The sequence below is a fragment of the Hoplias malabaricus genome, chromosome 13, assembly GCF_029633855.1.
Source record: "Hoplias malabaricus isolate fHopMal1 chromosome 13, fHopMal1.hap1, whole genome shotgun sequence".
Classification (NCBI taxonomy): domain Eukaryota; kingdom Metazoa; phylum Chordata; class Actinopteri; order Characiformes; family Erythrinidae; genus Hoplias; species Hoplias malabaricus.
The window spans coordinates 21869873-21941961 of NC_089812.1; the positions used below are offsets into that span (position 1 = coordinate 21869873).

A 72089-nucleotide genomic window follows, 5' to 3' on the forward strand; every position below is an offset into this window, starting at 1 on the left:
GCCTAGCTAAGACACACACTGAACAAGAACACTTGAAGATTATAACATTGTTACTAATGGATATATGGTTTGAATCCTGCCAGTGATAACAATAAGAACACCTTTAGAAATAAATAAATGAAGCTAAAGTAATAATAATGTTAACTACTGCTACTACTAGGTTATTTCGATAAGCATTTAGCATCTCATATATTGTGATATCTGGCTGTTAAACATCATTATAAGCAATTGTGCTGATTTGAGTCGTTATACTTTCCAAAATGCTGGAGAAATGAATCCACTATAATGCTAATGCTAATTTTGGTCTACTACTTGTCTTTGCCTTAAACCTTTTATGCTGTAGAATTTTTTCAGATTGAGGATCAAAATAGTAGTTTAGAAATGTAAAAACTGTTAAACATAAATGAAAACAATAGTCTCAGTTAGTATCACAGCAAATTTAATGATGCTAATGGTGACTGTTGAATTTCATTCACTATTAGCTACATTAGCAAGCTTATTTTCCCTCTGAAATGTACAACATTGTAGAGTTTTTAAATGTTAAACCAACTCGGGTTAAATGTTGGTCCCACATATGAATGCCCACTTGAAAACACAACAATATTTTTCTACACTAAGATCCACTATGTTAAAAATGAACCCATACAAAGCGTTAAAGACCTTTAAGAAATATTCCATATCTAGGCAGCCCCACTATTCTAGGCAGTTCCACTAATTACCATGTGCCAATTTAACGATACCCATATCCATTTTGATCCCAGCTAGTCCATGTTCAACTCATGTGGGCCCTACTGCTGTGTGCTGACTGGAAGGTTTTTTTTATTTGATTTGGTGCTGTGAAATTTGTGAAACACTGAATAAAAATAATAATAATATCTAGAGTTTTTTAAATTAGTTATATATTTTATAAGTGTTGGCACCAGTAAAATCAGGACAATCTTATCAAACTTTGGACAAAATAAGTGATTTGGCAGCATGCACGTCATGTATGTGTTGTTTATGGAGGAAAGAATAAACTATTTTAATTAAAATGACACAAGGCATTCATATTGATTCACCACTGTGTTTTAATAACATTATGAATCCCAATTGCCGTATATAAAGGTGGCATAGATGGTGGCTGATGTCAGCACAAAATGCTAGCTGGATTTTATAGGCGACAAAAGACTGATCTGATCCTATAACGAATCTGTCCTGAAATAGCGCCCACACCTTGGGTTGTTATAATATTAGCTGTGTATTTCGTACTGTGTGGTAATAGAGTCAAGGAAATGTATACACTATATTTCAGTCATATTAAACCACAGGAATATATGAACATTAATTGAAATTCCAGGAAAAGGAAAGGAAGTTTCAAGCTTTAAGAATTTAGCATATATTTTTGGACAGTTCTGTTGATGCTATGCTACAGTGGTGTATACTTTAACACACAAGCCTCTTCAAGCAAATCGTGTCCGTTCTAAAGTGTAGTGCAATATGTAATCAAACAGTGATAGAGGAGTTTGTGTGAGTGTCACTAAATCAGTCAATATATTCTCAGAAAGGAGTAGTAAAATGTGACATTGAAGATACTGCTACATGTGTGCTATTTGCAATAAGGTGTTGTAGATAGAATTTGGTAAATGTTTTAATGCAAAAAATTACTGACAACTAAATCTATCTCTTTGGCATGGTGTGTGGAACCTTAAGCTGTCTGCAGTATTCTCCTTTCATTTATTTTGTTTAAGAGAGAGAGGGAATTTGTTTTTCTAATTTGAAAATGGCCAGCAACAGAAATAGTTTTAAATAAATTACTTGGAATTAAGTATTTTCCATTAAATTAATCTGTAAATCTTCTGTTGGTTAAGAGAGCAACAATAATTTGGAAAAGTAATGTTCCTGGGAAATGTTTTGATTAATGTACACTCATTTAGATGCTCATTTTAAGTTACATTCTTCAAAATTAATAGATCATTTTAAGGCTTAGTAACTATTCAAAAGGAAATACTGGATCAATTTATGCTAATAAACAAGGTTTCATTATTAATTTCAGAAAAGGAAATATAGATCTGCTCAATATTCTATAGATATGTAGTATTATGATCACATTAGTGTATTCTCTCCATAATGTACAGCTATATGTGAATTCTGCTATATTCTTATGGCTGTACATTGTAATCATTTGTATTGGTATTGGTTTACACTTTGTAGTTTCTTTTTTTCAGAGCATTCAGCAAGTAAAATGATTCCAGGACTAATACTTTCTTTTACATTTTTCCACAGCTCTCTCACCTGTTTCAAAACCCCTTCCCAGAAAACCCAACAGACCTCTCCTGTCTCCTCCTGCTGCTTAAGTCCTTCAATTAAAAAACTGGACCGGGGCATACTTTCTCCACCAGAAAACACAGGGAAGAGATTTGGACCATACCTCAGGTGTAACCGGGACAGGGAATTGGACCGGGACTGGGACAGGGGCTTGGGCAGGGGCTGGGATAATCAAGAGGGTAAAGAAAAATGGATGATTTGAAGAAAATGGGAGAAAGCAAAGAGCAAGTTCATCTTTGAAGAAGTTCAGACAGAGGTGTCGTTGGAAAGTGCGAGAAAGGAGAGCAGAAGGGAGAGACACTCACACACACTTCCTGACCACCTCCTACAGACCAACACACACACACACACACACACACACATGACCAAGTGCTAATACATTCCTCATACAATCACAAATGCACACACCCACACTGACACATACACACGCATGTGCAGACACTCGCTGCTAAGTTCTTAAAGTCTCGTAGTTGCTGAATAATTCATAGCAGTGACTGAATATTGAGCCGTACGATCAGTAACTAGAAAATATGACTGCAGTTTAAGGGGTTAAACACATGGTAGTTTCATAATATTTACTGGTTATTACGCCTTATATTCAGTAACTAAAAAAATGCCTGTAGTGTAAGGGATTTGACGTATAATAGTTTCATGATAGCTACTGGAAAGTCAAATTTAGAGGTTTCTACAGGCTTTATTGATCACACACACTTTAAATATAGTTTTCATAGTAGTTACTAAATTTTTCATAGCGGTTACTAGGTACGAAATCCTTAAGGTCAGTATCTGAATAATACGCTTGCAGTTTAAGGAGTTAAAAGGCTTTAAACACATACTAGGTTCACTGCAGTCACTGGATCATAGAGACATTAGGAGCCTGAGAACTTTCTCACAGTCCAAATTGACTCCACGGATACATTCCCCCACTCTCCGGCCTCAGGATGATGTGTGAAGTGATGCCCACCATTTCAGAGGATGGACGTGGCGGTGGTGGCGGTGGGCCGTCCTCTCCGGCTGGTGGTGGCGGGGGCATGGGGGGAGGGATGGGGGGGATGGGAGGTTATGGGGGCCGGGAATCTCGAGGTGGAGGAGATGAAGGTGGAAGTACGGGGAATCTGGAGAGTCTGATGGTGAACATGCTGACGGAGAGAGAGCGGCTCCTGGAGAGCCTCCGAGAGACGCAGGACAGTCTAGGAACGGCTCAGTTACGACTCCGAGAACTGGGCCACGAGAAAGACTCGCTGCAGAGACAACTCTCCATCGCACTGCCACAGGTACAGCATCTGCTTTACTATGTATAATCACCTACAGTACTGCACAAAGTCAGAGACCACCATTCGTTTACGTCGTCTCCAATCTATAAGGGTCATTAAGTGTAAGCTATTAATTTTTTAGGAAATATGGTTTACCTTAAAATTATAGCTTCAGAAACATGCGATGTAACAGAGAGGATACAGCCCCTGTCGTTGCTCCTCTGGGCTCAGCACTGCAGAAACTGCACTGTGTAATGTCCGCAGGAGGATAGGAAACCACCTTCCTTTATTCCTCACTCCCAGTTCATTTAAAAACAGTGCTGTAAAAGTACCAGGAACTGTAGGGGGAGCACAAGAGCAAAAACACTGAAACTTACCTAGTGTTTCTTTAAATATAAGATAATCAGAAGTTTAAAAGATATGAGAAAATTGAGACTTCTAACAATAGTGCAAGACCTGCTAGAGCCTCAAAAGTGTCCTTCTGTCTTACAGAGAAAAGGAAACCCAGAACATAACTTCTGCAAATCAAATTAAGCTGCTGTTGTTTCCCCAAATCATCACAGAGTGGTGTAGGATTACTTGGACTGTGATAAGATGAAACCAGTTTTTAGGACTGAATTTTGCTGCAGATTGCTTGGAAATAAACGAGGCAAGTTTTCAGAAAAGAATGCAAGCTGTAAGGGAGACTTAGACTTAGACTTGACTTTATTGATCCCACATCGGGGAAATTCACTTGTTACAGCAGCACACAATCTTAGGCATTGGACAAGAAGTGGGGAAAAAAAGACAGTAACGCAATAAAAACAATGGAGAAAAAAACAATGGAGAAAAAGACTTAAAAACGTACATACTCACAAAACATATAACCCACACAACTATACAGAGATGGCTGCACATGAGAAGTTATTGCACACGTGGTGGACCTTGCATACTCACTCACTCACTCACTCATGTTCAGGAACTGTTTCAAAAAAGGGGTGCAATTCAGTGCTTTGTGTCCAAGACACTGTGTGTTCTTTTTTTAATATTATTATTTTAATATTATTGGTTCTGGCTTCTGTGTACAGTGTTAAATATATGTTTTCTGTAGTTTAATTAATAAATAATTAATTAATAAGCTGTAATTAATAGTCACTTGGCTGTAAATAAAATACATTAATGGCGGTTTATTATTTTGCCCAGCGATGTACATGTATATAATATATAAAAGGCTAAACTGTGGGAGGACGGTATAAGTATTTTAAATTTGTTAACTAATGTGAAAGATTATGTCTATTTTTGATCTTGTGGACTTTGTGTCAACAGTACTTGGTATTTGAACTAGTATTAGCTGTGTTATAATCTGTGTATTAGTTCTTATGAATGATAAAAAGCGGTGTCAGAGCTGGGCTAGTGTTCTGATCTGAGTGGCCAGTAACTGGACAGAGAGGGTGAAGAATCTAGTGGTTAATATCAATGCTGTTAAAACAGAGAGTGAGAGCGAGATGATAGTGACCTGGTTTTGCCCGTGCTGACCTATTCTGGCCTGGATCGGACTAGTCTGCTGTTTGTTTTTGTGGCTGTGTGTGTGTGTTAGTGAAGAGACTTTATTTATTTATACCCCAAAGTCGTATGCTCAGACCGACAGATCATTTCTCAGACTACGCTGAGGGTGGGCGGCCCTGTGGAGCTGCAGGGGGGTGTTGTTGTCTCACAGCTCCAGGGCTCCTGGGTTGTGGGATTAAACTCCAAATCTGGTCACTGTCTGCGAGGAGTGTTGTGCATTCTCCCTGTGTCTGTATGGGTTTCCTCTGAATGCTCGAGTGTCCTCCCACAGTTCAAGCACACAATTTGGTGGGTGGATTGGCTGTTCAAAATTGTCCCCAGGAGTGAGTGTCTGAGTGACTGCTGGGTGAGTGTGTGATGCCCGGTGTTTTCCTGCTCTGTTTTTGTGTCTTCGCTGAGTTTGCTTGTTGTCTGTCATGTGCTCCATTAAGCACATGACCCTGTTTTAATATGTTCTTGTCTCCTCCCTTGTCTCTGCCTTAGCCCTGTTTTTGTGGTTGTAGAAGATGAATGAATGAATGAATAAATAAACACATTGAGGCCGGTTCAGGTTCATTTTGCTGCCTTGATTTAATCTCCGAATGTTTGGGTGGCTCTGTTTCTGCCCTCCTCTGTTGTGTCTTGTGCTTAAGAGTGATTCTGGTCTTGCTTGTTCTGATCTTATACATCGATCATACGGTCAAATATAATATAAGGCAATTAATTTTTGAGTGTGTCTGTTTATTAAAAAAAAAAAAAACTAATTTTTCAGTACAAGAATCCCTGCTGAAATGTTAAACCCTGCAGATATATGGAATTCCAGTTCATTCATTCATTGTCTGTAACCTTTATCCAGTTCAGGGCGGCGGTGGGGCCGGAGCCTACCCGGAATCACTGGGCACAAGACAGGAATACACCATGGAGGGGGAGTCAGTCCTTCACAGGGCGACACACACTCACACATTCACTCACACACTCACACTTACGGACCCTTTTGCGTCACCAATCCACCTACCAGTGAGGAAACCCACACAGACACGGGTAGAGCCCATCACACTCCTCACAGACAGGTAGTGTGACTATCTAGGTGGATTGGTGACTCAAATGTGTCCCAGGGTGTGTGTGTGTGTGTGTGTGTGTTTCCCTGTGAAGGACTGGCGCCCCCTCCATGGTGTATTCCTGCCTTGCGCCCAATGATTCTGGGTAGGCTCCGAACCCACCATGACCCTGAACTGGATAAGCGGTTTCAGACAATGAATGAATGAATGAATGAATGGTTTTAATGGGAGAAATGTTGTCTGTAAGTGAAGGCTGCTACTCAACACAAGTTTCTGTGATTAAAGCCAGCTTCCTGTCGCTGTCAGGACTGTGTTGGTGCAGTACGGCAGATGAAATATAAACAGATCCTGTGTCCTGCCTGTGGACTTGAAGGGGTTGACACTTTCAGAAATGTTCACTGCTATATCATAAACACCTGAGTTAGTAATATCCAAGTATGAGGTTGTAGGCAGCAGTGCAGAATCCGAACGTCTTGTGGTCAGGTCGTAGGGCTCAGTTTTGTTAAAAGATGTCATCCAGGTACCGGCCCCCAGTGTCCACGCTGAGTTTGTCTTGAGCTTTTCCAGTTTTAGTGCTGTAACTTCTGCCTGAGCATAAATATAATGAGCTGTTTCACTGAGCCGCTCATGGGAACAGTACCTCCAAAATGGCTGTAGTGACGTCACGGGCAAACATCACGTGTGACTGACAAAACTGACATGTGGAATAGAATAAAACTGATCTTGATTGTTTAGAGGATTTTTCGTGTCCAGTGTAAACTGCTCCTGAAAGGTACTAGGCAGATTAAGGTATGACAAGGCTGATGAGCTGAGCTAAAAAGAACTGAATGGTGTAGGAATGAATGGTTGAGAGCTGAATGGCGGAGAAATGAAGGAGTGCTGAATGGTGATGGTTACAGATGTGGAAAAACTGTTTTTCATCAGCGATCAGCCGTTTGACTGTATCAGCATTCTCTCTCTCTCTCTCTCTCTCTCTCTCTCTCTCTCTCTTTTCCACTGTGAAATAACAGTCATTAAAGAGGCCAGTGTCCAGTAAGAGGGTTACTGGACATTTAAGTGAGAGATCAGGAGGAGCTCAATCAATACACACACACACACACACACACACACAGGCTGGAAAGAAAGGAGTGGGAGAGAAAATAAAAGAAGAGGAATGTTGTTGAGAAAAATAAGATGGGAAGGAAAGAAAGAAGAATGGGAGCGGAAGATGGGAAAAGCTGCTGAGAGAAAAGAGTTGATTTAAAAGAAAGAGTGAAAGGACATAATGGAGAGAGAAACAGAGAGCAAGTGTTTCAAAGAGAAAGGAAAGACAAAGAAAAAGGAAGGGAAATGTTCATTTGTAGCACCACAAAGTAGCAAACTGTAAAGAAAAGCACAACTGACATGAAATTAATTGTTAAATGAAACAAAAGTTTATGCTCCATAGAGTGGGTCCCCCTCACAGGGGTGGGTTAAGTACAGACCACTAGGCCACTAGGTGTCAGTAAAAGATAACTAGTGGCTTCTTTACAGGAACACTTGGTAGTATTTTATACTATACATATTAATTGTAATGCATCACTGACCTATAATAGGGAGAAAAGAGCTTCTGTTGTTGATACTCCATGCTCAGCACTCCAGAAACTGCACTATGTAATCTTTGGAGGAGGGTAGGATATCATCCCAACACATTCTTCTCATTCCTTTATGCCCTTCTTGATTTCAGAAAAGTGATATTAAAATAAATTACACTCTGCATCTATAGTGGGAGCCCAGGGGAGAAATTACCAAACCTTACCTAGAGTGCCTTTAAAATGAATGATTTATTAAAGGAAGATTTGGATTTTTTGCACTGGGGCTTTTCCTACTCTAAATCATTTTTACAGCACTGTACTGAAATCATTGGGGAGGGTGTGGAGGTGTATTCCTACCCTCTTGCAAAATTTACATAGTGTGGTTTCTGCAGTGTTGAACCCAGAGTAGCAACAACAGAAGCTCTGTTCTCTCTGTTATGTGCAGAATCACAATGATTTTGAAGCTGTAATTCCAAGGTTAAAATATTACAATGAATTCCTTTAAGGCATCCTGGCAGTGTAGGGAGCATATCATTGGCTGTAACAAAAGGTCACATGCTCACACTGTGGGAATTTTTGGAATTATGGGAATTTTGAGCCAAACTTAAGCTCCAACCCAGTCTCAGCGAGGTTCAGTTTCTCAGTGCCAAAGTACTACAGGACCACAGGGTAACCATCTGTAACACTCAGCTCTCTCTCTCTCTCTCTCTCTCTCTCTCCAACTATTGTCTCTCTTTTAGATGTGAAGCACCTCATGAAACTTGCTTGTGACTTACTCACTCACTCACTCACTCACTCACTCACTCACTCACCTTTAGAAACTGATCCACAGGGGGGTGCTATTGTGCTTCAAATCAGTGAGACTCTGTGTCCTGGTTCAATCATCAGAAGTTCCCAACAGTTATTGTGTTTCAACATGCTTGCAGGAGAATGCTAACTGTCCAGATCTGTTGTGTTAGCTAAGAGATGCCCACACTGGCTAGCACTGTGCTTGTAACAGGGGAGAGGTGGGGCTACTGTACCCACCCAGAGAGAACCAGGCTTTTGGACTCTGCCACATGATGCTGATTTAAAAAAAAAAGCCTTGGATTATTGAATTGATTATTGATTAATTATTAATTGTGTTCATCAGTAAAATACAAAGATGGCTTCTTTAGCAAATATAAACAATAACGACTCCCTTTCTGATCTGCCTTGATTTAAATTTTCTCTTCGAATGTTGCAGAGGATGTTGTTTACAACACATGCCATTATTTTTAGACACATGTTTTAGCTCATGGACACTTTACAAAGTGTTGTGTGTGTGTGTGTAAGTACAGTAAGTGGCATATGGGGCCATATGTCAGCTTACACAACACAGTGTGTGTGTGTATGTGTGTGTGTGTGCCAGGAGCTGCTCACTGAAGCATTTACACTCCTGAATGCAGCCAACACAACACACACGCACATTCCCATGCACATCAGGTCTGCGCGATGTATCGATTGTTTATCATTTATTTAGCATCTGCTTGGGCAGTGCTTATATAACAGAAAGCAACAATATGCAAACGGGCCCTCTATCCAGTCAGTTGATCTAATTCAGCATCCTGACCAATCACGGATGCGCTTCAGCGTGTGTAATCTGTAATCTCTGGAGAAAGCATGAAATGAAAGGGGACATTCTGCACCAGCGTAGATGAGCCTAAGGTCACTATGTTCAATGCAAAGTGTGGGCAAGAGGGGTTTAAATCCCCTGCTCTGCCTCCACTACCTCAGGCCCAGGGGGGATTGACTTTGGTCGGAAACTATGTGTTTCTCAGTGTTTACATTTGACTTCTTTATGTTCAGTGGCTTTGTCACTAAAGAAAAAACTAAAAAAACTGGTTGAACAGAATAATAAAAAAATGGAAATAGTCATTAATTGCCCAGCCCTACGCTGAACTTTGGTAACCAATGCTCTACCACTCGTGTTAATTCTGTTTGAGTTTTGCGGGGGATTGGCTGCTTCCTCACTTAAGGGCAAGGCCACCATGTATTTCTGGATGAAAGATGTTCCCACCTTTCAGGTTTCTGAGTTTTGGGTCTTTCAGGGTTTCCTCTGAGTCTAGCGGAGGCTTTGTATCCATCCAACAATATATATTGTAGATTTAGTACAACTTTAAGGTATGTTGTGTTTGCGTGCCTGTGTTTTTTTGCCTGATGTGTGTTATGTTTTCCCACGACTGTAATTTATTCATACGCACATGTGTGTGTGTGTAGGAGTTTGCAGTGTTGACCAAAGAGCTGAATGTGTGTCGGGAGCAGCTGCTGGAGAGAGAGGAGGAGATTGCTGAGCTCAAGGCGGAGAGGAACAACACACGGGTCAGTAACTACAGCTACACTACTACTGTGTGTGTGTGTGTGTGTGTGTGTGTGTGTGTGTGTGTGTGTGTATGTGTGTGAGTGTGTGACTGTGGAGGAGTTGTATATGGGTTGTTGTGTTTGTTCCAATATCATTTTCTTGTCTTATGGTGCTATATATCAAGCCGTAGGCCCAAAATCAGGGCATTATTTAGCTGGGCAATGCCCCACCAAACAATCATCACACCTCACTAAACCCACTACCCTGTGTCCATTCTCCTGTAGTGGCAGGAAACACAAACCACAACAAAAAAGATCTCAGTTTTCCTGATGAAGTAAAGCCCTATTCAGATGGGATTAGTGTTACACCTGTAGACCTGCGGTAAAGTTATTATTACTGGAGTATCTCAGTGGGTTGAGTTCCTTCCAAATCCAGATCATTTTAGTCATTTTTCCAGAGTACATACTCTCGTTTCAGGAAAGATTCCCAAGCCTTTTACCTACTGTAAAACGAGCAGTAGAAATAACCCCAGGTTACTTTAATCCAGTCTGAATTGACATGTGGGGGGAATATTCCGTTACATCCTGGGTAGGAGCTTAGTGTTGAAATATATAGTTCAAGTACAAGTACCATGCTCAAATCCACAAAGCAACCTAAAGAGCACTCAGCGGAGAGACATTTCTAATAGCTATAGATTGTGTGCCCAATAGCAACCTACAATTTCTCGCATGTTATCTGTTTTAAAGGACTAGAATATAAGGTCGTTGGAGGATGGATATTTTTGGTGGGAGGTATAAAAACTCTTGAAGCACTGCTGTGTCTGATCCACACTGTGTGACAGCAATGTAGCCACTCTAATATCTGTCATTTTCACCAAGATTTCTTATTCTGTGCAATCCACTATAAACATCACTGACATCCTGTCATAAAATAACATTACGTCAGCTCTCAGTGTAAAGCTAATCCTGCGTAAAACCGGATTACAGCAGGAGGTGTATGTTTGGGTGAAGAACTACATCTGAAGCTCCTCCTCCTACAGTGCCACACCCTAGAATTTCTTCTGTCTCCTTTCAGCTTCTTGTGACGAGAAACTTCACTTCATTCCGTCACCTCCCTCTCTTCCAAGACTGCTTTCTCCTAAAGTGTAGGTGCTGAATAAAGGGGCGTGGCTTCTGTGGCCACTGCAAAGCCCCCAGAACTCCACCCCAACCTCATCAGAGATCACATCCCCTGTGTAAATCTCAGTTTGGGGTCCTTTAAAACAACAAATAACAACAACTTCAGACCAATAAAAGGATGGCAGATTTTTGTTTTCATTGTAGTGGTTTGTAGACAAATTGTGGAGTCTGATTTCTTTCCATTGGTAGTGAATGTAACCAGGTGTCTCCACGTCCCCAGCACACATCCAGTATCTTGTTTCCTCTCCACCTCCAGCAGATCAGATGAACATATTGGAAAATGAAGAACAAACTAGCATTAATTCTGATGATGCTGACAAAGCTCTCTCTCTCTCTCTCTCTCTCTCTCTCTCTCTCTCTCTCTCTCTCTCTCTCTTTCTCTTTCTCTCTCTCTCTCTCTCTCTCTCTCTCTCTCTCACCCTCTAGCTGCTGTTGGAGCATTTAGAGTGTCTGGTCTCTCGTCACGAGCGTTCCCTCAGGATGACCGTGGTCAAGCGTCAGGCCCAGTCTCCTGCCGGCGTCTCCAGTGAGGTCGAGGTGCTGAAGGCCCTCAAGTCCCTATTTGAGCATCACAAAGCTCTGGACGAGAAGGTGAGGGATTAGACCAGGTTTTTCAAACCGCCACCCATCCAAGGGTTAAGAAAATGGTGTCGCAGACAAAAATGCTAAAAGTTAAATAACTGAATTTAAACAGACACAAAAACACGAAAGGAACATGTACATGAACGCCCCACGGTGCTGTAGCCCAGACTGTACTCACCCCAGCTGCTGTTGTAATAACTTCAGGGTGAGTTCAGGCGACTAGTGGTGCTCTTAATGTAGCTGTGCACCGGCCTGCACTAATTTCAGAGGAGCTGCTGGACTTTTTTTTGCTGGACAGTTAAATTTAGGGGTTGATTCGCCTTAAGAAGAGTTCCACAGTCATTTTTTTATCACCCTCTCCTCACTCTTCTGTGATATGAAGCTAAGATTCTTATTCTGCAGCTTTATTTTTCAGAACCTTCCAGTTCCACCTTAAATATTGCTGTAACATTGGGCACTAGAATGTAATTGATTCACAGTTTAAGGTGGAACTTTAAATTAACTATCAACCGGTTTTATATATTTTCTCTCCAATATTTTATTTAGATTTTTACTTTTAATGACATCAAAACAAAATAACAATTACAACATGAACAAAGACCTCGTTGGTCTCTATGATTTTCATATAGTGTTCCCTGAGGTGTAAAAATTCCTCCCATTTTCTCTTGACTATACAAGTCAATCTTTCCAGACCTATACTAGTGATATTTTATGTTTCCTATGAAGAAAATGGGCATAACACATTAAAATTACATTAAGCTAAGATAATATAATTGTTATAAAGCAGAAAATACTGATTACTGACAATACTTTTTTGGGTTGTTTCCCACCAAGAACTGAGACCCCTACCCCTCTGAGCAAAACAGGGAAACAAATAGGCCAATGTGGGTTGTATTTCTTTTTATGATGTAGTAAGTGTTGCCTGGGTTATGATATAAATCTGTGGACAAAATGTGGGTCATTGGAAAAAAGTTTGTTAAAACCTGGTTTATACAAAGTCTGCTCGACCCAGACATCCGCCAGAAACATGGCATCTTCAAAATAGCAACTTCAAAGGAATACTTCTGGAGGTTTTAGTTTAAACTAATTAAAATTAAAATAAAAAAATACTAGGTCTCATTCTTATGTTCTCTCTCTCTCTCTCTCTTTCTCTCCCTCTTCTTTCTCTCTCTCTCTCTCTCTCTCTCTCTCTCTCTCTCTCTCTCTCTCTCTGTCTGTCTCCTGTAGGTGAGAGAAAGACTGCGTGTGGCTCTGGAGCGAGTGGCCGTGCTGGAGGAAGAGCTTGAGTCTTCTACCAATGAGGTGATGATCCTCCTTTTTTATTTGTCTTTATTTATCTTTTCTCCTTTGTTCTTTTCAGTCCTCCCTTTCTCTCCTTCAACATTCAGCAATGACCCTACGAAGCAGGTGCTTGAGATACTGTGATTTATTGTGTGCAGATTGTTGTTGTTTTCTAATGTTGTCAGGTTGTTAAACAGTATTAAACACACCATGTGACTTAGTCTAATTCTGAACCCATGTTCAGGAGTCCCAAAGGACCACCACAATGGACATTTTCAGTTGGTAGACTATTTAAAGTCCAGCAGTGAAACTGAGAGCTTTAAAACTCCAGCAGTCGCTTCTGTGTCTGATCCATTCACACCAGTGCAACACACACTAACTCACCACCACCAAGTCAGTGTCACTGCAGAGCTGAGAATGATCCTGTGGGGGTCCTGACCATTGAAGAACAGGGTGAAAGGGTTTCAAGTATGCAGAGCAAAAGAAGGACTACAGCCTTTAATTGTAAAACTACAAAAGTGTTTGTGTACAGTCAGTGGAGCTAAGGTGGCTTTAACCACAGTGTGGTGGCATCCATCCCCCACCCCCTACACACACTTGCAGGGTCCCCTCTCAGATTAAGGGTTTACATAAACTTTACACAAATGCAACAGTAGCACATCTGACCACATCTGGATGGAAGTAGTGAGCTATCGCTTGACTGACACCTGGTTTTCTTTGTTCGTCCCTCCACTTTGCACTGCCCCTCTTCTTCCTCACAGGTTATGAGTCTGCGGGACCAGATCAAAAGAAGAGAGCGAGGAATGGACAACGGAAAAGAGGTGAGAGTCTCGCCCACCCAAACGGAATCTCTAAGACTTTTCTTCCACAGTTTTCCACAATATTTTGATCCGTTTGTTGCTCTTTCTTTCACTGTTCTTTTTTCCCAGCGTCTCCCCAATGGCCCGTCCTCCATCTTGGATGATGGAGAGATTGATAGACAGAGAGAGGGAGAGATAGAGCGACAGAGAGCAGAACTTTCACAGCTGAAAGAGAGACTGGCCCTCATGTGCAGACAGGTGAGAGAGAGACTGAGTGAGTGAATGAGTGAGTGAGAAAGAAAAAAGAGAAAAAGAGAAAGAAATGAAAAGGTCTGAAGAAGATCAGAGAAGGAGGGAATTAAAGGGGAGACAAAGCAATGAAAACTTCAGAGAGAGAGAAAGAGAGAGAGAGAGAGCAGGAGGAGAGGATGTTCCAGCTGGCCAATCAGAGGTGGAGATAAGAGTGATATGGTTGCTATAGAGATATTGGAAGCAGGCTGGGCTCCCTCTGGTGGCTGAGTACTGTAACTTCAGGACTTCACTTGGTCGTATGCAAAAGTTTGGGTGCACACGGTCAGATGACAGGTTTCTGTGATTTTCACAAATGACCACATCATTACATTGAACACACCATACATTTATAAACACACCATGACTGCTTTCAGAGCTGGTGTTTGTTCTCTTTTAACTCTCCCTCCTCACTGTGCCACTGAGAGGCAGCACATTAGCACATCAGTAACAGGACCACCGCAGTAACAAGTGGTGTACCCTGCTGCCTCGACCTCACACATGAGGACATATTTCACTGAATTTACTCATCCTTCAGTCATCACAGCCCCCACACGACCGACGTTCCTGCGAATAAACCCACCCCCCACCCACGCTTTCAGATCACGAATGGAGATACAAGGTTGTGTAGCCACTTTCTTCAGTGTTGTTACACACCACCAAACCCAACAGAGTCATAGTGATTAGTGTTCGGGTAATGCAGTGAGTAACACCACTGCTTCCAGCACAGCACAATGTGGTTCAGATCCCAGCTCAGGCAGGAACTCCCCACTGCCTGTGTCATCGGCAAGACCACTAACACTACACACTGCGAAATCCCAGACCTGCCGTTCTGACCAAAACATTATGAATCACAATGTGGTCCTAGTCAAAATGCTTCAGATCTTTACACTTAGCATTTCGCCTGTTTCCAGCATCAATTTCAAGAACTGTCTGTTCTCTCGCTGGTTGATATATCCACCCACGTTCAACAGGGGCCGCTCTAAGTAGATCGTTATAGTTATTCATGTCGCCTGTCGGTGGTTTTAATCTTGTGGCTGATCTGTGTATGTACACTAGTTGTAATGCATATTTAACTTGACCTAAAAGGCAAAATGCTGATATTACTGCGCTGTAATAATGTGTGTGTATTCTAAACCCCACACAGGTTGGAGAGATCGAGGAGCAGTTAGCCGCTGCCCGGAGGGAAGTGACCAAAACTGAAGAAGCCAATCAGAAGCTGCAGAGAGAGCTCAAAGAGGTACATGGCCCAGGGTTTGCAACATGGCACTGGTAACATTAACTAGGCCAAGCAATACATAGGCATCGCAATGGGTAGCACATTGTTATTATTGGATCCTTGGACGTATTTGTGAGTGAAACATGGGGCTGGGAGGGTCTTAGGGTCTGCCTGGTGTGGTATTATTCTTTTATATTGTAACAAAGGCATCAAAGAAGGTGAGGAAAGCATAGCACACGTTGTCAGGAATGCTCTTTTTTAAAGCAAATTGAAAATACTTTACAAGCACAAAAATATGGCTCTGCCCCTGGTTTAAAACATACACCACAACACAGGGAGGGGTAAAAGAATGGGCAAAGATGAGAGCACGTGGGATCAGCACACAGCAACAAAACAGCCTCATATGTTGTTAGCACAACTAAACACAGCTAACAACACAACGGCATCTACTTCCCGGGAGATGTGAGGTCAGCCCACTTCTTCTTTTTATGCTGCTGCTTCTCAGACACCACTGAACACTTTATTGTGTTTGAGGAGAATGCAAACTGTCCAGATCTATACTCAGTCAACCTTTATTTAACCTCAGAGAACAAATGAGGGTGACCTTCGTTTACAATGTGGCCGAGTTGATTCAGAAATCAAGTGAATGTAAAATAATAGAAACATTAATAACTGAAATACATAAAAACAGAAAAATAAAGCAAAATTTGATCTCAAATGACAATTAAAACAAAAGCTTGTTAAGAAGAAAAATGGAAACTAAAATCAGGTCGACTATAATTGATTAATAAATGTATATTTAATAATAAAAATAAATCAAGTAATTATAAAAGACTAAAAACCTTTATAGAAATACAAATACAGGAGGTCCTCGGGTTACATCAGTCCTGAGTTACGACGTTTCGTGGTTATGACACATCTCCCATTTACTGTATAAAGCCTTGTTATGACTTAATTGGTTTTGTGTCATAAACGTCGTAACGCGAACTTCGTGTTTGGTGTGCGCGGCGGAAGAATACATGGTTACGCGCCTGGGACCGAGGAGGACGGCGTCACCCCAGTCGCATTGTACGCCATTTTAGCTTGCTGCTACGTCGTCCTCTCTCACGTGTGCACGTGTGTGTTTGATTTTGTGAACTTTTTGCCCTTCATTATGGCTCCCAAGCATAAGGCAGACTCTTCTGATGGCAGTGCATCGAAGAAGAGAAAAGCCATCACCATGGAAGTGAAATTAGATATCATAAAGCGATTCGATAAGGGGGAAACAGCGACAAACATTGGCTGGTCGCTTGGACTTAGTTGTTCGACTGCTACTACGATTCCATTTCATTATTAAACGCATTTTATGTGTTTTTTGATAATTACTGTGTTAGGATAGGTGTTAGGATAGGATAAGTGCTTACAGTATTTTATTTACGTACAGTATGTATGTATGTTTCGACTTACACAGAAAATCGGTTTACGACGCAACGTAGGAATGGATCAACGTCGTAAGTCGAGGACCCTCTGTAATGTGTTTTACACAAAACATACAATAAAACATACGGAAAATATAAAACTAATTAAAAATTGTAAGTAAAATGTTAAACTACAAGAATGTACATTTATTACAAAAGAATGATGAGAACAAAAAACAAAAATGGGGTCAAATTAAATGAAATGACTGAAATAATAATAAAATAATTATTCTAAAACAAATAAAAAGAAGAATCAAGTAAAAAATAGAGCAAGCAGAGTGGAGTTGGTAACATTCACTAAAGGATGGCCACAGTAACCAGCACTGAGCTAGAGACGGAGGGAATGAAATCATGTATATACCTCACTGATCTTAGCTCAAGCCACTGAACCATTGACAAAACAGCCCTGAAGCATCACAGTGCCACCACCATGTTTTACAGTGGGAATGCCATGTGGCTCTGTGTACCCTGTCCCTCATTTTTGCCCGATATGACGAAGGTGCGCAGGGCTGGGAGGTGGGAGCTGCTGAAATGACGTGTGTTTAGAAGATGGAGACACCGCCGAGGGGCGGATTAGATTCATTTTATTAATGTTTTTGCTCACTTTCTTGAGGGCTGCTGATATTTCTGACACCGTAGTGTATGAAAAATAAAAACAGATATAGCGAACCCAGCTTCTCGTAGCAGGTTGGGGCTGTTGTTACGTTTGTAAATAGACTGACGTCTACATTTTGGGCTGAGGAAGGCGTGCTCAGTCTGTTAAATTCAGCTATAATTGATTAGAATCTGGTTCAGTTTTCCAGAATAGAGGGAGGTGAATCACTGGCTCCAGATGGATATTTTATGATGCATTTTTACACCCTTGAGTATGAGTCTGTGTGTTATTATCGTGTAAATGGTGGTGCAATGGTTTATCTGGAGGTGTGTGTGTGTTTTTGTGTGTATCTGCTGCCATGGAATTCATCAAAGCTTCCTACAAATAAGGAGCTGTCTGTCATTGTCAGTGAGCAATGTCTAATTTTCCGTAATAACGGCAGCTTGTTGCGCTTTGTGCCGCCGCAGAAGCTCTCACCGACTTGGCACCGGCCGCCGTTTCATGTCACGACGCAGTTGTTCTGGAATCTTTTCTTTTGTGATAAAGATCTTTTTAACTCCAAGATGCTGCAGGGGCTTCTTCATCCTTTTGGACTGAATTTTTGACGTATTGACAGATTGTGGCGGTCTGGGTGGAAGCTCTCCTCCTCTACTCTCTCTGTCTTTCTCTATATCTCTCTCTTTCTCTCCACTTCTCTCTCTCTTTTGTTTCTACCCATCCCTGCTCCTCCTGCCCCCCGCCCCTCTCTCTTCTGTCTGTTACGTAAGTCTCGCTGTTCTCCTGATGTTTGTGGCTGTTGTGCAACAGCTGATCTGAAGTAAACACAAGTCCCTAAAGCGTGTCATTAACATTCCCAGCTACTGTGTGGACCTCAGCTCAACCACATCAAGGCTGGTGTGTGTGTGTGTGTGTGTGTGTGTGTGTGTGTGTGTGCACGCGCTCAGTTGCAGGACAGACAGTTCCAGGAAAACCAGGAGAAGTCTAGACAAATCTACTGTAACTGAGCACTGTGCTTGTTACAAAAGCTCCACACTTTCTTTGTTAAGGCAACACTAGGTAAGAGCTGGTAATTTTGCTCCTGGGCTCCCCCTACAGTTGGAGAGTGTAATTCATTTTTACAACACTGTCCAGAAAGCATGGGGGATGGTTTCCTACCCTCCTACATCAGATACATAGTGCAGTTTCTGCAGTGTTGAACCCAGAGTAGAAGCAACTTCACAATCATTTTGAAACTGTAGTTTTTAAGTAAAATTATTACCTAGTGTTGCTTTAAAATTAGACGATCCAACTCGTGTTACTTTGGTTCTTGAGGTTACCATTTGTGTTCTAATCATATTATATTATTTATTTTGTCAATGCATCTATCAATTATTACATGTACAATATCCAGAGACCACCCCTCATTTATTTCATTTCCAGTCAAAACAGTCTTTACAGTTACTTAAAACTATATATAAAACATACTCCACTCGCACAAAGAAGAGTGAGTTGGACACAGATACAGAGAAAGAAGGACTCCAACAGCCACGCGAGACCTGTGGAGTCTTCCACGAAGTCTGATTACTTAAGCACTTTTTAAAATTTATTAATAATTATAGCGTTTTAAACCAAACATCACACACAGACAGACCTTAAACATACACACGTGTACAAAAAATGAATATATTAAGTAAATAAATAAATAAATGGAATGGAGTATCGTCTAGAATAAATGCAACATCAGCAACAAATTACAAGAATTACAAGAATTACAATATATATTAGTTATCCATTAAATTCCTCAGTGATTCCTTTTCCAGTAGAATTGTCCCCAGACTGTCCCTGTTAGCGGTCCCATACTTTTTCCACTTACCTAAGATCAATCTTGAGGGTTGTCCAGTGGAACGTCCCTCAGCTCTTTCCTCGTACGTAGGCGAGACTTTGGGCTGAAGTTATCTGGCTGCACTGAGAAATCCTTCTTTTGTGGGAGACTCCTCTAGTGTTTCACCACAACTGTCCCCCATCAGACAAACAGCACTTAAAGCTTCCTCTTTGAGAAAGTGGATTTCCACTGGGAGAAGGACAGCTCAACACTGTGGGTCCGAAAGAATGTGGAGCTTGGGAGAACCCTGCACCGAAGGAAAAATTACAGATAAGAAGCAGCTCTGAGAACAATTACTGCTTATTTCACTGATGGAACTATAATATGAACTTATGGTTAATATTACTACTTCTCTCTCTCTCTTCCACTCTCTCTCTCTCTCTCTCTCTCTCTCTCTCTCTCTCTCTCTTTATCTAGGCTCTGTGTCAGAGGGAGGATATGGAGGAGAGAATCACTACATTAGAGCGCAGGTAAAGTTCTTGTTATGATGTGATTGATATAAAACTAGAGCTGCACAATAGAACAGCAGTTAGCCCCCAGTGTCTCAGGGTCTTGGGGTCATGGGTGGGACTGGGTGAGTGTGTGAGTGACTGGGTGAGTGTGTGATTCCGTTTAATAGACTAGTGCTCTGCCCGGAGTGTGTTGTTTTCTTGCTCTGGACCCACTACCTAACCATGAGTCTCACACACCTTTGGCAGTGTCCCAGGTGCAGAAGCACAAGGGCAGGTTTATTCAGAGTTGTCCTCGAGGCGTAGAGCAGGTGCAGCTCTTCTGAGAAGAACACTGTAGTCCCACCTGGAACACACACACACACATGGACACGTTGTGTGGGAGGGTCTTCTGTTTTTAGTGACATGAAAAAATATTTACCCCCTCCTGATTTCTTCTGTCTATTGTGTTTAATTTTGGATGAAGACAATGTGAGCAAACACACACTGCAGCTTTTAAATGACGGCTTCATTCAGTGAAGGAGACATGGTTAAAAATGGCCACTGTCACAACTAGGGAACCAACATTCAGCTGAAAACTGGCATCAATTAACGTCCCCATCTACACATTGATTAAACCACTAGAAACTCCTCTGTGTTCAGAATGATTCATGGTTCAGGTTTAATGTAACTTTACACATTCATACGCCTTCACATCCTGGGCCTCAGCGACAATAAAAATGCTTTCATGAATGTTGTGAGAAGCTTGTACGCCCCAAGTATGTTGTGAGGCAATGTTCGGTTAGAGTGCTTTATTAGTTCCGCTCCGGGTGACTGTCTGTGAGGAGTTGGTGTGTTCTCCCTGTGTCTGCGTGGGTTTCCTCTGGGTGCTCTGGTTTCCTCCCACAGTCCAAAAACACACGTTGGTAGGTGGATTGCCGACTCAAAAGTGTCCATAGGTGTGAGTGTGTGAGTGAATCTGTGAGTGTGTGCTGCCCCATGAAGGACTGGCGCCCCCTCCAGGGTGTGTTCCTTTTTTAATATGTCACATATTAAATACTGTGTATAAAGAAGTGGGAGAAACATAGGGTCAAAGGCTGTATACTTTATACAATGTTAGAGTGTAAGAAGTGTGTTATTGTCATGCAGGTACCTGAGTGCCCAGCGGGAGGCGACATCTCTCCACGACATTAAAGACAAGCTGGAGAATGAACTGGCCAGCAAGGAGTCTCTCTACAGACAGGTACCAGCTCCCACATTCTCTTCCGGCTGAGGACAGGACGATACGGGCGTTAAAGGGGATGTGTTCTCTTCCGTTACCAGAGTGGAACACTGTTCTGGGTCTCAGTGGAATGACTGGGACCTTCTTTGGTCAAATTACCACAAGGATCAAACCCCACAGCAGCATGTCTGTGTTCACAGCAATATTCCACCGTCATGTGTAAAACCCTGTAATGTTAATCTCAGTTCTCACTCTCTCTCTCCCTCTCTCTCTCTCTCTCTCTCTCTCTCTCTCTCTCTCAGAGTGAAGAGAAGAACAGACAGCTGCAGGAACGTCTGGACGACGCTAAGCAGAAGCTTCAGCAGACGCTGCAGCGTGCAGAAACACTGCCCGAGATAGAGGCCCAACTCGCCCAGAGAGTGGCCGCCTTAAACAAGGTACTGACCATACGCCGACCCCGCACTGTTCACACACTCTGACCATACGCCGACCCTTCACTGACCACATGCTCTGACCATACACTGACCCCACACTGATCACACACTCTGACTATACGCCGACCCCTCACTGACCACATGGTCTGACCATACGCCGACCCCTCACTGATCACACACTCTGACCATACACCGAGCCCTCACTGACCACATGCTCTGACCTTACACTGACCCCTCACTGACCACACACCCTTGTGTGTGTGTATAGAGAAAAGCACAAGCTTCTGAAGTTCGTCCACTTCAACAAAATAATGTCCAGTCTTTCTCTCTGTGTGTGCGGCTGTCTCTCTCTCTGTCGTTCTCTCTGTCTGTCTCTCTCTCGCTCTTCCTCTTCCTGGTGGCTCAGGCCGAGGAGCGTCACGGCAACTTTGAGGAGCGTCTACGGCAGATGGAGGCACAGCTGGAGGAGAAGAACCAGGAGCTGCAGAGAGTGAGTTACACTCTTCCTTTACCCTCCCTCCATCTTCCTCTCCTCACTATCCTCTTTCTGTCTCTTTCTCAATTCAATTCAGGTCAGGGTGATTTATTGGAATGATGGATTAGTTACTTTTGTATTCCCAGAACCTGGGCTACAGTTTTAAAAGCTTTAAGATGAAAATAAACATTCAAAATTACACATATATTTGCAAAGTCATATTAGACATATTAGAGTCTTAGAAACCATTACATCTGAAAAGGAACAACAAGAAACTGTGTGGGTGTGGGTTCGACAAGGTCGCTCACTGTCCCTCTTGCAAAGGCAGCCGAGGATGTATGGACGTATGTCTCTCTCTCCCTCTCTCTCACTCTCTGTATCATCTGTCTGTCTCTCATCTCTTCCCCTTTCTCTTTTCCTCTCCAACTCTTTCCCATTCTCTCTTTTTCCTTGTCTTTCTCTTTTTCTTCTGTCACACCCTCCACTTTTTCTTCTTTCTCCCCATTCTCTCTCTCTCTCTCTCTCTCTCCTAGGCGAGACAGAGGGAAAGAATGAATGATGAACATAATAAGCGTCTCTCTGACACAGTGGACAAGCTGCTGTCCGAATCGAATGAGCGTCTTCAGCTCCATCTGAAGGAGCGCATGGCTGCGCTGGAGGAGAAAGTGAGTTCATTAACTTCACCTTAGACCTGTAGGTTTCGCCTTCATTTTCAGCAAAACATTACATTTGCTCATTATCATACGATGCCAGGGCTTATCTTAGACACTGTATTTTTCTGTGGTTTTAAACAAAGTCATGGAATGTATGATCAGGGAATTTCAAATGATTTTCACTCAAATTTAATACCCATAATGCACCTACTGTATGAATTAATACTCATGTTTTATAATAACAGAGTGAGACATAAGAGCCAGGAATGAAACAGAAGGTGTCCCTAAGATTAAACTTAAATTTATACCTTCCCCCTTAATCTGATGCACCCTCCATGGCAGTGTCACTCTGTAGTGGAGTGGGAGTGGTTTGCAAAAACTGAGTGAATATATATGTGAGTGAGTGAGTGAGCGAGTGAGTGACTGAGTGACTGAGTGACTGAGTGAGTATTCAGGCCCTGTTCTGTTTGTGATAGCGGTGAAATGTTTTCTCCCACAGAACGCTCTCTCTGAAGAACTGGCCAACATGAAGAAGATCCAGGACGACCTGCTCGCAAACAAGGTGCTATCTCTCTCTCTCTCTCTCTCTCTCTCTCTCGTGTAACACTGAACTGTTCATGTTCTTCTCTCCACCCTCTCTCCTCCTGCTTCTACATTTCACTTGCCTTCGTTCCTCTCTTTTCTCTTCTCAGGATCAGCTCATAGCGGAGTTGGAGCGGCTACAGTTGGAGCTGGATCAGCTCCGAGGGAGGCCAGGCTCCTCTTACTCTCGGTAAGCCCCTCCTCCTCTCCGCAGTCCTCTTTTCTTTTTGCCCTCTCACGTAAAATTCTGGAGAAATTCAGTGACTCCTCTGCGCCCTGCAGGTCTCTTCCCGGCAGTGCTCTGGAGCTCAGGTATTCTCAGGGGGGCGGGTCCTTACCTGCAGGCTCCACGACTCACCTGGATCACTACGGCAGCGCAGGCTCGGGGGGCGTGGTCAGACGAGCGCACCGAGGGCGCTGGGGTGGGGCCAGGGAGGACTCCAACAAGGTGAGGAGTGTGTATGGAGTTGGTCACAGGTGTGAGTGAGTGAAAGTGTCCACAGGTATGAGTGGGTGAGTGTGTGACAGTGTTCACAGCTGCGAGTGTGTGAACCTCTCCACAGACTGGGTGACTGTCCACTGTCCAACTGTCCACCGGTGTGAATGTGTGAGTGGCTAAATGAGTGTGTGAAATGTTCCACAGGTGTGAGCGTGTGAGTGACTGTGTGGGTGAGTGTGTGAGATTGTCCACAGGTGTGAGTGTGTGAGTGACTGAATGAGTGTGTGAGTGACTGAATGAGTGTGTGAGTGACTGAATGAGTGTGTGAGTGAGTGGGTGAATGTGTGAGATTGTCCACAGGTGTGAGTATGTGAGTGACTGAATTAGTGTGTGAAATTTTCCACAGGCGTGAATGTGTGAGTGACTGGATGAGTGTGTGAATGACTGAATGAGTGTGTGAGTGACTGGCTGAGTGTGTGAATGAGTAAGGTGAGTGTGTGAGTGACTGAATGAGCATGTGAGTGACTGGGTGAGTGTGTGAAACTGTCCACAGCTGTGAGTGTGTGAGTGACTGGGTGAGTGTCTGAAACTGTCCACAGCTGTGAGTGTGTGAGTGACTGGATGAGTGTGTGAAACTGTCCACAGGTGTGAGTGATTGGGTGAGTGACTGATTGAGTGTGTGAGTGACTGGGTGAGTGTGTGAGTGACTGGGTGAGGGTGTAATGTATCTAATGAACACCTGCCTGTTTGCTGCCCCCTGTGCTGCAGTACGGAGAGTGGGACAGTGGCGCTCTGCTGGGTCCAGGGTTCGAGGGCGGCGTGGAAGGCGGGTGTTCGGATGAGGAGGAGGATCGTGAGACACTGTTTGGCTCTGAGCTGCTGTCCCCCAGTGGACAGACAGACGTCCAGACGCTCGCCATCATGCTCCAGGAGCAGCTGGAGGCCATCAACAAGGAGATCAAGTGAGGAGAGGGGTCCTAGTGAGAGCAGGGGTCTTTATAGGAAATGGAGGAGGAGTCTGCAGTGGTTCATTAATATTGTCACTTAGCTATACACTCACCTTATTTAACTCTCACTCTCTCTCTCTCTCTCTCTCTCTCTCTCTCTCTCTCTCTCTCCCAGGCTGATTCAGGAGGAGAAGGAGAACACAGAGCTGAGAGCTGAGGAGATAGAGAGCCGGGTCAGCAGCGTGGCTCTGGATGGACCCCCGGTTCCCCCCTCCTCTCTGGGGAGAGATGCCAGTGGCCGGACCTTCATACCTCCATCCCTCACCTCCTCCACTCTCGCATCCCCCTCTCCCCCAAGCTCTGGACACTCTACACCTCGCCTGCCCCACTCCCCTGCCCGGGAAACTGACCGGCAGGTATGAGTGTGTGTGTGTGTGTGTGATAGGAGTGTAACACTACACTGTATTGTATTGTGTTGTCAAAACTGTCCAAACTGAATGCGGAGATTAGTGGAAGCTGTAATTTACTCCAGTGAGCACTAGTCATATTACTGAATGGGGGGCTAAAGGTCACATTTCAGATCTGGACCTGTCTGTCCCTCCCAGCACACACCCGGAGCTAGGGCAACCACCTGGCAGCTGACGGGGAGTTGGGGGTTTGGTGCCTGGCTCAAGGGCTCAGTCAGATACTGAGGGAGGAGGAAGTAGAGGTCCAGGGTCAAATCACTCTCTGTGCAAAAGTGTGTGACACTCTTTCTGTCCTTTGCTCAGAACAATAAGGAAGACGACAGGTCTCTGGCCCTGCTGGACTCCACCCCTCCGCCCACCCCTCGCGCTCTGCGATTGGACAGGATGAGCCACACCCACCCAGGTGCCATGCTAGACGACAGCCGCGAGTTCCGCAGGTCAGTCACCTCCGAGACTTCTTGTTCCCGTGTTTAAGAGTTGTGTTGAGGAATGACACTGAACACTTGACTTGATTTTGTCCTGATCCTCCCCATGCTGCTTCGGACTGCGCCCGGCTGGGCTGCGTGGGCTGCCTGGAGAATAGGTGCTCTGCTTTTGACATTACCCAGGGAAGCCAGGGATAAGTCCTGGTGACCCCCTTCTGGGTGGGGCATCCCAGAGCTGTGGGAAGTTGTGTGTTTTGAAATGGAACAAGCAGAATAGAAGGCGATCATGATTTAAACATTTTTGTTTTAGGTATTCACTCTCTCTCTCTCTCTCTCTCCAGCCTCTCAGCAGATGGCAGCAGTTCTAACAGCAGTCAGGATTCCCTCCACAAGGCGAGCAAAAAGAAAAGCATCAAGTCTTCCATCGGCCGGCTCTTCGGGAAGAAGGAGAAGGGGAGGATGGGCCCACCGGGCAGAGACTCCGCCTCCCTGGGTGAGCCGAGCTTTAGACCATAACAGCCACTCACAGAGGGCTGTAGAGCAGTTGAACTGCGTTCTCCGGATTGATGGAACTGGAGGTTGTGGACTCAGGTGTTCACGGATGCTCAATGCCCAGTGTCAGCTAGAGGGGTGTAAACCCCCAGTACTGGGCTGGGACACAGTGGAACTGTGTTCTCTGGAGCAGTGGAGCTTCATCCAGTACTTAGGGATGAGTTTGAATGATGCCCAACATCAGTATCCGACTTCATGACTGAAAGCTGTCAGATCCTCACAGCAATGTTCCTACCTCTAGTATGTCAAAGGTGTGCGTAGAGTACCTTCTGACCTCTGTTTCTGTTTCAGCTTCGACTCCCTCTGATGACCTCGGATCTGTGGACCCTCTGGGTCTGACCAAGATGGCGGGGCCGGTGGATAAAGACCGCCGCAGCAAGAAGAAGTACGCTGGACTCTTGCTTTTAATTGTTCTCTCTGAGAATCCGTGTAGTCTAGGCTTAGACTTAAACTTAAGTGTAGGCTGGTGACGTTCCCTAGGTTTCAGTTCCCAGCTCAGGCAGGTCGCTAAAATACGTTACATCTGTAACTCTCTCTTTCTCTCTCTCTCTCTGGTTCAGGCACGAGTTGTTGGAGGAAGCATGTCGGCAGGGGCTACCATTCGCCTCCTGGGATGGTCCCACAGTGGTGTCTTGGCTGGAGGTAAATTATAGCGTTAATGATTAAAGCACCAGTCAATCATTTTGAAAGCCATAACACAAACAATGCTTTGGAGCCACTGAGGAGACCCACCTTTGTTATAATTCTGTAGCTTCTTTTTTTTTTGTAGCTAAGTTTTTGCTGAATTTAACCTCGTCTTTGCTGAGACGAGGGGGCAGGGTGACCCTAAAGTCTCTGCACTTGACGTCAGAAGCAGAGCAGAATCAGAATGACTCGTTTTATCCCATGTTTTCTGACTCAGGCAGCACACTGACAAACTGACAGTGGTCTTGTTTCACAGTGTGTGTGTTGGTGGGCTCCAGATTCTTATATTAATGTGAACATTCTGAATGAATAATTTTTTCATAATATGTCCCTCTAAAGTGGCTTAATTTATGGTGTGTTGTAGTGTTTAGGTTTGAATTCTCTGAACTGTTGTGCATTGTGTCATTCACCATATGTTCATGTAAATCTCTCTCGCTCTCCGTCCCTCTGTCTCTCTTTCTCTCCACTTCTTTCTCAGCTGTGGGTGGGGATGCCTGCGTGGTATGTGGCTGCGTGTCGAGCAAACGTGAAGAGCGGGGCGATCATGGCCAACCTGTCAGACACAGAGATCCAGAGAGAGATCGGGATCAGTAACCCTCTCCACCGGCTCAAGCTGAGGCTGGCCATCCAAGAGATGGTCTCCCTGACCAGCCCCTCGGCCCCAGCCAGCACTCGCTCGGTATGAATACATCCGGACCGGACACTGTCCCATAAAACATTACATAGTACTCCACATACACACAGAAATCCATCCTGCATCTGTTTAACAGCATCACATAGCTTTAAAAGCCTTTGTTCTGTAACCCAGCGACTAAAACTGTTAATCTGATAATTCAGATATCTCTAATAATGCATGCATTTAGATTGGGGACCCTCTGAAGCAGCTGCACATGAGCCCAATATCTTTATATGTGCTAGAGGGTTATAAAGTCAGAGGAGAGGGCTGTGTATCAGTGGAATTGTGCTGTCTGAAGTTTCCCTGTTTGTCTTTCTTCACCACAGTCGACCAGTAACGTGTGGATGACCCACGCCGAAATGGAGTCCCTGACCGCAGCCACCAAACCAGTGAGTGGCCTTCTTTTCACTGGTGTCTGATACAGTTAGGAGACCCCAGGTCACACAATTCCTGGTCTTTTCAATCAATTTCGCAAAACTGGAAGAGCAGGGAGGCCTCGCCCTTAAGCCAGGAGATGTTTCACACCCGACAGAACTCCAACACTCTCGAGAGAGAGAGACAGCTATAAACTCGCCAGAGGTGGGGTACCCTCAGAGTTTGCTCAGTTATTAGAGCAGCAGCCCACCATGGTGAGACAACGTGGTGTGTACCCCACCTCCGGTGAGTTAGTTGTTACGTCTCGATATCTGCACGCATCCCCTCATTAATGACAAGGCCTCCTGGTTCCTCCTTTTGAGTTTCTGAGTTTCAGACTCCCTCAGAAAATGGTGGGGGGGGAGTGGTGTTTCCCCTGTGACACCATACTATAGTCCTTTGTTATTCTGTAATGGCATTTTATATTTCTTTACATAAATCATTTTTTATTAATTAATCGTTTATTATTATCTTTGCATTTTCTGATTTGTAGATGACCTTACATGACCACTGTGTGAAAGATGCTCTACAAATAAACATGCCTCGTCTAAGGGAACAGTCACTGTCCACGGTCACAGCTTCACTGACCACACAGGAGAAATTTGTAGTTCTGCAATTATAGACTGTAGTCCACCCGTTGCTCCGCATACTTGCTTATCCCCTTTCAGATACTTCTTCAAAGGTCAGGACTCCCACAGAGCAGGTATGATTTGGGTGGTGGATTATTCTCAGTGCTGCTGTGACACAAATACTCCAGCAGCGCTTCTGTGTGTGATCCACACGTACCAGCACAACACACACTAACACACCACCGTGTCAGTGTCACTGCAGCTGTGAAATCCCACCCAACTAGAAATGTATCGGGTGTCGTCTCAAACCCTGTGTCTAACGGGAACAGCGGGCTTTGGAAACCACAACACTGCGTCCCACTCTTAGCAGCAGAAAACAATATCACATCACCAAGCAGAGCAACAGATGGACTACACTCTGTAACTGCAGAACTGCACTGTGCTCGTGTGTGGTCAGTGGAGCTGAGAGAGTGGACAGTGAGTGTAGAAACAAGGAGGTGCCCACCTTGATGCTGTTTACTGATCAACAGACTGTTGTGCCCCCTTTCGCCCACCCCACGACTGAGGGGATAGTTGCAGTGTTGTGGTGGTTGTCTGTGTGTTAATGGATGTCTCTCTCTCTCTCTCCCCCTCTCTGTGTGTCCTGACTAGGCTTTAGTGTTAAACATCTTCTGCTCTCCCTCAGATTTCTGTTCTAGTGAACACTGCTTCCGCCTAATGACCCGGTCACTAACAAACTGTTCCTCCCTCTGTCCCTCTCTTCCTGTCCTCCCCCTCACCCCTCCTTCTCGTTCCCCCTTCATCGGTGTGTCTTTCCTGCCGCTCCTCTGCTTTTTCTCCTCTCCTCTCTCTCGGTGTGTCGCTCTTCTTTCTCCCTGTGTCCTCCCTTCGCTCGCCAGGAGCTGAAAGAGTTCAGCTGGGACCAGGTACGTCATCTCAGCGCCTTCATCCACAGTCACAGGGAGACGAAAAGATAGCATAACAATGTTAACAACTCGTACAGATGTCATAAGAAATAGTGCACAAGAGGGTTCTAATTATATTTGCAGCTGTGAGAAAAGAGAGTCTCAGGATAAGTGAGTGCTGTCCTCACCTTCCAGTGCTGCTCATTTTGATTGTGAAAGAGGGGGTTTAGCTAACAGAGGGATTGAAGTTCAGAAATTATTGGGTATCAAATAAATAAATAAAACCTGAAGGTCATACCGCAGCATTCAGCTCATTCCACCATCTAAAATAGGCCATTTCATATTTTATTAAATTAATATTAACTCTAGAAAGCTGTTTAAAATCTGCCCAGTAGAGGGGGCTGTGCACTCACTTCTCAGTCCCAGACTTGGCCCATTAGGACAACCATTGGCTCATGAGCTGCTAAATCCTTTCCTCTTATCAGCTCAGTGTCTGTGTTTCTGCGTATGCTTTTTGTAAATGCTAAGTAAGAAGGCAGTTCTGTTGTATGACAGTTTCCTGAATCAGATGCGGAGGAGTTTGCATGTCATTCTGTAAAAGCTACATGAATAGTGCTCTTCACGGGGCAGGTTCAGGGTTCTGTCTTCACTGTAATGCAGAAAGATAGAGACATCACCTGATTCTTATATAGAATTACTCTTAAGAATTAAGTCTAATTGTAAATATGAAATTAAAGATAATAATGGTAATCAGGTTTCAGCTCCTACTTCCCTGTTCAGCAGACTGCGGTGGCCGCCGCCCACTGCCAAATGACCCAAAGCCTGGTGCCGGCCCACGGCCGATTGTTGGGAATCTCTGCATTAGTCAGATTACAGAGAAGGGAAATTAAGTTGATAAATGTGCACACAGTTACATCTGCTTTTGTTGGAGTGGTTAACTCTGCTAAACACACCATCAACTCATTGTTACATTAGTGTTTGATGGCGAACGTTCCTCTCTCCTGTAGATCCTGGCCTACGGTGACATGAACCACGAGTGGGTGGGAAATGACTGGCTACCCAGTCTGGGTCTGCCCCAATACAGAAGCTACTTCATGGAGTCTCTGGTGGACGCCCGCATGCTGGACCACCTGACCAAGAAAGAGCTGCGTGGACAACTCAAAATGGTGGACAGCTTCCACAGGTATGACTCATACATATATATATATATATATGTGTGTGTGTGTTTGTTTGTGTACATGCCTTTGTATAGGAGTGTGTTTGTTTGTGTGGCGTGGGAGAAACACTGATTTTGAGAGATGCTGAGCGGGTTTGTGATTGAGTGAATGACCTTGTGGTGCAGGTGTTTTAACCCCCTCTTTGCTCCTGATTGAGCCGCTGAACCCTCTCAGGATTTTAATAGCCCTCCTCTTGACCCCTGTGTCCTTCTGACCCACAGGGTGAGCCTGCATTATGGCATCATGTGTCTGAAGCGTCTGAACTATGACCGAAAGGAGTTGGAGAGGAGGCGAGATGAGAGTCAGCACCAGAATAAAGGTCTGCTTTGTCCTTCACCTCTTTATCCATCAGTGGGTTTACTTTTCTGCCCTTAAAGTTGCAGTCAGTCGGGAGTAACTCATCTCCACTTTATGGAACAGACGTTATACTAACACCTAGTGGCCTCCATTTGTCAAAGATTCTGTACCTGAAGGCAGCATAGGTCTTTCTGGATAGCTGGTATTCTCACAGCAAAAATATCTACACTTAGCATGTGTGTTCATTCAGAAGATATACATCGGTTAAGGTGGAACGGTGTGTCTGAGTAAGAAGTTGACTGTAGCTTGTTGGTGGCTGAAGTGTAATTCATCTGTACGTATTTACTCACTGTTTGAAATACCACAGAGACTCATTTGTAACTCAAGCTGTTTAGTTTTCTAGCACTTTTGGTTTGTGTTTACTTTCATGCAGTTAGTCAAATTCGGAGTCAGTTCCACTTTAAGTGATGTAACTGTAACAGAAAAATTGAGTCGACATTACCCACCTCTTGAGCAGGAATAGAGCAACATCCTGAAACCTTTTCATGCTTTTCATTGAGCCAGGGCTGCAAACAGACCAGAGAGTAGCAAATGAGGAGGAAACATTCCCTGAATTTCATTTTAAAAAAAAATATTTTTGATTAAAATCAGAAGCATTGTTAAAGTGCTGGTCTGCAGGTCTAAAGGTTGTCGATAAGAAAGGCTCCTACATTGAGCTCTGCCTGGAGGTTAGTGGAGCACTGTTTTGGCCTTGGTGTGGTGAAGAGATGATTAATGGTGTCTGTAGCTTATGCAAGCCGAGGTTGTGATTGATTTAGGAAACGTACGCCGGTTCCGTTCCGCCCAAACTTTAAAGCTTTTCGTTATTTACTATTGTCTGAGAAATCTGACACCCAGACTTTAGCCTCTGAGTCACGGCATCGCTCAGGAAGCTCCACTGAGGAACCACTCCAGAAAAACAATTTAACACTTCTGAGGTCTGCAGAGAGAGCGGAAGGGAGGAGGCTACACTTATTCAGAGTAATGAAGTGCTAAAGGAAGTCTTGATGTAAACAGAGAAACGACATTTTATTACATGCCTCTGGAACGTTTAAAGAGTGAATGTGGAAGTAAAAACCAATCAACCCTAAGGAGTCATTATCATATGTTTAACTTGTTAAATAATGATAATGTAAATGCTTATTAACCATGAATAACATCTCAGTTTTTTGCATGCTTCAGGTCCGTGACGTATTAATGATGAGAAACTTCAGGCTTTTTCCTACGCTAACACTTTTAAAGGAGATGGTTCTTCAAAGGTTCTTTATTAAAGGCAATTGTTTGATTTAGAACCATGATTTCTCCACAAAAAAGCACATTGAGACTGTTGTAAATATTTTTTACCTTTAGTTGAATCGTACCACTTCCTGGAAGGGTCTGTTGTCCTCTCTTCACTTTGATAGGACAATAAACCATTCTTCGCATTTTGAAGTGGTTCTTCATGTTGATGGAGAACGTGTCGTATATATGCTTCTGTGTAGCACCCACAGGGTTCGCCTTCTGTTACATTGTCCAATTTGTTTCAGTTACAGGACCGACTTTTTTTGGTGCTACGTGTTCTTTAGAATGTGTTGCATATGTTTATCTGGGGCACCTTTTTACAAGTTAATGTACAGGTACGTCATTGTCACTAAAGGTACAAACAGTGTAGTGTATCTTTAAAGGTACAGCCGTGGTGTTAAAGTCCAGTTGTGTTCCCTAAAAGTTCATTACATTCTCTTCTCCAGAAGGAGAGGGGGAGCTCTGTAATCTTTTATTATACAACCGTGTCAAATAAAAAAAACAAAATAAAAGTCCTGGAGATTAAATGTTGTGCAAGAAAACAACACAACTTTAATATGTACTTTTAGAACAATATGGTACAATTATGTTCCCTAATTAAAGACTCTGAGTATGTCCCCCAGGGGTACCACCACTGTGACAGTGTAGAAAAACCATGTCGGTGCTACATGGATCCTAATACAACACATTCTCCATCAATCTGAAGAACAGTATCATCATGTGAAAGGTTAAAAACAGAACTCTTGGTTCTAGTAGAATTAAGAACCCCTGAGGAACCCTCTTTTTAAGAGGGAGTAAGTTTTGTTGAAAAGGTCTCTGTATGAAGGATGTTTCCGAACACTGTTGTTATACGAGTGTTACGTGTTCATGAACCTACAGGTTCTGCATACCTCGCAGCGCAGGTGGGTGCGCCGGTGGGTGGGCAGTGAGTAAGCTCTTTGAAAAGTCAGTGTTATCATGTAAATATGAGTATTTTTACAAGGCCATCAGTAAAAACATGGTATCGCTGAAAGCTCCCTCATAACACACACACACCTACACACACTTCCCGGAAAGTTCTCTCTCGCGTGCCTTTATCATTCTGGCATCTTTCAGAGTCAGAGGCAAGTCTCGTCAGGAGGTGATTCCCACCTTCAGGCCACGGTGCCTCGGATCAGGAAGCAGACCTACAGTCTATAGGCAACACACACTTATATAACCTGCTCCAGTTCCAGTTTAACCACACACACACACAAGCGCGCGCACACATGCACATACACAAACTTATGCCCACTCATAAAGACACACACTCATACTTACACACATGTATATAAACATACACACATACACATATGCATAAACACACATATACAAGGTGTATAAATACATTTTAAAGCATTGTTGTGTAACGTTTTGTTGCAATTAAATTAAAGAACAGAACAGATCCTTCACAATCTTCTGCACACATCAGACAAAGCCACGTGTTGCCAGTCCTCACGAGAGCAGGTGAGACGCTGTGTCTGGTGTCATAGTGTTAACATGAGTGGCTCACCAACACGCACAGACACACCTACACACTAACACATACACATTAACCGAAATACACAAACACATACATACACATGTACAAACACACAGTAGATTGTGGATAGAGGTTTAGCTCAGGGTTAGAGTGAGGTTTAGGTTGAAGTTGAGGGTTGAGAATGTAACTGTGTGTGTCTGTGGAGTCTGAAGGAGCTGCTGTGTCTCGTGTGCAGATGTGATGGTGTGGTCCAACGAGAGGGTGATGTGTTGGGTTCAGAGTATCGGTCTGAAGGAGTACGCTGACAATCTGACAGAGAGCGGCGTCCATGGAGCTCTGCTGGCACTCGACGACACCTTTGACTACACCGACCTGGCCCTTCTCCTTCAGATCCCCAACCAGAACACACAGGTAACCCCCTGCAGCAGGGGACACCACGGGGCAGTGCTCTGGGTCTTGGATTGAAGGGAAAGCAGGCAACACAACAAAGTCCATACACAGGCTTCTGTAACCATCTGAAACTGATGACCTCAATGTATATCCCTGGCCTCTAAACTGTGTATATCTAACATCTACACTTATACGCTCCTCTTCCTCAGGCCCGACAGCTCCTGGAGAAGGAGTACAACTCCCTGATAGCGATGGGCACAGAGAGGAGGCCGGACGAGGTGAGTGTACAGGGAACATGGATTTTATTTTGATGTTTTCATATATTTTATTATACGTATATTTATAAATATAAGTGACCTGTATCTGTCTGTAATGTGAACGAATCTGTCCTTTGTATGACTCACATGTATGTGCACGGTTCTGCGTTCATGTGCTTCTTCATGCTTCCTTCAGCAACAACAAAAACCTCATATTTGTGGGACAAGGTGGTGTATTAAAACAGACCTTTTAGTAGCTCATGTGTGCATCACATTTTGCTCCAGAGGACAGAAAGCAGCTCACTGACTACATGATTAGGACGAGAAAATGCCAGGCTGGCTTTTACTGTTGCAGCAAGAGATTGGCTGAATCGCAAATGTTTCCATCCACCCTATGTAGTGCAAAGTGTAGGTTTCTGCGCTCATAAAGTGCATTGAACACTGTTAGAAAAGCTGTCTTTGTGGTGGTACACTCTAGGGTACCTTTCTGTACCTTCATTAAGGGAACATAATTGTACCTTATTCTACCATTATTGTAGAATTAAAAGTTGTGTTGATTTCATATGCCTCATTTAATCTCCAGGACTAATATTATGTTCTATATTTCACACAGTTCTATAATGAAATCCGTACTTGAAAACTGTACTTTACAACCACTGTTGTATCTTTTTAAGGTACATTTTCCTGGTGAACTAGTGTTCTGTTTGGTTAAAGTACTGGACATTTTAGGTTTGTAATCAGTGAAGTGCACTATGTAGGGAGTATGGCACTATTTGGGATGCAGCTTGAGCCTCAGGTTCCTCCGTTGTTATTTTGCTGTGACTGTAACTCAGTGTAACAGGCGAACCACGTTTGAAATACAATCTGGCCATTCACATTCATGTCATATGTCCACGAATCAGATACATATCATATCTAGGACCACACATGAAAGTGACTGAAATCTGATTCGAGAGAACTTGGATTTGACATGTTTACACCACCCTCAATAGATCCGATCTGAGACACTTAAGCCTTGTAATGTGAAAATAGTGTAAGATAGTGTCCTTGGACAAGACTCCTAAATCTTGTATACCTTAGTAATACACTACATAAACATAAGCACTAGAAAATGCTCAATGCAACAGCATTTAAATGAAGCCAAATGCCTTAAACCAAACCTGATCTAAATCTCTGTGCCTGTTTTCCAGGACGGCACTAAGACCTTCACCCGCTCCCCTTCCTGGAGGAAGATGTTCCGAGAGAAGGACCTGAGAGGAGTGACTTCAGACTCCGCAGAGACCCTGCCCGCCAACTTTCGTGCCTCGGCCATCTCCACTCCCTCAGTGACCTTGAGGAAGGTCCAGAGCGACGGTGGGTCACTGTCCTTTTTTAACACTTTAGAAATGATTAGAAAGAATAAGTCTTCTATCGCCCTTCCTGTTGTGCATTGCAATCTGTCAGAAAAACTGTGAGGATTATGTAAACATTATAGATCTCCTTTCTTCTGATTAATATTGTGAATTTAATATTATAGAGGCAATATAATGTTGCTGTTAGAAGGATCCCATAATAATTCAAATGACCTTGTATCTACACTCATTGTCCACTACAGTTACAGACTGTAGTCCATCTGTTGCCCTGCATAATTTCCTCACCCTGTTCTTGAAGGGTCAGGACCCCCACAGGACCTGGACACAGGGTTTAAAAACTCCAGTAGCACTGCTGTGTCTGATCCACTTGTATCACCACGTCAGTGTCACTGTGCGCTGAGAATGACCCACCAACCAAATCATGCCTGCTCTGTGGGGGTTCCTGTTTAGAGAGGAGGTTGGTCCAGGACCAACCTGGAGTCATTGGGTTTAAGGCAGGAAGCATGGCCAGGGCTTCTCTGAACATATTAAAACTAATGATGCAGGAGAAAGCGCTGATCCTTCACTCCCTCCTCCTCATTTTCCTCCTCGTCCTGCGGGTTTACCCAACGACCTTCTGGTCCCAGTCTGCTACTGTAACCCAATTCATTTAGAGCAGATATTTTCTGAATCAGTTCTGTCAAAAAGAAAGTCCCAAAACATATCTCTCATCTTTTTTTTAAACAACATTGTACATGGAGAATGCTGTTGTGTTTATTCCTCTCTTTGTCTCTCACTCCCTTTCTTTCTGTCTCTGCAGTGTCCCCCCGAGGAGAGTCTGGGTCAGTGAGAACATACTCCTGCTGAAGGGCTGAAGAGGTGAGTGTTAAGCTTTAGAGGTTAAATGCGGCTTAGCCTCGCTATTCAAGTGTCATCACATCATTACATATTTCCCCAGTAATTCATTAATCATTAATTCATTGATCTGAGATATTTCTCTGTTTGTTTTGATGTCAAATACTGAGTTTTGCGGGGTCTGGATGGGTGTGGGTGTCTAAGCGTTGGCTCTTTCATCACGAGATCACTGAACTGTCTGAGAGTGGGAGTACTGGAGAGCACAACTTTTCTAGTTGTCTGGGTGCGTAGAAAGACCCCCTCTCCCTATCCTTCACAGTGCCAAATAACACCGGTTGTACTTCATTGGTCAGGACCCCCACAGAACAGGTGTGATTTGAATGGTGGATCATTCTCAGCAGTCCAGTCGTACCACAGCAACACACACTAACACACCACTAACACACGTCAGTGTCACTGCAGCACTGAGAATGATCCACCGCCACATCACACCTGCTCTGTGGGGGTCCTGAGCATTGAAATTGGGATAGGAAAGGATGCAGAGCAACAGATGGACAGTCATTGTAATTGTAGAACCTGTAAGTGCTTCTGTGTGGACAGTAGAGCTTATAAAATGGACTGTGAATGAATATGAGGAGGTTTTCTTAATGCAGTGATGGTTCAGTGTAAATAAATCTATAAATATACCAGTATATACATTTCCAATTGATTTCAAATCATTTTCTTTTAGCTGTGATGTCAAAGCCCTGTTTAAATGTAAAGAAAGTTAGCACCATCCACCTTGTATCAACGAGTCATAAAAATAACTCTATGATCTTCCATGATGCTTTTATGATCGCCAGCGTGAGGTAAACATGCCAATGGCAAATATAAACCACACATGAACACAGTGTTCGGGTTCTTTCCTCCCCACGTTTATGAGCCGAGCAGGAATGCTTTGAATGTATTGTTTGGTTGTGTTTACGAGACTATAATGCCTTAATGACTTTCTGCTGCCGTTTCCACATGTCCCGACAGCCCAGCGCACATCTCTGAGCCGCAGCGTTCGCAGGGACTTGGTGCTGCTTTGTGCATGGGGCTTTGGGGAAGAATTATTTCTTTGGGCAAAGGAAAATGATCGGTGAATTTTGGGAACTGTGCCAAATTTTATTGGGATCATATTAGATCCTGACACTGCAATTTTCTGTCTCTCCACAGGGGGAGCTCCACTTCAGGCCCAGTAATTAAAAGAGGAGGAAAAAAGCAATGAATATATACATTTCTAAATATACAAACCTACTGGTCTGACCATTCTGCAATAACGGAAGGAGAAAGAAGACAAGACGGAGGACTGAGGAAGAAGGGGAAAAGACAAAAAACAAACAAATAAGAAACTTAAGGACAAAAAGACGTGACGAATGTATGACGTAGAGAGGGAAACGAACACGGACTGGCGCCGGATGACTGTTTTTATCTTTTGCTCTAGCGTTCTCCCGTCCCTTTTCTTTCTGTCCGTGCCGCTGGAATGTGCGTACATGTGTCTCAGTCGTTCATTCTGTGCCGAGTCGGTTCCTCCCCACGTCTTTGGTTCGGACTTGAATGATATCGCCGTGCTGTTGGGACCGTACCATTCCAGAGAAAACAAGAGGGTGGGGGTTATATTGCAGACCTGTGCCACCATCATTTCCCACCGTACTTGGGACGTGGGTGTTTACATTACATTATTAGTGTAGCATGCTCAGAAGGGCTTAGCAGGCTGATCTTGTCTTATACAGCCAAGAGCCGAAACATTAAGACCACCTGCCTACTATGCTGTTGATCCCAGAGAAGTGTATGGAGGTGTGTGGTATCTCGCAGTCTCGAAATCAGCCAGATTCTGCTCCATAGAGTGGGTCCTCCACATGGGGGTGGGGTCAGTATAACGACTGTTAAAGAGGTCACTGCCATCGCCAAGGAACCAACATTTATGTCTCGGGGGTCTCAGAGTCCTGGGCGGATTCTTATCCTTTGGTCGCTGTCTGTGGAGTGTGGTGTGTGCTCTCTGTGTCTGTGTGGGTGTCCTCCGAGTGCTTCAGTCTCCTCCAACGGTCCGAGAGGGACTGTATGACGTTGTCCACAAGTGTGTGTAAGTGACTGGATGAGTGTGTGGAGCTCTGTCCAGGGTTTGTTCCTGCCCTGAGCCCAGTGATTCGGGGTAGGCTCCGGACCCTCCGTGACCCTGAACAAGACGAATGAATGAATGTATGAATGAATGTAGTTATCCGGGCTGGAGTGTAATGAACTCCTGGTGAAAGTCTGACAGCTCACAATGGTAAAGGCAGGTAGCAAAGATTTTTCTATTTGGAACTTCAACTATTTTTATAGGCAGGTGTTCATAATGTAATGGCTCAAGGGTGTATTAGAGCCACTGGTCTGTTACAACAGACACTAACGCTCTTATTCTTCCTCTCCGTCTAAGACAAACCTGGAGGTGTAAAGCAATACGGTCAATACTTGGTTTCTGCGCTGCCCCAGCGACTGTAGAACGGCCACAGGTCTGACCGTCTCCATCATCTCAACTGTAGACTAGGACACGTCCCGCCAGTGTCGGGATGAGGAGAGGGAGGGAGGGATAGAGAGAGAGATATAGAGAGAGAGAACGAATTGGTTCTAGAGAGAGAAGAGCAGGATCCTAATGGACAGATTCACTTTAAGCCATAACGGAGGACAAGGAGTGAAAAAAAAGAAAAATAAACAAAGAGGAGGCAGAAAGACGGTGGGTGTTAAGCTTCTGTGTTGCGATGCATGTCCAACATCAAGATGACAATGAACTAAAACCTTTTATAGTCAATAAGACGATGTGAAATAAACAAACAAAAATAAAAGATTGTGTGTGTACATTTAAACGTGCGACGAGGACGAGAGCCTGGGGAACAATTTGTAAAATGTGTGTATTTTCATTTTTATTTTTGATTTTTTATGATAACTATATTTATTTTCTTTATGTATGTATTTATGTATGTATTGAATAACTGTATGTACATGTTGATTTAATACTTAATGACTGTAATTTGATTTAATCTCGGTTAAAGCGTAAATATGAGGGCGGGGGAGGGACAGAACAAAAAATATTTAAAAAAAAAACAACATGGTCATTGAAATATGCTACTTGTATGTGTACATTTTGAGAAAAAAAATTGTGTTATGATTAAAAAAATATGACATCACTGGGGATGAGGAGGAGTAGGAGGAGGATGAAGATGAAGTCTGTGAAACAGCCCACAATGAGGCTGAAGAAAATGGAGAATATGAAAATACAATAAAATAAAGTGGTCCTAATGGTGCCCCTGGTCATGTGTGTGTGTGTGTGTATACACGTGTGTATTCTGATATGTGTTCTAACGTTTGTAGACACTTATGGCCACCTTTCTCCCAAGACAAACATGAGCTGCCCATGAGCCCAAGGTAATCATGCCCAATGCCAAGTGTCGGTTAGAGTCGTGTAACACCCTCAGCAGTGGGCTTTGGAGCAGTGGAACGGTGTTCTCTAGAGTGATGGAGCTCCTTCCAATAGTTCTGGCATGTTCTCAAGCAGTGCTTGCAATCCAGAGCTAATCATCAGACATCCTGACCTCACTGACACCCTCAAATCCTCACAGCAATGTTCCCACATCTTCTGTAATGCCTTCCCAGAAAGGTAGAAGCTGTTACTGCAGCAGAACCGGGAAATATTTCTGATAAATGCCCTTGAATTGAAGAAACGTTGGATGTATCACTGGTGAAGTTAATACAGGTGAGGAATCATACACTGCCTTTGGTACTTGGTCATTTAAAAGGAGACATTATTTACTTATTATTTACTTCTCCACAAGGGAACATAGTTCTGCATCTTAATGAAAAGTTTGTGACCTGCTTTGGGCAAAATACCACATGGAACAAGCCCCACAGCCACATTCTCCTCTGTGTAAACAGCCCTGTTCAGAATGACTGCCTTCAGCGCCTGTTCCTTTAAATGACCTTGAGCTGCTCACTGTTCACCCCGACCCCGAGCGCACAGCAGTAAACAGTGAGGAGCAGAAGCTCTGGTTTTTAGCTGTTTTCACTCGGTTCTCTTTTTCTACGTTTTTACTCAGTGCTCTTATTTCTCAGCGCTCATTTCTTTTTCTTCTGTCCTACGCTGTAATTGGACAGAATCCAACAAGGGGCGGGGCAATACTAACATCTCTGCACTTGACGTCAGAAACAAAGCAGATACTCCAGATATGCACACGTGCGCATGAACGAATGATTTTTCCATTGTACAAAAGGAAACACTAAAAATAACAAATTCATCATAATTCTTTATTATAAGTCTTTTCTTATCAGTCTTATCCTGCCTACTGCTATTGCAAACCATGTCTATACATATAAATATAAATATCTATTCTATTATATATGTATTTTTTATCATGTGGTCTGTTCTTATTGTAGATATTGTCATGGGGGACCCACAGGTGTGTCTTAAGTTACCCATAGATCCACCCCGCTGACGTTGTTTGGTTGGTTCAGGTTCTGCAGGGTTCAAGGCAGCCCCTCACTTAAGGTCAAGGCCACCATGTTCTTCCAGGTTCCCCTTAAGTTCTTTGGGGTCAGAAGAATGGATCTGTGGTAGCACAAGAGCAGCGGGTTCACCCATGACAGAAACAACACCATCTCTTACAGCAGTAAATAATAAACTGGGTTTTATGGCAAGTCTCTTGCATCTGATCCAAGACCAAAGATGCAGCTCTAAAATCATCCACTAGAGGGACTTTTCCAGCGCTCTGAGACCAGCAGTCCTTTCTGAGCTTTTAATCTATAAATATATACATAATTACATACTTACATACGTGGATGTGTTTTACGTGTGGAACATTTACAAAGAAAATATATTAATATCACACGTCCTCATGCGTACATACTAATCAACAAGTAATAACTTACAGTCTGCATATAATAGACATGTAACACAACAACAAAAACATAACATCACGCACTGAAATCACAACTGTGACAGAAGAGCAGATCCGGAACTGAGGTTTGTGTCGTTTTAAAGAAAATGTTTGGCAAAAAAAATCCAGTCTGCATAATCCTGCCCCTCCCCATCGTATCCTCAATGTAGTCATTCAGCCCACACTTTCATGCTTCTTTAGTTTAGCACTGCAGCTAATGTGCTAACAAGCAATGGAACACACATTCCTGCTGAAAATCTGATCACATTAACCTGTAATAGCTTCTTCCTGATGGTGTCCATCAGTCCTTACAGCAACATTCCTGATGGATTTGTTCACCACTAATAGTTAAGAAAAAATTAAGAAAAAAAAATGGGGATGAAGACAACATTGCAGAAACATCTTGAAGCCTGACTTTTGTCAGAGACCACAAACTCTGGTGACTGTAGGGGGCGTAAGAATCCAACCCTGCGAAGGGACAACTACACATGTTTGATTATTTGCCAAACTAGTCCTTTTAATGTCTGCAGTAAATACACTGGCCTACAGAGTAACAGATGATGTAGACTCGAGGGAACGAGAGTGGCAGACCAACACTGTCTGCATAGAAACAGCATCGGTCTCACAGCTGTAGCTACAAGGAATTTGCCACAAATAGTAATCTCAGATTTGCATATTCATACATTACACAGTCATTTTACTGACCCCTAGTGGCATGGACATATAAGAGGATCTGTTCTGGATATTTTGAAAAGCATGGCAACCCCATGTGGGGGACCCATTCCATGGAGCATAAACTGGAATCTTCAACTCATGGGAAAATGTTTTATAAATATTTACTTTTGATGGTTAAAAAAACCCAACTGATTGCTCTTTAACGTATTAAAAACAAAGTCCAATTTATGCATCTTATGCTAAACTAACAGTTACTTCAAAGTTTAACAGTAAAATGGGGGTAAGCTGCCCATACTTGCATACAATCTAGTCACTTTGCAATTCAATTTTAGTTCTGTTCTCTTTTTGTCAATAACAACATTTACATTGTCAAGTGTGAACCTAGCCTACACATTCATTCATTCATATTCTGTAGCTGCTTCATTGTGTTTAGGGTTTTGGTGAGTCCAGAGCCTACCTGGAATCACTGGGTGCAAGGCAGGAACACACACTACTGGCCTGTTTCAGCATTTAATAAGTTTAAGCTCAAATGTAGACATGAAAGTGAGTTCAGTGTAAATTTTCATAAGAAATGTTGAAATACTAAGGTAATATTGCATTAAAAAAAGATTGGGATTGCAGCACAATAAACACAGACAGTGTTTTGAGTGCACCGGTATGGGCAATTTTGGGGCAATTTATTTTCTACTTTAACTTAGTCCCTTTCTGCCAACAGTCTGAACACTTCTCAGCTGTGCGAGTCATGGATAACACCTGTTTATGTCACCTCCCTTCAGTGGCATATAACTTGATTGGGTCTGATACAGATCTTTAAGAACTGATAGGGACATCCCTAGTAGCTACGCCTTTGTATTTTTTGTATATTTGTATCTTGTATTCATCAGTCTTTGCCTTTCCCTCTGCCTACAGAGAAAGACGGAGAGAGATGGACAGAGATTTCCTCTCATCTGGTCCCTTGTCCCTGCCATTGGTTCTTGTGGGTTTTCGACTTCAGAACACACACGCAAGATGAGTCTATGCGGATCCAGGTCCAGAACATTCTTACTTGGCCTTCCGTGGTGAAGCCCTTCACGTACGCCTTCACGTACGCATCTTTAGTCCGACATTCGCTCACCCAGTGCTTCTTGTCCACTCCCAGGCATTCCCCCCCAGCCAAGCCATGCTCCCCGGACAACTCGCTGTTTTTAGGTTCACGACACTTGGTCTCATAGAAGAGCTGACTCATTTTGCCCCTCTTGGTCTCAAAGTCTATCACTGTGACATTTCGCGACCTGAAGTCCGTGGCCGTCTTCCTGTCCGTCCACTTGCTGACAGACTCGCATGCAGCTCTCTCCCGTCCTTCCAGTCCTGCATGCCTTTTGTGGCGAGCCACGTTGCGAGGGTTCTGGGAAGAAATTGATGGCGAGGGTTCGACAGTAGCTGAGAGACCCAGCAGCAGGTTCCTGTAGAACTCACTGTCACTGGCGTGGCTTGGTACGGCAGCATTGTCCGACTTTGTCCTGTCGACATCCCTGATGCTGTGCTCTTCTTCTTCATCCTCATCCTTTTCCTGTTCCTCCCCAGGAAAGAGGCCTGACTCCAGAAGGAGCTGAAGAGGAGGGTGTTTGGGAATTGTAGGGGAGGTGGTAAACAGGACTCTGGGATTGGAGCCAAGCAGCAGCAGTTCTTCATCATCCTGCAGGGCTTCATTGAATCCCAAGTCCAAAACTTCCGTGGGCATCAAACTTCTTTTGCTTCCCTTTTCATCAGAGCCATATGCAGGGGGCAAGTCTAGCAGCTGCTGATTCACCATGGAGTTCTCCTGGATATCCTGGTCTTTCAGCAAGGTTTTTGTGTCCTGAGTTCCATCACTGTCCTGATCTTTCAGCAAAGTCTTCTGATTATGCCCATCTTCCAAAGCAACCTTCTTATCTTTAGTCCCATCATTAACCTTATCTTGTAGCAATGTCTTCTTACCCTGAATTCCTTTGTCCCTGTCTTTCGACAGGGTGATCCTACCCCGGGTTCTGTCATTGTCCCTTTCTTTCAACATGTTCTTCCTGACTCGAGCAACAGCTCCCTCAAAAATACCATCCTCCCGAAACCGGACACCTTGAGGTTTGTAGTCCATATGAAGGTGAATGTCCTGCAAAGCGGTATCCACTTGACCTTTTAGTCCTTGGGGTCTGAGGCCTGCTCGATCTCCTGTCCTTGCTGAGTGTCCTCCTGCTGCCAGTGTCTCCTGGCTTTGCTTCCTTTGAGATAAAGGCTCCTTAAATGAAGAAGTTGCCAAGTTGTCCTTCAGGTTGTGTGTGTCTGCAGTTCTATGTGGAGCGCTTTCTGTGTTGTTGGCACTGGAGTTGAAGTCCTGATGAGAGTCGTCCGAGTCATAGCCCACAGACGAACTGGTTCTGATATTGTTGCCAGGCTCCATCGTTGTGGAAACAAGCCTGGGCAAAGGACATCTAAGGAAGAGCAGGGCCGAGGCGATCACCATGGCAACCAGGGGAAGCCAGTGCATCACTCCCAAGACGTATCAACTGGAAAAAAAGAGAAAGAGGTCAAAAGAGAGCGAGGGAACATAGGAGACGGAGGTTTTAAAATGTTGCTATAAAATGCTATTTGTCGGAGAAAATCTGGGCACATTTCCATCCGACAAAAAAAAAAAAAAGGTGCAATAACCATAAAGCTTAAATGGCTATAGCCTTACAGTTCTGGCACACACCAGTGGGAAGAAAACAACAAAACTGTAAGTGGAATAACAAGAAAACTTTGGAAACAAACACAGCTAAGTCAGCTACTTACGGTGGTAATTCTACACATATTGCCAAGGCCTAAACCAAGGACTAGACTATTTCAAGATGTGAACACACAATACATTATTTGTCAGAGAATAAACCATCTGAGCATGGGATCTGTCCTGCTTTTGGCGAAAGAAAATACAGATTGTTATGTTGTGATTTTACAGTGCTACGGCTTCTTTAAATACTTGTCTGTTAAGTTCAGGCCTAATAGTTTCCAAGGAGCTGCATAACTTGGCAAGGCACACTAAGCCAGTGCCATGAGATAAACATGCAGCATGGCCGCAGTCTTTTCAGACAATGTAAGTGAGGCTTCTTCAAGCCTGAGCTTCAGGGTTTGAATAACTCCTATAGCGTCCAAGGCTTTGTAAATTCATGAATGTCTTTGCATGCCACACATGTGCAAGAAGGTTTTGGGAAGGGCATTAAAAGAGCCTTTTACCAACTTGAGTCAAACAAGGCACTTGAGTTAGGTTTAGTTCATACTGCACCTCCAAAAAAGAAAATGACCAAATGTTAGGATATGTACTATGTGGACACTATGCAAGCTGAGTAATCCTCAAGTTACAGAAGTGGGTCAGTAAGTTCAGACTTGTCTGCAGGTCTTGGTTAGATAAAGGGTTAAATATCTTTGCTCTACATCTGAACCATGACAGCTACAGATTATGTAATACAGCCTCTCACAAACCCACTGGCTTAAAAGCCAGTCAGGAGAGCTAAATATTGCTTGCTAACACTAACACAGTGGACTACAAAGAATAAACCCACAGCAGACACATTCGGGCCAAACCTGTCACGGCACTGGCAAGTGTTGTGAGGTCCGGATGTGTCCCAAATATAGATTTCCACAACACACCTAACACCTGGCCCATAAAAGGTGGGGCTGTGGCTGAGTTAAATCAGCCAGACTCACCCTGAGTCAATGCTGTCATTCAAGGCCAAATCTGGGTCATAAGTCTGTATTCACACTCAGGGGTGTTTTTTTTCCTGAAGGTGATGGGGCGACACACCACCAAAAGGGAAAGGGAGAACATTTTAAAATTTCATTCTACTACAGTAAAAACCCATGACTCTGTATTAATCAAGCTCTGTCAGACAGTTTGTCCCACCTCTAAGTATCACAGTCAAATCATCATCAGGTGTTGTTCTGTACAGTCCCGCCTCTTTTTTGGGCAATATGAAGATGGTGGAAAATCGCCCCAGGCTCCTCTCATAGACTCTCATGTTAAGGCTCTTTTTTTGAGCTGCAGAGCCTTCAGTTCATTCTCAGTGGGTTCCGGGAGCTCGCCCCAACGTACTTTCGTCATATACAAGGTGTGGTGTGTTCCAAATGCACCCCTACTCTATTCCCTACATTGCTCACTATGTAGTGAAGTATATAGTGAATAGGGTATTGATTCATTTTGGGCACATCCCTGTACAGATCCCCTGAGCAGCCAGAGCCATGTAGAGAGAGCAGCTAGCGATCTGGTCAGTACGACTTCAGTAAACTTCACAATACTCTTTATTCTGGAACTCCTGCACATAAAATAATATATTTGAAGACTGAAGCATGAAAAATGTACAGAATTTTATGAGTCACTGGTCTCTCTTCAAAATATCTGAGGGCTACTCAATGGCAGTTAATTTGTTTATGACCACAGCTGATTGTAGATTTGCTGTAGAGGCAAAGCATCTTTATTATAGAAGACCTTTATAGTGAACCCCTGGATAAATATCTCCACAAACACTGTACAGTCTGTAGATAAAGAGAAAGCTTTATGAACCTAGTGGTTACTGACGGTATTCCTACATGAGGTGACCGCAAAAATAAAACTCTTAAATGTTAGTTATTGATTAGATTATTTGTACAGTGCAATGTGCCAGTTGTCTAGATGGCTAGCTCTTAATTTACCCACTGAACAAACTGTCATCACAACCATTGCCCCACGCCCCCTGACAGATTTGGCAGGAGCCGCCACTGTTCACACAGCAGCGAAGCGACATGTTTCCTTTACCATCTGTTGGCCACTTCAGGGTGTGTCACTTCAAAAGGCAAGCAGGTCTTTCTGCCCCCAGCAAGTGTGCGTAGAGTTGGAGTCAGATGCTTTGTGCAAATGCGACACTGTGGTTATATTTTTTTTCTTTTTTTTAATCAATGTTTTATCTCCTCCTGAACATTCATACGTGATTTGAATACGTTATTTTTCCAAATGAGTGTAAGTTGATACTGGTGACTTCATATTTAGATACTGAATAAATTAAAAGAGTAAACCCATGTCAGCACTTCCCACTTCATTAAAAAGAAGTACAGACAAGTCCAGACACCTTCCTCCATACTGCGTTTGTAATCGTACAGAGACGTGTGAAGGACAGGAAAGGCTGAAATATCAGTTATAGGTCTCTCTGCCATTTTCTCACACTGATGCTGTGTCCTAAATGGCTCCCTATTTACTATTCTCCATATTACTCATTATACAGTTCACTATTATAGGGAACTGATTACGGACACTAAATAGTGAATAGGGTGCAGTTCCGGACACGCCATGGGTTCATCTTGGGGCTTGTGTCATGACACAGCCCTTTCCCCGCTGCACTGATTGGCCACCGGCAGCAAAACCCACTTCTGTTTATTTCTGAAGCATGTTTCTTATATATTTTTAATACTCTTTATATCCTGGTGGCAATCAATAACTCAAAAGCTCTGATAATAATAAAAAAATAATATTACTAACTGAGCAGCAGACTCAGGGAAAGCCTACCTATCAAACTCACTACCTACCCTCATGTAGTCTACACGTTTACTACTCATACTCTTACTACTACTACTCATATGCGCAGATACAGTCCTTCACAACGTTCTGCACACATACTGCTAAAAGCTAGCAAGTTAAACCCTATCAGGCTGGGATTAAATTTACTCAGGGACCTGGAGTACTTCTCTTTTACCGGAGTTTTCTGGAAATATATTTCTGTCCTAATTAACCATGTCTTTGTTTTTTTCCCCGACGTCCTGAGAAAATTACAGCCAAATTATTTACTGTTTTTATTGAACTCAGCTGTTATCTTATCATTTTAAACCTGCCCCGATACCTTAGGGCTGGACAATAAATTAATATCAATATTTATCGCAATATAAAATGTTTCAGTAGCAATGATATGATTTTAAACACATTTACAAAATTTCAATATACATTATTTACAGCACCTGTCACTGACCGACGGCCATTAGAGGGCACTGCTCAGTTCACTGCCCTCATTTTTAAGTTAGTTTCAAAACATTAATATTGACAAAGCCAAAAGGTTGCTGTTCGATGATGTTGTCATGTTGCTTTCAGTTCTTGGCTGCTTTTCTGTGGCTTTTTTATTTGTTATATCACTATAGAAATTATATCGTATTTTGGCCATATCGGCCAGCTTTAGGATGCCTCTTGTTGGATTGAATCAAAGTTTGGGCACTTCCGCACTCTTTATTTAGCCTCTAAGCACACATGTTCACAAATAATCCCAGAAAACATTTTCAGAGATGTACAATACAGAAATGTTAGAGTTACTGAACCAGGCACTGGGGTAAGGTGTTAAAAGTTCTCTGGACTTCACCTGGGACAGCATCATCAGAAGAAGAAAACTAATGAGGAAAAGGAGATGACGCAGGCTGATTAAAGAAGTGATTATTACAGCAGCTGCAGATACATAGTGCTACTTTAATATTCAGGTATCTTTGCTGACCAATTAAAAACATGCATCTCCCAAAACAGCATTTTTACAGGAGAAGGAAAAAACCTTCTTAACGTTCAATGGAAGTCAATGTTAAAAGATTTTGGAGCATTTCTATTGGTCCATTCTTCATGAAACTTTCACACAGTGTGAAGGACAGCTGCTGCATTCAAATGATGTAGTAAACTACACATCCACAAACACGGAGACAATATGCACATTTTCATTAACTTCATCTCTGTATCTTCATAATCAGGTTACAATGGGCTGTAATTCAGGAACGTGCAACTCATTCATCCTCTAGTTTATCATCGCAGTCCAGATGCGACAGTTTTACTGGAGAGGAGCCATGTAAAATATTTATTACAGACAACCCCCTGAAAAACGAATCCAATCCGAATGGGGCTCAAGATGCACAAGAATGGCAGGGAACACACATCCTGCTCCGCTGGACAGAGAAAGAGCACAAACACAGAAACAGAAAATGAAGCACTCTGTCTCAGGGACTGTAGGCTGGCATTGGAAGGAGGGCTGAAAGGAGGAGGTGGGACCTTTTATGTTGGATACTTTCAGAAAGTAGCACACTGATGGTTTCCACAAAATTACCTCTTCACATTCTTCAAAAAAGAAAAGAGTTAATACAAAAAGAAGCAGAAATGAAAACAACTAAAATGTTAAGAGTATTTTGTGCATGTGTGAGCCAGGCTGTGTTATAGCTACTGAACCTCATATTGTTAAATGTCTTATTCTAATTGTAATGTTGTGTTTGGCTTAGCACAGGCATCTTATATGGTCTCTTACACCCTGTAACATAATGTACTCTATTAAACCAGTCAATAGATTAAAAAAAACATTAGTAGACGTCTTGAAGCCTCAATTTCATCCATAATAATAGACAACAGTCTCATAAACCAGAATTTTATTAAAGATTACTCAACACAAATGGTGTTGAGTGCAAGTTTGATAATTCAGGCAGTGAGCATGATGCTACTTTGTGGGGTGTAACCATGATTAAAAAGGCAAACATGCCTTGGATTCATTTAAAGGTGGGGGGAGTCTGAGCATTGAGTATTGTGACCTATGCCTCATGTGCCGCTGCTCATACTAATCACCTGTGGACAGTTTCACACACTCACCCAGTCACTCACACACTCACACCTGTGGACAGTTTCACACACTCACCCAGTCACTCACACCTGTGGACAGTTTCACACACTCACCCAGTCACTCACACACTCATACCTGTGGACAGTTTCACACACTCACCCAGTCACTCACACACTCACCCAGTCACTCACACACTCATACCTGTGGACAGTTTCACACACTCACCCAGTCACTCACACTCACACCTGTGGACAGTTTCACACACTCACTCAGTCACTCACACACTCACCCAGTCACTCTCGCACTCACACCTGTGGACAGTTTCACACACTCACCCAGTCACTCACATACTCACAACTGTGGACAGTTTCACACACTCACCCAGTCACTCACACACTCACACCTGTGGACAGTTTCACACACTCACCCAGTCACCCTCGCACTCACACCTGTGGACAGTTTCACACACTCACCCAGTCACTCACACACTCACACCTGTGGACAGTTTCACACACTCACCCAGTCACTCACACACTCACACCTGTGGACAGTTTCACACACTCACCCAGTCACTCACACCTGTGGACAGTTTCACACACTCACCCAGTCACTCACACACTTACACCTGTGGACAGTTTCACACACTCACCCAGTCACTCACACACTCACACCTGTGGACAGTTTCACACACTCACACAGTCAATCACACACTCACACCTGTGGACAGTTTCACACACTCACCCAATTCACTCACACACTCACACCTGTGGACAGTTTCACACACTCACCCAGTCACTCACACACTCACACCTGTGGACAGTTTCACACACTCACCCAGTCACTCACACACTCACACCTGTAGACAGTTTCACACACTCACCCAGTCACTCACACACACACACCTGTGGACAGTTTCACACACTCACCCAGTCACTCTCGCACTCACACCTGTGGACAGTTTCACACACTCACCCAGTCACTCACACACTCACACCTGTGGACAGTTTCACACACTCACCCAGTCACTCACACACTCACACCTGTGGACAGTTTCACACACTCACCTAGTCACTCACACACTCACACCTGTGGACAGTTTCACACACTCACCCAGTCACTCTCGCACTCACACCTGTGGACAGTTTCACACACTCACCCAGTCACTCACATACTCACACCTGTGGACAGTATCACACACTCACCCAGTCACTCACACACTCACACCTGTGGACAGTTTCACACACTCACCCAGTCACTCTCGCACTCACACCTGTGGACAGTTTCACACACTCACCCAGTCACTCTCGCACTCACACCTTTGGACGGTTTCACACACTCACCCAGTCACTCACACCTGTGGACAGTTTCACACACTCACCCAGTCACTCACACACTCACACCTGTAGACAGTTTCACACACTCACCCAGTCACTCACACACACACACCTGTAGACAGTTTCACACACTCACCCAGTCACTCACACACACACACCTGTGGACAGTTTCACACACTCACCCAGTCACTCACACACTCACACCTGTGGACAGTTTCACACACTCACCCAGTCACTCACACACTCACACCTGTGGACAGTTTCACACACTCACCCAGTCACTCACACACTCACACCTGTGGACAGTTTCACACACTCACCCAGTCACTCACACACTCACACCTGTGGACAGTTTCACACACTCACCCAGTCACTCACACACTCATACCTGTGGACAGTTTCACACACTCACTCAGTCACTCACACACTCACACCTGTGGACAGTTTCACACACTCACCCAGTCACTCACACACTCACACCTGTGGACAGTTTCACACACTCACCCAGTCACTCACACACTCACACCTGTGGACAGTTTCACACACTCACCCAGTCACTCACACACTCACACCTGTGGACAGTTTCACACACTCACCCAGTCACTCACACACTCATACCTGTGGACAGTTTCACACACTCACTCAGTCACTCACACACTCACACCTGTGGACAGTTTCACACACTCACCCAGTCACTCACACACTCACACCTGTAGACAGTTTCACACACTCACCCAGTCACTCACACACTCACACCTGTGGACAGTTTCACACACTCACCCAGTCACTCTCACACTCACACCTATGGACAGTTTCACACACTCACACCTGTGGACAGTTTCAAACACTCACCCAGTCACTCACACACACTCACACAGTCACTCACACACCCACACATGTGGACAGTTTCACACACTCTCCCAGTCACTCACACACTCACCCAGTCACTCACACACTCACACCTGTGGACAGTTTCACACACTCACCTAGTCACTCACACACTCACACCTGTGGACAGTTTCACACACTCACCCAGTCACTCTCGCACTCACACCTGTGGACAGTTTCACACACTCACCCAGTCACTCACATACTCACACCTGTGGACAGTATCACACACTCACCCAGTCACTCACACACTCACCCAGTCACTCACACACTCACACCTGTGGACAGTTTCACACACTCACCCAGTCACTCTCGCACTCACACCTGTGGACAGTTTCACACACTCACCCAGTCACTCTCGCACTCACACCTTTGGACGGTTTCACACACTCACCCAGTCACTCACACCTGTGGACAGTTTCACACACTCACCCAGTCACTCACACACTCACACCTGTAGACAGTTTCACACACTCACCCAGTCACTCACACACACACACCTGTAGACAGTTTCACACACTCACCCAGTCACTCACACACACACACCTGTGGACAGTTTCACACACTCACCCAGTCACTCACACACTCACACCTGTGGACAGTTTCACACACTCACCCAGTCACTCACACACTCACACCTGTGGACAGTTTCACACACTCACCCAGTCACTCACACACTCACACCTGTGGACAGTTTCACACACTCACCCAGTCACTCACACACTCACACCTGTGGACAGTTTCACACACTCACCCAGTCACTCACACACTCATACCTGTGGACAGTTTCACACACTCACTCAGTCACTCACACACTCACACCTGTGGACAGTTTCACACACTCACCCAGTCACTCACACACTCACACCTGTAGACAGTTTCACACACTCACCCAGTCACTCACACACTCACACCTGTGGACAGTTTCACACACTCACCCAGTCACTCTCGCACTCACACCTGTGGACAGTTTCACACACTCACCCAGTCACTCACACACTCACCCAGTCACTCACACACTCATACCTGTGGACAGTTTCACACACTCACTCAGTCACTCACACACTCACACCTGTGGACAGTTTCACACACTCACCCAGTCACTCACACACTCTGTTGTCGTTTTGGAAGAGAGCGAGTGAGAGAGAGATAGGAGAGAGAGAGAGAGAGAGAGAGAGAGAGAGAGAGAGAGAGAGAGAGAGAGAGAGAGAGAGCGAGAGAGAGAGAAAGGAATGCTCAGAATGTCAGTGATGTGGCTCCTCCTGGGTATCCCCAGGCAAGGTAGATCATGGAGAGAGAGGGAGAGAGAGATAAAGCATGAAAGGGTCAGAAAGAAATTCATTAAGAGATACAGGGAGGGAGGCGGGACTCATAGCAGCAGCGCAAGACCAGGTCCCGCATCAAAACTGTCCCTGCACCGATATCACTCTTCGTTCAGATGTAATTGCATCACTGCAATTACACTATGAACTGAAGTGGAGAAAGTGGGCGGGGCATGGAGAGATCACCCGTCTGAACGAAGGGGAAGAAAGTCATAAGGGGTCTGGCATTAGCTTAGAAGGAGACAGCACTTTCTCTCTCTCTCTCTCTGACACACACACACACACACACACAGTCTACCCTGTACATGGTGTTGTTAAGTAAACGACCACATGTACACCTCTACTCCTGCCATGACATGAAAGATGATTACATCGACTGAGCGCTGTCTTTTCCTGTTTACCATCAGAGCTGTTCTCCCGGAGCCCTCTGCACACAAACACTGCTCAGTTCCTCCTCACACAGCTCACACCCCCTTCCCCCTTCAAATACAATTTACAAATAAAACATTGATTTGGAAAAAACTACATAAAGTCCTTAATGACACACCTGTGGACAGTTTCACACACTCACCCAGTCACTCACACACTCACCCAGTCACTCACACACTCACACCTGTGGACGGTTTCACACACTCACCCAGTCACTCACACACTCACACCTGTGGACAGTTTCACACACTCACCCAGTCACTCACACACTCACACCTGTGGACAGTTTCACACACTCACTCAGTCACTCACACACTCACACCTGTGGACAGTTTCACACACTCACCCAGTCACTCACACACTCACACCTGTAGACAGTTTCACACACTCACCCAGTCACTCACACACTCATACCTGTGGACAGTTTCACACACTCACTCAGTCACTCACACACTCACACCTGTGGACAGTTTCACACACTCACCCAGTCACTCACACACTCACACCTGTAGACAGTTTCACACACTCACCCAGTCACTCACACACTCACACCTGTGGACAGTTTCACACACTCACCCAGTCACTCTCGCACTCACACCTGTGGACAGTTTCACACACTCACCCAGTCACTCACACACTCACCCAGTCACTCACACACTCATACCTGTGGACAGTTTCACACACTCACTCAGTCACTCACACCTGTGGACAGTTTAACACACTCACCCAGTCACTCACACACTCACCCAGTCAATCACACACTCACACCTGTGGACAGTTTCACACACTCACCCAGTCACTCACACACTCACCCAGTCAATCACACACTCACACCTGTGGACAGTTTCACACACTCACCCAGTCACTCTCGCACTCACACCTGTGGACAGTTTCACACATTCGCCCATTCACTCACATACTCACACTTGTGTACAGTTTCACACACTCACCCAGTCACTCTCGCACTCACACCTGTGGACAGTTTCACACACTCACCCAGTCACTCACACACTCACACCTGTGGACAGTTTCACACACTCACCCAGTCACTCACACCTGTGGACAGTTTCACACACTCACCCAGTCACTCTCACACTCACACCTATGGACAGTTTCACACACTCACACCTGTGGACAGTTTCAAACACTCACCCAGTCACTCACACACACTCACACAATCACTCACACACCCACACATGTGGACAGTTTCACACACTCTCCCAGTCACTCACACACTCACCCAGTCACTCACACACTCACACCGGTGGACAGTTTCACACACTCACCCAGTCACTCACACACTCACACATGTGGACAGTTTCACACACTCACCCAGTCACTCACACACTCACACCTGTGGACAATTCCGCACAGTAATTCCACCCACTAATGTGTGTTTGGACTGTGAGAGGAAACAGAGCTCCCTTAGGAGACCCACATAGAGACAGGGAGAACACACTACACACAGACTCTCCGGACAGTACACAGAAAGGTAAATAAACTCTGGTTTACAAAGTATTTATTACAGAATCTGACACATCCAGGCCACAAAATGTCAGTATGAAGATAACGAATCACTGCTCCTTTAAGGGCAGCACAGTTCAAATTCTAAAGGTAAAATTCTAAAAATGTAAGTCAGACGCCTTCCAGCTCCAAGTGGAATAATATTTCCACATGTTTAAACCGGGGTCAAGAGAAGAGGTGAAGAGAGCCGAGGGATTTGGAGAGAGAAATGCAGTCAGTTGCCAAGGTCTTTCAGACTGAGGGAGATTTAGATGTTTGCTTAGAGGAGGCCACGGAGTGAAGAGTCAAGTTTGCATCAGATCTACACTCTGTGCTCATGTGGTGGTGGTGTGTTAGTGTGTGTTGTGCTGGTGCGAGTGGATCAGACACAGCAGTGCTGCTGGAGTTTTTAAACCCCTCAGTGTCACTGCTGGACTGAGAATAGTCTACTGACCAAAAAACATCCAGCCGACAGCGCCCTGTGTCACTGATGAAGGACTAGAGGACGACTGACACACACTGTGCAGCGACAGATGAGCTACTGTCTCTGACTTTACATCTACAAGGTGGACCAACGAGTGAGGAGTGTCTCACAGAGTGGACAGTGAGTGGACACAGGGTTTAGATTAAAAACTCCAGCATCACTGCTGTGTCTGATCCACTCGCACCAGCACAACACACACTAACACACCACCACATGATCCACCACCACATCACACCTGCCCTGTGGGGGTTACTGAGGGTAACAGCATATACAGAGCAACAGATGGACTACAGTCTGTAATTGTAGAACTAGAAAGTCTCCTGTGTGGTAAGTGGAGCTGTTAAAATGGACAATGAGTATAGATACAAGGTTGTTGTTCCTAATCCAGTGATTATGTACATGTCCAATACCTTTAGTTAGAAAACATAACTGTACCATATGCTATAATATTTGTAGATTTTTAAGTTTTCATATGCTCCATTTTATCTCTAGGACTTATCACCCCTTTTTTATAATTTACACAGTTAAGATTACACATATCCTCCTCTCCTTCTGTAATGAACCTTTAGAGAACACAACTGGACTTTAACACCACTGCTGTACCTTTAAAGGTAACCTACACTGTTTTGACGTTTAGTGACAATAATGCACCTGTACAGTACCTATTTTTTCTGCTGCTTAACCTCTGCTCATGTTCGCCTCCTTCAGGCCGTCACCTGCCTTTCATATCTGGACTTTACTCTTTGTATTCTATTTTTAACTTAATTATTTTTTTGTTTACATCCATGTCTTGTTAGTTCAGTAACTTTCATGTCTCCAATACAAGTGCATTCCATAACATACTTGGCATTTCTCTGCTCACAAAAACCACCAGGGGGCAGCTCAAGGAGCCTCTGTGTGTGTGTGTGTGTGTGTGTGTGTGTTGGGGGGGGGATCTTGCTGCTGGTGAATTCCACTGATGAAGTCAAACGAATTTGTGTTAAGGCAAGGTGTCAATCATCCGTCACGGCTACTGCTGCTGTTGTCGTTTTGGAAGAGAGCGAGTGAGAGAGAGATAGGGAGAGAGAGAGAGAGAGAGAGAGAGAGAGAGAGAGAGAGAGAGAGAGAGAGAGAGAGAGAGAGAGAGAGAAGGAATGCTCAGAATGTCAGTGATGTGGCTCTTCCTGGGTATCCCCAGGCAAGGTAGATCATGGAGAGAGAGGGAGAGAGAGATAAAGCATGAAAGGGTCAGAAAGAAATTCATTAAGAGATACAGGGAGGGAGGCGGGACTCATAGCAGCAGCGCAAGACCAGGTCCCGCATCAAAACTGTCCCTGCACCGATATCACTCTTCGTTCAGATGTAATTGCATCACTGCAATTACACTATGAACTGAAGTGGAGAAAGTGGGCGGGGCATGGAGAGATCACCCGTCTGAACGAAGGGGAAGAAAGTCATAAGGGGTCTGGCATTAGCTTAGAAGGAGACAGCACTTTCTCTCTCTCTCTCTCTCTGACACACACACACACACACACACACACACACAGTCTACCCTGTACATGGTGTTGTTAAGTAAACGACCACATATACACCTCTACTCCTGCCATGACATGAAAGATGATTACATCGACTGAGCGCTGTCTTTTCCTGTTTACCATCAGAGCTGTTCTCCCGGAGCCCTCTGCACACAAACACTGCTCAGTTCCTCCTCACACAGCTCACACCCCCTTCCCCCTTCAAATACAATTTACAAATAAAACATTGATTTGGAAAAAACTACATAAAGTCCTTAATGATTTTGTACTTGCAGTTGACTTTACTGCTTTTCCATAACCAGCAATCTGATTGGCTGTTATTGATGGAGCGCGGGACTGTACCTGTTAACAGTAATCTGATTGGCTCTTATTGCTGAAGGGCGGGACTTTATCAGTAAACAGAATCCATGTTCAGCGTCATGAGAATTTCGAACCGTAATCGTTCCCTTCTTATTAAAGTTTCTGTTTTTAACTCACACAACAATGTCGTCCTGAAAGTGTCCCAAAAGAGCTTTTATCTCTCTGGGCTGTTTTACTGACCCCAGAACAGCGGCGTCTGGAGCCCTGCCCTGTGTGTGTCACTCATCCGACTCACAGCGCTAATGCAGAGATCTGATTGGCTGAGTAGCCTCACGTGTGATATGCAGAAACACGTGTGATTAGTCTGTGAGTTTCCTGGAGCACTAAACCTAAACCGTAACGGCTAGAGTCACACCACTTCAAACACACACTCTGTTCAAAATTAAACAGCTCTTAATAGTTTATCAGTTACAGGTCCAGGTCCAGTGTCTGGGTCCAGATTCCGACCGCATATTTCTGACCCCTGCTTTAAAGACTGGTTTATGCATGAAGTTGGATCTTTCAGAGACTCATAAACCTCATAAAACTCACACTCCTCCACAATCTCATCTGCACTTGGCTTAAATCCACAGAGCTGTGCATCAAATGAAGCCAGAATAAGGAGTGTTATTCACAGAGCAGTGGCCAGTTAACCGCTGTGTGGTCCATGTCTCCCGACTCGCAGCGGTCAGTGTGTCAGGAGAAAATAGTGGAAGATTTTGACATCATTTCCCCACAGTGTTGAACTCTCCCGCAGCTCATTCAGGCTCGTCCTTACAGAGGCAGCAAAACTCTGAGTAACAGGATTCATATTTAATCTGAAATCTCAAACCTCACTCTGGACTTAAGAAGCACTTTTAGCTTTGATTTGAAGAAAGTACTGAGGTTAAGATGTGGGCGGAGTGGCAGACCTCTGTTGTGGTGTTTTCTTTCTGGAAGATCACAGATTGTGGTTGTTATAGGAATGGTGTTTGCAGGTATAAACCACAGTGTGTGTGTGCCAGGGATATACTACCAAAACACACCCATGTTATGGGGTGTTTATTTATCTCTTCCTTATGCGGATTACAATTCTGCCCCCACCAAGTAAATCAGTTAATTTTAAGGTGAAGACTACGGTGTTTTAAATTAGGATTAAGGATGTAAGGATTTAGTTTAAGGTTATGGTTAGGTTTAGGATTAGGGTTGGGTTAAAGCAGCAGGTAGTGCCTCTGTCACACAGCTTCAGGGACCTGGAGGTTGTGGGTTTGAGCCCTTCTCCAAGTCACTGTCTGTGAGGAGTTTGGTGTGTTCTCACGGTGTCTACATGGGTTTCCTCTGGGTAGGCTCCAGACCCATCGCGACCCTGAACTGGATAAGGGTTACAGGCAATGAATGAATGAACATTAAATGTCAGTGGAGTCTGGAAGCAAAAGGGTTTGTGTGTGTGTGTGCACAGGTGTGTGTGTGTGGGGGGGGTGGGGGGGGGTTCACTGGGATAAGGGTTAAGGTTAGTGTTAGACTAGAAGTATTTTTGGAAATGATAAGAATAAATCTCCACAAAGTGAATGGAAGTCTGTGCAATGGCACAATAATGCATGAAAACAAATGTGTGTGTGTGTGTGTGTGTGTGTGTATATGGGTGAGTGCATTTGTAGTGAGGTTATAGAGCGTGGAAGATAAGGAGATTCTGTGCTGCTTTTATGTTGTGTGTCATGAGTTTGTGAGGCAGGAGACAGAAGACACGGCTGAGTGAGCCTGCTTGTGTATGTGTGTGTGTGTGTGTGTGTGTGTGTAAGATAGCAGTATAATGGGCTGTATGTGTGTGTGTGTCTGAAAGTGTGTGTTTATCTCCACTGGATTTAACGTTGAGACTCTAGATCCCACTTATTCCCAGCTAATGTATTTCTTCTCTTGACTAAGTGTTAATGGCAGCATCAGTCTCCTCAGGTGAAGATTACTGCAGTCAGACTCCTGTCACATTAAGACCACTCTTTAATTCTGAGCTTCATGTCTGAGCAGAGCGCAGCAGTGAATCCCCTTCATGTCCCAACACGTCACACAGGCATATAGACTCCAGATTAGATCAACCTTTTCAAAATTCAAGATGAACAGATATCGATAAAATGAAGCAACAGAAAACAGGCCGCCCCATTTCAGCACAACATCCCTGATCTTTATAGTGGCTGGCTGCACCGTTCAGCCACAGGAAACATGTGGTTTATGGTATAAAGCATCCACAATCTACATGCAATTAATGACAAAAGAATTCTCCTCACCGTTCCCTTAAAGGAGCACTAGGTAAGATTTAGTATTTTCGCCCCTGGGCTCCTTCTCCCGTTGCACACTATAATTCACTTTTGCAGCATTGTCCCGAGGACATAATTCCATAGTGCAGTTTCTGCGGTGCTGAGCCTGGAGTAACAATGACAGAGGTTTATCTCCCACTTACAGCTCAGTGGAGCATCACAATGATTTTGAAGCTGTGATTTTAAGATAAAATAATAATAATAGTAGGGTTTGTTTAAAGTGCACCCTCCTTTTGTTTCCTGAAATCCAATCACACAAACACACACACACACAACTTGGCGCACTTGGGGCAGTGAGTACGAACACCCAGGGAAGTGGGCAGCCATCCCAGTGCCTGAGGAGCAAGTTGGGCTTTGGTGCCTTGCTCAAGGGAATTTCAGCCGTGGATGTTGAGGGAGGAGACAGCACTGTTCCTTCAATCCCCTGCCCTCTGTTTCAAACCAGGGACCTGTCCCAGACCTGCCTCTCTAAAACTATAACGGAGGTCAGAGCTGATGGTTAAGGTTCTGTACCTTTTGAACACAACAACATTTACTTACACACACACACACCTGTATAAAGCCTGGGAGCATTGCGACTGCTCGGCCCTCAGGCCTAATGGAGCGCATCATTGCTGTAAATGGAGCAGGAGATAAAGTGCTTCTGTTTGTCACCGAGCCACTGCCTCTGCACGTGTGTGTGCCTGCCAACCGCGTGTATTCCCCGTCCAAAGAAAACACACCCTTACAAAAGGCAAGCCTTCCCTGAAAGCTACAGTGTATGTTTAACACACACATACAAACACACAGTTCCCTTTCAGAATAATACTCCCTCCGCTCTGTGAACACTGCACATAAATCAGTGGCCATACTGAAATCCCATTTGTGAATAGCACACCTTACAATTACTCAGTGCCATCTGCCCCCGGCGCAGACACACAGCTGGTATTGACATTACAGAACGACACAGCAGTCCTCAAAAAAAACAACACTGTACAGACTCAGACTCCCCCCAAAAGCAGCTCGCTCAGATCAAAGGGAGAGCACTCATCACTCACAGGCTACTCGCTGCGCTGAGACGCTCATGAAGGGGCTGATACACTCTTCTCCCTCACACACTGGACCAATGTGGCACCAGGAGACACCAGGCCTGAACAATTTGGGGAAGATATTGGTGATTTTCCAGGTCCAGTATTGTGTTCTGGTCTGCTTTAATAACCAAGAATATCTGGCTTTAATTCTGAGCGCTGCGTGTAGGGCACGACTGGTCGGTCAGTTGAGGTTGTTGTACACTTTTTGGCTTCCTCTGATTGGCCAAACTCTGATGAATGTTAAATACCTTCTAAAACCTCTTCAGATGCAGTTATTTTTTCTTTTTAAAGTTTAACAGCATCAGCCTGATGTTTTGATTTTGCCAATGTTTCAAACCAAATATTTCTGACACATTTATTTTATGAAAGAAGAAAACTGGGCGAAGCTCATTTTTAAAAAGTAGACTGATAAATGCACAGGAAAATAGTCTGGCTCAGAATCCTCCTCCTGAGAGTGGAGAAACACACATTATTTCTGTATTACGGTTAAACATTCACTCGGCTCAAGGGTTACTGCTATTTATTTGTGTTAAATCATGTGCTTTAACCTTCATTTATTTATTAATTTAAATAAAATAAATCTACAGAATCGATTGTTTAGGTCCAGCATCAGGACGTGGCTTTAGTTTCCTAAATACCGTGGTGGGTGAAGTACACAAATCGCGTACTGAGTTAAAGTACAGATCACACAAGGTAAAATATGACTCCAGTGAAAATAAAAGTCCTCCATTTACATTTTCACTCGATTATTACGGCTCCAACGTCTTATTATAAGTTCTGTAACAAAACTCTTCATTAGGGCGGTTCGATTCCCGCTCCGAGTGACTGTCTGTGAGGAGTTGGTGTGTTCTCCCTGTGTCTGCGTGGGTTTCCTCCGGGTGCTCCGGTTTCCTCCCACAGTCCAAAAACACACGTTGGTAGGACGATTGGTGACTCAAAAGTGTCCGTAGGTGTGAGTGTGTCTGTGTTGCCCTGTGAAGGACTGGCGCCCCCTCCAGGGTGTATTCCTGCCTTGCGCCCAATGATTCCAGGGAGACTCTGGACCCACCGCGACCCTGAATTGGATAAGCGGTTACAGATAATGAATGAATGACTCTTCATTAATCGACTCATTTCAGGTAAAAATACTTCAGAGTCACTCTTGGTTTCAGCAATTTTTCAGTATAATGTCATTAATTATTCTGACACTGATAAAAGTGGCACAGTGGAGCAACAGGTAGTGTCTCTGTCACAGCTACAGAGTCCTGGAGGTTGTGGGTTGGAGTCCCGCTCCGGGTGACTGTCTGTGAGGAGTGTGGTGTGTTCTCCCTGTGTCTGTGTGGGTTTCCTCCGGTGTGTTTCTGCCTTGTGCCCAGTGATTCTGGGTAGACTGTGGACCCACCATGACCCTGAACTGGATAAGGGCTAGAATAAATGAATGAATGAATTATATCTATTAATAGTATCATAATGCATAAACACTGAAGCTAACTCATTTTGCGAACAAGCCGTTTTGGTAAGATTTATGGGCAATTTATAAGTTTAAGTATAAAAAATAAATAAATAAACAAAACCCCGTAACATTTCAGGCCTTTGCTCATAAAAAACTCTCCAGAACATGGAAGGTTTGTATAAATTCACAAAAAAAGATGCCAGGGTTGTTTTCCTCTTCCTTTGGCTCACGCTGCTGCACTGACGCTGAACTGACTCTGTCTGGGCCGACCCTCTTAGAGTAAAAAGTAAGCTATTTGACTAATGGTACGCTTCTTATGTTTCCTTTGCTAGCTACAACAGAATCACAGCTCCAGTGATTCATTACTTGGCTGTGTGTGGCATTTTAAAAATTTGATTTGTGAATGTGGACCACACCCAGCACGGAGCCTGAAACAGGGGAGGTGAACTCTGAGGAGCCTGGGGAGGAGTTCTGTTTTGGTTTGGGCACGGAAGCCGGATCCCCCAGTCACTCAGCAGGAGAGAGCCGTCCTAGAAGAGAGAGGGAGGTGAGGGGGATGGGTGGGATGCAAACCCACGACATTAAAGATGCCTCCTTGTTTCTACATCAATTTTGGATCAGACACAGCAGTGCTGCTGGAGCTTTTAAACCCCTCTGTGTCACTTTCTGGACAGAGAACAGTCCACCGACCAAAACATCCAGCCGACTGCGTCCTATGTCACTGATGAAGGACTAGAGGACGACCGACACACACTGTGCAGCAACAGATGCAGCTACTGTCTCTGACTTTACATCTACAAGGTGGACCAACGAGGGAGGAGTGTCTCAGAGTGGACAGCAAGTGGACACAGGGTTTAAAAACTTCAGCAGCCACTGCTGTGTCTGATCCCTACCTGCTCTGTGGGGGTCCTGAGCGTTGAAGAACAGAGAGAAAAGAAGCTAACAACTATGCAGAGTAATAGGAGGACTACAGTGTGTAATTGTAGAACTACAGAGTGCTCCTTTGTGGGCAGTGGAGCTGGAGAGTGGATGGTTCTTGTCTTTTCTTCTGTAACAATATGCTGTTTTAGTTTCTTACACATGAACAACACACACTGTCTGTCATTGGGGGCTTAGGATGGCCCTGCGGACGAAGGCCAACATCAATGTACTCCCTTAACAAGACAACGGAAACGAAGCAGAAGAGGACAGCGAGGTTAATCAGTTCCTGGCGGCTGCTGAAGGTCTTCCAGCGCTTTCTACCCCACACTCAAATCAAATCAAATCAAAATTTATTTGTATAGCGCCTTTTACAACTGACGTTGTCACAAAGCAGCTTCACAGTTTCAGAACAGAACATTTAAATCAAAGTCCAATGCAAGCAAGCTGAAGGCGACAGTGGCAAGGAAAAACACACTCTGGCCGTACCTGCTCCTGCTGTGTACAATAAGTGAGGAGACACACGTGAGACGCATGAAGGACATGTGTTTCTAATTCTCACGACTCTCAAAACATGCAGCGGAGCCACTGTGTAGAGGAAGTGTCACAGGTTTTACACAAGTATCTGGAAGTGGCTGCAGGGCACTGATCTCTTTCACTGCTGACAGACACGGAGAGATGGCCTCTCTCTCTCTGTTTCTCTCACCCCATTTTCTCTGTCTATACTCTTCTCTGTGTCATGTCATCATCTTTCTCTCTCTTCACCTGCCTCTTTTCCTCAACCAACCGCTACATTTCTCTTCCACTGCATCATTTTCTACATTATACTCTATTTCTCTCCCTAACTTCCCCCATCTTCTACCCTCATCAGTCTCTTTCTCTTTCTCTATACATCCCTCCCTACACCTGTCTCACTCTTCCTCAAGCTGTCTCTACATTTCTGTCTCTCTCACTCCCTCATTTATTATTTAAAACAGGTACGTTCTCTGTAAATGAGGTGCTTGTCTAATATTAAAGAAAAAAGGTTTTGTGTCAAAATGTAGACGCTGTGTTGTGAGCGAGTGAAGAACAAAGTATGTTTCCAGATGTTCTGCTGATTGTATGGATTTGTTAAATCAACAGCACACTTCATTTAACACAAGGAAGTATTTATCAACGGTTAAAACTAGGGACTGGACGATAACCTCAAATAACACTGGACTGTGAGAGAAAGTCCACACACACACACACACACACACACACACATACGCACACACACACACACACACACACAGACAGTATCACACTCACTGGAATAATGGGGACGGGCTCTTTTTTTCTTTTCTTTTTTCAATTTTAAAGAATGTTTGTTTCTTACAGCTCAGACAAATAGATTTTATAATCTCATTTTCTCAGGCGCCTAAAACGTTTTACACACAGATCAGTCATAACATTATGACCATGTCCTGTCCACTCCACTGTCTATTCTCTCCGATCCACTGACCACACAGGAGTACTTTGTAATTTTATACTTATTTGTTGCTCTGTATACTTCATTCTCTACTTTTTCCCCATCCTTCAATGGACAGTGAGTGTAGAAACAAGGAGGTGGTCATAATGTTAAGATTGATCAGTGTGTGTGTATGTGTGTGTGTGTCTGTGTGTATAAACACGCATGCACGCACAACACACAGATAAAATAAATATATAGATATATACACACTCCTCTCTCCCTCTGTCCCTGAAGGCAGAGGCTGTCCAAACACAGCTCCTGAGTCTGCTCTGGACAATATTAACTCTGCCATACAGCGTCCATGTTATTTTCCATTAACAGCCACTGTTCCCCAACCCAGAGGTGAGCAGAAGCCAGTGACATTTCCTCAAGTGCATGTGCTCAATTTAAAAATTGATGGTGTTTGTTCTAATCTACTCAGGAACCTCATAAACCTCATTAATTCTCCTGAAGTGTGGGCGCTCATCTGCTCTCTCTCTCCTCTGACTGCTACCCTCTTTCCTGTGTGTGACGTGAGGATGAGTGTGTTGTTGTGGTGCTGTTGTGCACCACTGACTCTGAAGCTGCAGTTTTATTTTAGACCACAATGACCCAGAAAGTAAAACCCGAATGGTCCACACCTCGGCTCCTGTTCTGAGAGACGATGGAGATGCTCTACAGATGACCACAGCTCCCTCTCTCGGGACTGAAAGAGCTCAGAGGTGCGTTCATGTATTCCTGTTGTTATAAGAGTGGGGGACACTCTTAAACCGAGACGACCTCGCCCACCTCTGCCCATGCCCATACCTTTCTGCTCCACTGAGCTTATGTGGGGTGCTAGTTTATCTTCTTATTTTCTGTGTGGGACGAGAAAGTGAGGCTAGTTTGCTGCTTTTACAGCAGCTGATCCGTATCTCTCCCTGCCCACTTTGCACTAAAGACACACTAGTCTAATGCCACTTGCATCCGTAATCTCCCCCTCTCTTTCCTCTCACACTTTCTCTCTTTTCCACAGCAGACAGCACTGCGCACAACTCAGAGACCACCCTTCAGTTCCAGTCAGGACCCTTGTAGCATTCATTCAGGGTCTGTAACCCTTATCCAGTTCAGGGCGGCGGTGGGTCCAGAGCTTACCCAGCATCACTGGGCGCAAGACAGGAACACACCCAGGAGGCAGCGCCAGTCCTTCACTGGTTGTTGGTTCAAATCCCACGAGCGGCAGGAAAATTGGCGGCAGTAGGAGTGAAGGAACAGAACTGTCTTCCTCCTCAATCCATGGCTGAGGGGCCCTTGAGCACAGTTCTTTTTCTCTTTGAGCAAAGTTGTTCTTCTCTTCGGCTCCACTTCCTTTCAGATCCATGGGGTCGAGCTGTTTACGTACAATCCTTTAATAACCAGATTAATAGCTCAATCAGAATAGAACACATCCTCGTATTCACTTCAGTGGGAATAGTGTAGTCCATTTAAGGGCCATTCGGAATACAGTTCTTATCAGAATAAACAAGGGGGATAATCCCTTAAACATGCCCTTAAACAGAAGAAAAACAGCCTTTAAAACACCTGTATCCGATTACAATCCCAGTCGGAAAGTCTAAGTACGTTCTGCACAGGAGCCTGGCTTCTACAAGGCAACAGCAGACGGCATCATCACTGGACCAGGGTCTTACTGTGTGTTCTGTGGAGGGTGAGATAATCTCATCAACTCGAATAAAGTCATGAACGACTGCCATGTCTCATGGAAATTTGCTTCCACTCAAAATCTGTGAATTACTTCAAGGGTTTTGAGGAAAGTCGCTAATGAGAAATGAAGCTATATAACAAAATAATAGCTTGAGTGCTCTCTCCCCTATGCCTGTGCACAACACCAGCTTCTCTCCGCTGTTTTCTAAAGGGCCTGGACGCTCTAGTTCTGTGTGAATTAGGTCGGCGTGTCTGCAGTAGCCCCTACAACCACATGCTTTCATCATATTGTTGGACATGACGCTTTCCTCACACCTCTGCTTTATTATGTGCATGTAAAGAACACCTTGCTGAATTTGCAATCATTTTAGAGCAATTTTAAAAATAAACACTGAATGCTCTTTGCCATGGAAACATAAACATACAATGCTAATTGTACACAGATACAGATATTCACAGAGCCCTCTGTCCATACTCGGTTCCTTTTATCCGTGCTCGTTCTCGGAAAGCTAATGGATAAAGACGGAATGGAGCAGTAACACTGGAAACTGTGGATGAATTCCTCATCATTCACACCAGTGTAAAAGACACACCGAAGTATGTGGGCAGTGAAGGTTACAACGTTTGAAACAGACCTATTCATTTACACACGTAAAGGGAGTATAGATGAGCCTTTAGCGGTGCTCTGCCCTTGAGTGTCATTTTAGAGCTGAATACTTTAGCAGGAATGTGAACAGAGAATTTCATTACAGTGTTGAGGAGTGTGTGCATATAAACACCTCAGTCTTAATCTGTAATTGTGCTGGGTCTCTGAGTGGGAGTGTTTTGGGGTGCCTTGTCCTTGACAGTTGACTTTCCTCGTCTTTAAACAGGTGAATTCACTTAGATCTTACATCCTTGTCCTTGACCTAGTTGCTGTTTCAACTGGAAAAGAAACGAAGAACGAAGGGACGTCTGTATCTTTTTATGAAGTAACATACACAGTCAAATATATATAGGGTTCTTTGGTGCAATCCCATACAGAGGGCGTCAACAAACAGGACCTCAGTCCAGGACCTGAAATGAGTGACGGTTCTATCTGGATAATTAATTACAATAAATAATAATGTTCATGAAGCATAAGTAGCTAATGCCTAACATAACTAACAGCTAATCCTGTAAATACAGCAATACCTTCATCAAATCAAGCTATTTGTTTCACCTGTGCAGCATGACATTTTAGCAACTGGGCCTCATTTTATATGAATTAAATATAACTGCCAAAGTGGAACCATATGTGTATCCCCAAAGAACAGTTAGAGGGATTGTTCTTTAAAGAAATTTTGTGATTTGCGTGACAATGAGTTTTTAGCGTTTTAAAGGGAACATATGGAAAAAATATCACATTGTGCATTAGCACATTAATTTTTGGCTCCGGAGTCCACAGAAACACACACTGTATATAAGACCTGCCAATCAGTTTGGTGTGAGCTGCTCTAATGTAAAGAAAAAAAAACATGGGGTTAAATGTGCTGGTCTGATTTAGATTGCAGAGATTTTAGAATTGCCACGCCCCCTCGTCTGAATCTGTCCAATAACAGCGCTGGACCCGCGGTTGGGCGAGAGCACAAAGAGGAGATTAAACACATTCTGAACAGGGCTGTTCAGACGGGAGAGAAAAGTGCTGTGTTGTTTGATCCTAGTGGTATTCTGACCATTTCACAGACATTTTAGGACAACCCCAGAAACTGTTCATTTGTGGATAAGGGGGATGGCTTTGTGTGAGAGTTTGGGAGAAGACAAGGTATTTTGACCCTTTGAGCATTTACACTGGAATGGGACGCCCTGGAGTAGCTGCACATGAGCTTTAACTCACCGTGTCCAATGTCAGGAGTGCTTCAGATGGGTTTAAAGGCTTAGCGCACTGAAATTGTACTCTGTGTAGTGATGAATACACGGTGGCTTAGTGGTTAGCACGTTCGCCTCTCAGTGCTGGGATCTTGGGTTCAAGTCCCATCAGGGTGGAGTTTCCATGTTCTCCCCGTGTCTGTGTGGGTTTCCTCCGGGGTCTCCGGTTTCCTTCCACAGTCCAAAAAAAAAAAAACAGAGGGTAGGTGAATCTCTAATAAATGTCCTGATGAATGAATGTCTGTATGTGTGAGTGAATGTGTGTGCGCCCAGATATGGATTGGCGCTCTATCCTGGGTGAAACCCTAGTGCCCGATGCAGTCCTCCAGATGAATGGTCGTTCCTGGTCGAGAGCGTTCCTTCTCGCCAGTGTGTGTGTGTGTGTGGATGGAGTGTTCTGAGCGTTCTGAGCAGTGTGGACTGCTCATTAAACTCCTCATTAATTCCCTCCATTTTAGAATGGAAAACTGGGAGCAAATAGCAGTACGAGTGTCTTGTCCGTATGCTGCAGCTCTGGTCCACATGTGGACCTGGGTCCGGTCCAGTTTCATTTATTTCGCAGGACCGGGTCTTTGGAACCGCAGATTTTAATAAAGACCCACGCCTCCCAGACTTCAAAGAGGTGCTTCCCAATTTGTGCTGTTTTGGATTGGGATTTTATGAGGTTCAGTTGTAAAAGATTACGGCTGTAATCCTGCAGTTATTCGGTCAATAATGAACACCCTCACACTGCAGAGACCCCCACAGAAACCTTTCATCTGGTCGGACTTCTGACCACAGACTCGTCTGGTTCAAAAGAACTATTCATTTGGACATTTGTTCCCCCTTACTGTAGTAACAGCTTCTACTCCTCTAGGAAGGCTTTACACTGCATGTAAACAAAACATTGCTGTGAGGATTTGATGACGTTCAGTCACTGGAACTGTACTGAGATCAGGTGCTGATGTTGTTTGATTTGTTCTGGATCACAAACAACACTCCAGCTCATCCCATAGGTACCGAATGGAGCTCCATCTCCAGAGAGTTTCAGTGCTGGGGGCTTTATACCCCTCCAGCCCACGCTTGGCATTAAGCACTGTGACCTCACACTCATGTGCAGCTGATTTAGAGCGCCCAGATTCTGTGTCCACTGCGGCTGAAGCTTATTGGTGTATCGTCAGGGGCGTGTACACACTTTCAGACTCACAGTACCCTGTCTGGACCTCAAGGCTGCACTCAGAGCGGACTCTGGCTCCAAGGAGAAGCCGACGTCCAGATCTGTGTCATTTCTGTTCAGACCTTTGGATGAGAGAAGTGTCTTGAAAAAGTGTCATTGTTTCTCTCTCTCTTCCTTCTTAGCACTGTCCCTGCTCTACCCATCTTTCATTTTCCTACTCTCTCACACTCTAATTCTGCCCTCTCTCTAGATCTCCTTTTACTTTACTTTCTCTTCATTCCTCTCACCACTCTTTCACACTTTTCCCTTTATCTTTCAGTTTGTCTTTCTCTCCACCACCCTTTTCTCTCATACACCCACTGACCTGCTTTCTCTCCTGATCTTTCCCTCTCCTGCTCTTCTCTTCTCTCCCATCTTATTTTCTTCTCTTTCCCTCTTCTGTTATCTCCCATTTTTGTTCTCTCTCTCTCTCTCTATTCTCTTTCACACCCTTCTTCCCTTTATCTTTGGTACTTAATACATTTCTCTACTACTCTGTCCCACACCTCTTCATTCCTTTCTCTCTCTTTCCCTCTCATGTTCTCCACTTCTTTCTCCCATCTCACTTTTATGTTTTCTCTCTCTCTGTATACATATCTATATTTATCCATGTGTGTGTGTGTGTGTGTGTGTGTGTGTGTGTACAAAAATCTATACTTGTTTTCTAAACCAATCAAGTACACACTGAGAGAGGGTGTTTACCCTCATTTACCCAAAGCCAAAAGGTTCTGCCTGATGGTCAACACACTCAAAGAACTGTCAGAGAAAGCAAATATCCATCCGTCAGGAAACTGGACCAAGGGTCACACTCTGTGCACAAAGCCGAAGTGTGTCCAGAGCAGCAGAAACACTCAGGTATCAGAACCACTGCCTTATAGGAGATACATTCTCAAGAAAATCACTTGTTCAGTGAAGGTGAAAAGAAATTTGAGCATCTGGAGCCCACCAGCCCACACACTGTGAAACAAGTGTGGAAACAGTGTGAAACAGTCAGTTTTCTGTGCGTTGCCTGAGTCAGAAAACATAGGACCAAACGAGCCGTTCTGATTCCGCCCCGCTTCTGACATTACGCGTAGACACATTAGAATCACCCCGCTCCCCTCGTTTGAGTCTGTCCAATCACAGCGCTGGACCCACGTTTATGTGAGAGAGCAAAGATGAGGTTAAACGCAGCAGAACTGACACAACGAGCACTGAGTAAGAACTGAGAAGAAAGAGAACAGATTGAGATTGGCTAAAAACAGAACTGTGTTCCACTGTGGAGAAGAGAGGGCTGGGGAAATTTATACCCCTCCATTTGGCATTGAGTTTGGTGCCCCCTGCCTGTTATCTAGGACTCATAGATGACCCCAACTTGAGAAGAACAGAAGCATGTGAAGACAAAAGCTCTACACACTTGCAGGAGTATACTATCAGCCCAGATCTGCTGTCACCCAAAAGACACCCACACGGGGTAGTACAGGCTTGATCTTGGGTGGCCATCTTAGTTAAACATCTTGACACTCACTGGGAGAATCATGTCAGAAACATCATCAACACACCCACTCACTGTCTGTGAAGCCTCCTCACACACTCTCACCTGTCGACAGTTTCACACACTCACCCAGTCACTTACACCTGTAGACACATTGAAACAGCACCCAGAGCAAACCCACACAGTTGCAGAGATAACACACCAGGCTGGTCACAGAAGTGACCCGAGGCGATGACCAAAGCAAGGACCCCGAGACCCCTGAGACTCTGCAGCTGTGTGGTGTTTACACTACCTGCTACTCCACCCTGATGCCCCTCTGGCACAAATTTTTGTGGTGAATTAGATACGAGAGACAGAGCGTAACTGAGAAACGTAGCCTCCAGGACCAGAGGTGGGCTCCTCTTACTCATGTCCGCCTGCTTTCGCACCACGTACAGATCTGAGTCCACACACACACACACATTAGCCATGTCACATCTCACGTGAGGAAATTATTTACAGTAGGGCACGAGGGATCAGGTGCGTCGCCTTACGTCACGAGATCCCGTATTTTGATATTGAAACTCTACTGCCAAAACTTTGTGGACAGCTGCTTATACCACATTTCTTCTGTTGAGAAAGTTAATAAGAGTTTGTTTGTAAACATTTGCTGCAGTAACAGCTTCTAGTCGTCTGGGAAGGCTTAAAGGCTCAAAGAAAAGGTGGTGTTAAAGTCTAGTTGTGTTCACTAAAGGTACATTACATTCTCTTCTCCAGAATATATTTGTAATCTTTAATCACAGAACTGTGTAAAATAAAAGAGCATAATAAAAGTCCTGGATATGAAGTGGGGCGTATGAACTCAACACAACTTACAAAAACAAACCTACAAATATCTTAGAATAGGGTACAGTTATGTTCCCTAACTAATTGTATAGAAATGTTCCCTTGAGGGTACAGTTTTTCTGACAGTGTAGTGGTTGGAACATTGCTGTGAGCATTTGATAGTAGCTACTGTTCCTGGTCCGTGTGTTCTGAATCACACACACCATGCCAACGCATCACAAAAGTATTGGATGTTGAAGCACTGTTGCTCAATGCTACCCCTCCAGTCGACGCAAGGCGCCGGGCATGGTTTCTCCTGAGTGTCTCGTCTGGTCTCCTGCTTTTCTACAGAGGTTGAACAAGGTTCTGCAAGTGACTCTGAAATGAGGTTGACCTTACAGTAGTGCAAACACAGGTTCCTAGCCTTCCTAGTCCTATTTATTTCAATTAGAGATTAAAAGAAAACCTTCAGAGACTCCTGAAAGTCATCTTGAGTAAATTGCCCTCATTTCTTGAACAAGAAGGGCCCCGAGGAAGTGCTGCCTACTGCTCAATTAT

The 72089-nt window shown here is 44.2% G+C and overlaps 2 protein-coding genes across 2 annotated transcripts in view; one reads left to right on the forward strand and one right to left on the reverse strand.

Moving 5' to 3' along the window:
* Nucleotides 1-2431: 2431 nt before the first annotated feature.
* On the forward strand, nt 2432-39602 carry ppfia3 (PTPRF interacting protein alpha 3). Its single transcript, XM_066641895.1, has 31 exons — nt 2432-3578; nt 9931-10032; nt 11617-11781; nt 13000-13074; nt 13815-13874; nt 13983-14111; nt 15289-15381; nt 19691-19743; nt 20851-20944; nt 21226-21360; nt 21764-21847; nt 22366-22497; nt 22985-23047; nt 23178-23257; nt 23350-23515; nt 24275-24468; nt 24629-24869; nt 25224-25357; nt 25687-25838; nt 26189-26282; nt 26458-26539; nt 27060-27260; nt 27584-27646; nt 29140-29166; nt 30153-30328; nt 30584-30681; nt 33716-33891; nt 34080-34148; nt 35318-35480; nt 36279-36337; nt 37511-39602. Exons 1-30 carry the CDS (start codon nt 3246-3248, stop codon nt 36323-36325), a joined length of 3681 nt encoding a protein of 1226 aa, XP_066497992.1. The 5' UTR covers nt 2432-3245; the 3' UTR covers nt 36326-36337; nt 37511-39602.
* Nucleotides 39603-41418: 1816 nt separating this feature from the next.
* Nucleotides 41419-72089, reverse strand: part of LOC136665017 (uncharacterized) — a 32199-nt gene continuing 1528 nt past the window's right edge. The window contains exon 3 of the mRNA XM_066642561.1: nt 41419-44435. Within this exon, the coding sequence (XP_066498658.1) occupies nt 42860-44416 (1557 nt within the window). The 5' untranslated portion in view covers nt 44417-44435 and the 3' untranslated portion in view covers nt 41419-42859. The remainder of the gene's footprint in view (nt 44436-72089) is intronic.

Bases quoted from the DNA above. Each gene is read 5' to 3' on its own strand.
- ppfia3 (XM_066641895.1), top strand. From the start codon at position 3,246: ATGATGTGTGAAGTGATGCCCACCATTTCAGAGGATGGACGTGGCGGT. The intron at 3,579-9,930 runs GTACAGCATCTG...GTGTGTGTGTAG, and splicing joins TCTCCATCGCACTGCCACAG to GAGTTTGCAGTGTTGACCAA. The intron at 35,481-36,278 runs GTGGGTCACTGT...CTGTCTCTGCAG, and splicing joins GAGGAAGGTCCAGAGCGACG to TGTCCCCCCGAGGAGAGTCT.